Source organism: Schistocerca americana, chromosome 3 (genome assembly GCF_021461395.2).
Source record: "Schistocerca americana isolate TAMUIC-IGC-003095 chromosome 3, iqSchAmer2.1, whole genome shotgun sequence".
Lineage (NCBI taxonomy): Eukaryota > Metazoa > Arthropoda > Insecta > Orthoptera > Acrididae > Schistocerca > Schistocerca americana.
The window spans coordinates 374,489,027-374,561,115 of record NC_060121.1 but is presented as its reverse complement, the minus strand read 5'-3'; the positions used below and the strand labels follow the sequence as shown (position 1 = coordinate 374,561,115).

The following is a 72,089-nucleotide window of genomic DNA, read 5'->3' as shown; positions in this document are numbered from 1 at the left end:
CCAAAAACCCCTAATTTCCCACGCTTGTCCCGTTACAGTCATTAGGCTTTTTGTGAAACTTGTGTATTTCAGTGTTTACAATACGTATGTGATGTTTTTATATCCGCCATATTGGAATTGTTTATAGTCGTTTCCGCGGTATTTGTGACGTCATGGGTCAAAGCCGACGGGTAAGATCGGACGCTTCTGTATTTCCCTAAAATTAGTACTGTAGCCTCTGCGGGCAATGGCTCTCACAGAGAACAGATTAGCACTTGCATCAGGACCGTACAGAACATTGTCCATTCTAGCATTGTGCCATTTATTGTTTCGTCGAATTTGGATTTAAACTGTTCCTTGACCGTGCGCACACATTTTGACATGTTGTCTTCCCAATGGCATTACTTGAGGAGCATCAAATTCACTATACGAAACAAAATACTGTTCGTTGGGAGTGATATGATTTGTAGCGCCACTGCCGCAATACCATTTATTTGGGTCACTGTGATTACTGGTACACACACCCATAGCGTATGAAGTAAATGCAGCGTGTTCACCGTCTCGCTTCTTCTCTTTTCTTTTATTGCTGTCATGAGCGAGTCCCATAGAACTTAGAACTACTTAAACCTACCTAACCTAAGGACATCACACACATCCATGCCCGAGGCAGGATTCGAACCTGCGACCGTAGCGGTCGCGCGGTTCCAGACTGTAGCACCTAGAACCGCTCGGCCACTTCGGCCGGCCTTCTGTGGACACTCTGCTGCCCAGTGACCTAATTGTTTGCATATATTACACGGAAACTTCTGTTTTAATTGTGACTTTGTCATCTTTACCTGCCGTTTTCTTGTTTTAGATACGACGAAAGCTGCAAACCTCAAGGTAGGGGGTTACTTAGCTCAGCTCCTCCGAGGTAGAGGATGAGAGATACGGAATATTTTGTTGTTTCTGTTCCACTACTTCCAATACTGACAACGCATGGGCGTGCATGAACGTACCAAGCAGCTGTATCCCAGAGATCCTTAAAATTGTCGTAGTCTTTTCCCAGCGTACACAAAATTCGACCGTTTAAGATTCTTTCAGATAGCGTATTTTCTTCATGTTTTACTAATTCATCATTCAGGTCCACAAATAACTTTTGCAGTTTGGCCGCATGTGCACTAATATCTTCCGTTTCATCACGTTTAACACGGAAAATTGTTTCAATCAACATATTCAAACGCTGAGTAGTGCTACGTTCAAATCGGGCGCGTAATTTGTCCCAGATTTCTTTAGCATTCTTGCACGTTAAGACGAGTTCTGCAACAGGTTTACTTAGCGCACTTGCTACAAGACTTGCTGCCTTTGCTTCGTCCTTGTGCCATTCCACATACGCTTCTTTTTGTGCACTTGTCGCATCTTGCGGCAACTCTACACCTTCACGTGTACCGTTAATATTATCTTCTAGTCAATGTGAACGCAGCACCATAGAAATATGCCATTTCCATTTGGCCCACTCCTCAGGTTCTTCAAGCTTATCAATGCCGACCTTATAATCGCCGCTAGCAATCATGTTTCTTTACATAGTTTAATTAAAACAATATTTGAAATGAGCCTATGTTGTTTGCCTTTACACGTGTACTGGGCCCATAACCTGATGAAAAATATTATTTTAAAGGCAAGAAAACACTTTATTAACTTTATAATTACACACTGAATACGAAAAAAAAACATTTACTGAAAAAACCACAGAAGTTACACAAAAGCAAAAAAAATAAAGATATTGACAGCAGAGTCCTAGAGCAGCACATAAACATAGACCTCAAGGATTTTTTTTTCTTTTCTTTTCTTTTAACCATACCTGCCGTTTCAGAGTGTACCGGCCTGCACTGGAGAGTTGCGCGCCTGCACCGATACCGCAGCGGAAGTGTTAATGGAGCATGTACTTCTAGGCCAATGAGTTAAAATTTTAACTCGTTGTTCTAGGCTATGTAATGTCTAGTGTATTGTTCCACTGCCTTCCCCTCCATGCATCAAAGCTAATTCTGCTGTTAGTATTTGTGTATCTATAGAATAAATACTTGAATTGAAGTGTCTTTTTTGTTTTGTTTTTTAGGAACTCTTGTCATTTTGATTTGACACTTCCCATCCACATGGCTAAATACTTTAACATTAGCAAGCACTGGTAGCTCAGTGCAGTGAACAGTTCATAGAATGCATTAGAATTATCTATCGAGCATGAGCAGTTTTATTGTCAGACAGGAGTAAAAATTGTGTACAGGGTGCACCAGAACTCTGAGAAAATTTTGAAGGTTGTTGAGGGAATTTGAGTATTTTGGTGTAAGGTACCTGTGGTCTCCAGTGGTTTATTACAGCGTAATAATTTAATTACGATTTATTCAGCTCTGTTGCCAGAATTATCTTTGTTTCTAGACACTTCTGTACAGATGTGAAACTGCTGTTGTGTGGTTGCCATTGCAGCAGGAACAGTTGACCAGTGTCATTGTGCTGCTTTTCTACTGCATTCAGTGGGCCCATAGAGAAGATGCATATTGGTCAGTTCTTCAACAGTAAACATATCCATACAGCTTTGTCTCTCTGATAACATACAACACTGCCGAAAATAGAAATGAGGGACAGGACCAAGCAGTACTGAATGCAAGTGTGAGGACCAAGGGTAAAGTGGATCTTATTGTTGTCAATAGCAACTACCAGGAGAGAATGGAAAAAGTTCGTTTCCAAAAAGACACACAGCACACACTGTTGGCATTTGCACTGTTTTACAGATATTTCCAATGTGATAAGGATACAAGGGGAGGGGTGTGTGTGTGTGTGTGTGTGTGTGTGTGTGTGTGTGTGTGTGTGTGTGTGTGTGTGTGCTGGAGTTATGGTTCATCCTTTATGTACACATTTCTCTGGTTTACTCAGTGAGCATAAATAAGTTTAAAAACAAACAATAATAATAAAGTAACAATCATACAACCTACTTTCAACCTTCCCACTCCATCCCTCTGTCCCTGAGGAAGGAAATTTTACTTCTTAAAGCTAGGAAGTATAGCCATTTTACTTTTACAAGGAGATTTGAGAAGACAAGTTATACATTATTATCGCAGGTCAAGTAACTTTTATTGAATGCAGCACTACACTTACAGCGGCACAGGTACATAACACTCCTTTTCAACATAGTTATCAAATCTCTGTAAACAGCAGTAAATTGATATGTATTTCAATTATATTTTTATGTGGCTATTGTGCAAAGAGTTGGCGAACAGAAATTCTTTCTTTATGTGCGTTAGCATATCTGTGTAGTGTAATATAAATCGAATGTAATAACAGGATGTTTATATGGTGTGAATTTGAATGAGAGGTAATTTAGTGTAGTACAGATTAACACTTCGATGCAGTGAATAACCTTACTTTTCTATGAATTCTGAATTCAATGTTGCGGTCAGTTTTAAATGAAATGAATGAGATTATCGCTTCTGTATGAATTCTATATACAACAATGCTGACAGCTAAATGAAGGCTTCAGTTATATTTCACATGTCTTACCTTTAACTTCATATGATTTAGCAAAAGTTATCAACTGCATTTCAATTACCACTTCCTTAAAAGTATTTAACATATTTCATTGATTACAAGTTGTGCTAAAAGAATGGAATATGATGATACTCTATCCACAAACTTTTACCTTAACAAGCTCCATTATATATGATTGCAGAATTCTCACTGCTAGAGAGATTTATGTGCTGGTAATATCATTGATATTCGGTGTAACAGTGTCTTCTTCTTTAAGAGAAACCTTTAAAGTGCAATGAATTAAACTAAACTGCTTGTCAAATGTAATGTTTGTTTTGCAATGCATCTGTTAATGTGATTTTTTTTTTTTTTTTTTTTTTTAAATAGCCTGTGCAACCGACAAATCCATAATCAATTATCAGCATTGCTGTGCACTCTCCCTCTCACCCATGCAACCTCCAGGAGTAGATTTAATAATGAATAAAAAAAATAGAAGCGCAGGTAAGCTACTACATACAGCATAGTGAACGCCTTATTGTGGCCAAGATAGACACGAAGCCCATGCCTACTACAGTAGTACAAGTTTATATGCCTCCTAGTGCTGCAGATGATGAAGAAATTGAAGAAATGTGTGATGAGATAAAAGAAATTATTCAGATAGTGAAGGGAGACCAAAATTTAATAGTCATGGGTGACTGGAATTCGATGGTAGGAAAAGGAAGAGAAGGAAACGTAGTGGGTGAATATGGATTGGGGGTAAGAAATGAAAGAGGAAGCCGCCTGGTAGAATTTTGTGCAGAGCATAACTTAATCATAGCTAACACTTGGTTTAAGAATCATGAAAGAAGGTTGTATACATGGAAGAACCCTGGAGATATTAAAAGGTATCAGATAAATTATATAACGGTAAGACAGAGATTTAGGAACCAGGTTTTAAATTGTAAGACATTTCCAGGGGCAGATGTGGACTCTGACCACAATCTATTGGTTATGAACTGTAGATTAAAACTTGACAAACTGCAAAAAGGTGGGAATTTAAGGAGATGGCACCTGGATAAACCAGAGGTTGTACAGAGTTTCAGGGAGAGCATAAGGGAACAATTGAAAAGAATGGGGGAAAGACATACAGTAGAAGAAGAATGGGTAGCTTTGAGGGATGAAGTAGTGAAGGCAGCAGAGGATCAAGTAGGTAAAAAGACGAAGGCTAGCAGAAATCCTTGGGTAACAGAAGAAATATTTAATTTAATTGATGAAAGCAGAAAATATAAAAATGCAGTAAACAAAGCAGGCAAAAAGGAATACAAACGTCTCAAAAATGAGATCGACAGGAAGTGCAAAATGGCTAAGCAGGGATGGCTAGAGAACAAAAGTAAGGATGTAGAGGCCTATCTCACTAGGGGTAATATAGATACTGCCTACAGGAAAATTAAAGAGACCTTTGGAGAAAAGAGAACCACTTGTATGAATATCAAGAGCTCAGATGAAAACCCAGTTCTAAGCAAAGAAAGGAAAGTAGAAAGGTGGAAGGAGTATATAGAGGGTCTAAACAATGGTGATGTACTTGAGGGCAATATTATGGAAATGGAAGAGGATGTAGATGAAGATGAAATGGGAGATATGATACTGCGTGGAGAGTCTGACGGAGCACTGAAAGACCTGAGTCGAAACAAGACCCCGGGAGTAGAACTACTGACAGCCTTGGGAGAGCCAGTCCTGACAAAACTCTACCATCTGGTAAGCAAGATGTATGAGACAGGTGAAATACCCTCAGACTTCAAGAAGAATGTAATAATTCCAATCCCAAAGAAAGCAGGTGTTGACAGATGTGAAAATTACCAAACTATCAGTTTAATAAGTCACTACTGCAAAATACTAACACGAATTCTTTACAGACGAATGGAAAAACTAGTAGAAGCCGACATCGGGGAAGATCAGTTTGGATTCCGCAGAAATGTTGGAACACGTGAGGCAATACTGACCCTATGACTTATCTTAGAACTAGATTAAGGAAAGGCAAACCTACGTGTCTATAATTTGTAGACTTAGAGAAAGCTTTTGAAAATGTTGACTGGAATACTCTCTTCCAAATTCTGAATGTGGCAGGGGTAAAATACAGGGAGCGAAAGGCTATTTACAATTTGTACAGAAACCAAGTGGCAGTTATAAGAGTCGAGGGGCACGAAAGGGAAGCAGTGCTTGGGAAGGGAGTGAGACAGGGTTGTAGCCTCTCCCCGATGTTATTCAATCTGTATATTGAGCAAGCAGTAAAGGAAACAAAAGAAAAGTTCGGAGTAGGTATTAAAATCCATGAAGAAGAAATAAAAACTTTGAGGTTCGCTGATGACATTGTAATTCTGTCAGAGACAGCAAAGGACTTGGAAGAGCAGTTGAACGGAATGGACAGTGTCTTGAGAGGAGGATATAAGATGAACATCAACAAAAGCAAAACGAGGATAATGGAATGTAGTCTAATTAAGTCTGGTGATGCTGCGGGAATTAGATTAGGAAATGAGACACTTAAAGTAGTAAATGAGTTTTGCTATTTGGGGAGCAAAATAACTGATGATGGTCGAAATAGAGAGGATATAAAATGTAGACTGGCAATGGCAAGGAAACCGTTTCTGAGGAAGAGAAATTTGTTAACATCAAATATAGATTTAAGTGTCAGGATGTCGTTTCTGAAAGTATTTGTATGGAGTGTAGCCATGTATGGAAGTGAAACGTCGACGATAAATAGTTTAGACAAAAAGAGAATAGAAGGTTTCGAAATGTGGTGCAACAGAAAAATGCTGAAGATTAGATGGGTAGATCACATAACTAATGAGGAGGTACTGAATAGAATTGGGGAGAAGAGGAGTTGGTGGCACAGCTTGACTAGAAGGAGGGATCGGTTGGTAGGACATGTTCTGAGGCATCAAGGGATTACCAATTTAGTATTGGAGGGCAGTGTGAAGGGAAACCCAAGAGATGAATACACTACTCAGATTCAGAAGGATGTATCCTGCAGTACGTACTGGGAGATGAGGCAGCTTGCACAGGATAGAGTAACATGGAGAGCTGCATCAAACCAGCCTACGGACTGAAGACCACAACAACAACAACATTTTTCATGTAAACTACAAGATGGATGCTCATCATTCCATCCTGGATTTTTCATTGTTTGATACTCACCATTTCTTTAGATATATTCTTTATATTGCAGAAATTAAATAAGTGGTTCAGTGTTCAATGATGTAACTTCCGTGACAGTCTCAGTGCTTTCTAGTAGCTTGCGTATGTGACCTTTAGATTGATAGTGCAAAGCCCTAAGTAAACAACAGTAGGGCCCAATTTTATTTGTCATCTTCACACTTTGTAACTTTTAGTTCAGCTTAGGGCTGCCTGCAACACTGCAGTTGAGTTGGGTGGTTTGAGGCGCCACGTCAGGGATTGCACGGCCCCTCCCACCGGAGGTTCGAGTCCTCCCTCAGGCATGGATGTGTGTGTTTTCTTAGCATAAGTTAGTTTACGTAGAGAGAGAGAGAGAGAGAGTGTGTGTGTGTGTGTGTGTGTGTGTGTGTGTGTGTGTCTTGGGATCAATGACCTCAGCAGTTTTGTCCCTTAGGAATTCACACACATTTGAACATTTTTTTTTTTTTTGTAGTTGAGTACAGTAACGTAACCTGTAGTTTAACAAGTTTGACAGTCCAAATTCTTGTCTGAAAGATAGCAGGATTAGCATTTATCTTTTTTGTGTCTATTGTTTTAATTTAAAAAATGAAAAACCCAGGATGAAATAATCACCTCTCTCTCTCTCTCTCTCTCTCTCTCTCTCTCTCTCTCTCTCTCTCTCTCACACACACACACACACACACACACACACACACACACACGACCACAGTCTCTGGCTACTGACACCAGTGCATGATGGGAGAAGCGATCTGGGTGGTGAGGGTCAGGAAGAAGCTGGAGCAAGAAGGGGGTGAGATAGCAGGGTATGGGGTGGGACGGGGGTGGTAAAGTGCTGCTTGTGGGAGCATACAGGGACGAGGTCGAGAGAGGGTAGGGCAGCTTTGTGCAGTCGAGCAGTTAGACGCAGGGCACGGAGGGGGAGGGGTGGCAACAGAAAAGGAAGAAGTAAAGATTGTGGTTATATTGTTGGAATAGAGGGCTGTGTAGTGCTGTATTGAGAACAGGCATGGCGAAAGGTGGTAAAGGATAATGACTAACTACAGCCGAGGCCAGGAGGGTCCCCACCTGTGCATTTCACAAAAGGAAGGATCCAGATGGCACAGGCTGTGAAGCAATCATTGGAATGAAAAGAGTTGTGTAGGGCAGTGTGCTCAACTGGATGGTCCAGCTGTTTCTTGGTCATCACTTGTTGGTTGCCAGTCATGCAGACAGACAGCTTTTTGGTTGTCATACCCATGTAGAATAGAACACAGTGGTTGTAGCTTAGCTTTTAGATTACATGACTGGTTTCACAGCTAGCCCTGTCATTGATGGGATAGGTGATGCTTGTGACTGGACCGGAGTAGGTGGTGGTGGGAGAATGTACGGGATCTACTCCCATCCTGTCACAAGCATCACAAAAGCAGGGTTATATGTGAAACCAGTCGTGACCTACAAGCTAAGCTGCAACCACTGTGCTGTGTTCTATGCGGTTATGACAACCAACACGTTATCTGTCTGCTTGCATGGCCACTGATAAACTATGGTCGTAAACAGCTGGACCACGCAACTGCTGAGCATGCAGCCCAAAGTGATGTTCTAGATCTCAATGACTGCTTCATAGCATGTGCCATCTGAATTGTTTCTACCAACACCAGCTTTTCTAAATCGTGGACGTGGGAGCTCTCCCTGCAATATATCCTATGTTCCTGTAACCGTCCTCGTCTCAATCTTTGCTAGTCATCATGCTCTACCCACCTATCCCCTTCCCTGTTCTCATACCAGCAAAATATAGTCATCTATTCCATCAACACACTCACAATCTTTACTTCTCTCCTTTTCCACTGCTCCCCCCACCCTCTGTCTAACTCCCTGACTGCATGTAGCTGCCATCTCTCTCCACCTTGTGCCTATATGCTCCCAAAAGCAGCACATTACCATCCTCCTCCCTGTCCCAGACACCTCCTTACCCTCACCACCCAGACTGCTGCTGCTCACATGCTGGCCTCAGCAGCCAGAGACTGGTTGCAAGCGTGTGCGGCCAAAAGCTTACTTGTTTGACAGTCTTTTCGTTGTGTCTATCTGCGACTCAGAATATCTGCTCAATGGTGAGTAGCAATCTATCCCTTTCATAATATTGTGGCTATTGTTTTAATTTGAATTTTAACAGTTGGATGCACAGGGAGTGCACTTTCTGTGTGCTGGCACAGGAGGAGCTGACCATCACCTGAAGTGCTGCTTTTTTTGCACAAGGTTTCTGCTGCTGAGGGACCTTTCAGCATACCTGACATGGAGCAACCGTACTCACCACAATGAGAAAGAGTGTGTGTGTGTGTGTGTGTGTGTGTGTGTGTGTGTGTGTGTGTGTGTGTGTGTGTGGGGGGGGGGGGGGGGGGGGGGGGAGGAAGGTCATAACGTATTCACGTAATCCAAGTTGGAGAGTCAGTGTGGGGTCTGGACGTCTGGCCTCGTCCATCCACCCTTTTAGTGAACAAGTGGTCGCTCCATGAGCAGGGTCTGAATTGGCACACGAGGAGGGTTTGCCAATTATTGAGAGTTCTCTTGTCAAACACATGGTGGAACTCCTTACAAATGTGTGTCCAGGACTGAAAAGAATGCTGGCGTGATATGTCTGCCAGTGGGGAAAATTCGAGATGAAGAGACAGCGCTGCCTGCAGGTATCGGGGGTGTAGGGTGCAGTCATTTACAAGTTGTGGCTCATGTTAGCATCAATGATGTCTCTCACTTGGGTTCTGAGGCCATCCTCAGTTCTTAGGGGCAGTTGGGAGAAGTGGTGAAGAATGCTGATCTTGCTCCCATGGTGCAAGCAGTGCTCGCCATTTGCAGTGTTGCACCCAGAATTGTATTGTATTTATTGCTCCTGTTGCCTGCAAAAGCATTTTTTTTCAAACTTATTTAAGGTTACAATAATATAAAGTATTTACAGGGCAACAGTTACTGAACTGTGTGAAATAAAATCATCATAGCTTCAAAACAGTCCGCTTTGGAACGTTCAAACTGCATGGTTGGCCATGGGGCATGATGGGAATTAGTATGCACATGCATACACACCTTGTTGTTGTTGGCTATTTGCAGGCCTACTTTGCAAGCAATAACAGCCCAACTAAAGCTCAAAGGAAGTCTGTGACCAAGTTCAAGCTGAAGACACCCAGTCCAAGAGTACTAACAGTCAAGAATTAGATTTGCATGTTTGTGAGAATGGGTAGTCTTCGTGATGACAATGTTGGCAATGTCTGTCATCCAAAAAGTGTGAAAACACTTGAAAACATTGAGAAGACATGCACTATGTTTCAGACAAGTTGCACAACAGGTGGGAATCAATCAGGAGGCCTACATCTCCTCCCATACAAAATTCAACCAATCAGCCATTAAGTCTCAGGGCCATGGATCAGCGGTAGTGTTTCACCAACATATTGGCCACAGAATTGATGAACAGGACTTTGATGTGAATATGGTTTGGTTTAGCGACAAAGCCCACTTTCATTTGGATGGGTTCATCAATAAGCAAAATTGATGCATTTGGGGGACTAAGAATCCACATTTCATGATCGAGAAGTCTATTCAACCTCAGCGGGTGACTGTATGGTGGGCACTGTCCAGTCATGGAATAATTGGTGCAATATTCCTTGATGGTACAGTGACAACCGAATGGTACGTGAAGGTTTTGGAAGATGATTTCATCCACATTATCCAAAGTGACTTTCATTTCGACAAGATGTGGTTCATGCAAAACGGAGCTCAAACCCATCAAAGCAGAAGAGTGTTTGATGTCCAGGAGGAGCACTATGGGGACTGCATTCTAGCTCTCAGGTACGCAGAGGCCACTGGCATGGTCATTGATTGGCGGCCACCATATTCTCCGGATCTGAACACATGTGACTCCTTTTTGTGGGGCTACATTAAAGAGGAGGTGTACAGCAATAACCCAGAAACCATAGCCAAGCTTGAAACAGCCATTCAGGAAGTCATTGACAGCATCAATGTTCCTAGATTTCAGTGGGTCATGCAAAATTTCGCTATTTGTCTGCGCACATCATCACCAATGATGGCAGGCATCTCTAACATGTCGTAACCTAAATCCGAATATCAGTAGTGGCGTTTACATGTTGAATAAAGTGTCCGCACACTGTAGTTTTTTTTAGTTCAACAATTATTTTATACACACACACACACACACACACACACACACACACACACACACACACAATTCATAAATTAAAATATTCTTCAATGCAGTAAAAGCAATGATGCTGTTAATATGACTTTAGAGATTTTCCAAAGGTTTTGACCCCAGTAATATCTTTTATGTTATCAGCAAATTTGTTATAAAATTTAACTCCCATATGGAAAGTACCTTTCTGGCACAGAGATGCATTGATTTGGGTTATGTGTAAAATTTTATGTTTTGTCTGGTAAAGTGATTGTGAATACCACAGGTTTTTTTATGTCTGCAGTCCTTACCCATAATATGTATTTTAAGACTGTAAGGAGGTTCTATAATGTATACACATGGTAATGGAGGAATACCAGGTATCAAACAGAGGTTTGCAAGGATCTCTAGGTTCGCATCCAAACAAGATTCTTATGGCTCTTTTTTGTAGTATGAAAGTGCTATTAGCTGTTTTACAGTTTCCACAGAGTGTGGCTCCATATTTAAGCAAGAATACAAGTAGGTGTGATACGCCTTCACTACTGTTTTCCCACTACAGCATGATTTTAGTGAACAAAGAAGGTAAAATGTCTTGTTAGTTCTGCATTAAGGTATTCAACGTGCTTATTCCATTTTACATTGCTCTGCAAGCCAAAGTCCTAAAAATTGGTTTCAGTACTGTTACCAACTAGTTCATCATCGATGGAGGCAAATATTATGAACATGTCCTTGTTTGGAACATTGTGGAATTTTAGTATGATTTTTTTACCACTTATTATAAGCCGGTTATACTGTGCCCATTTGCTGTTTTGTGACAATGTTTACTGATTACTGTAAATTTCATTGTTGTCTCTTTGTAGTAGAATCTTGGTCTCATCTGCAAATATGATTGTTTTATGCACATCCACATTTAAGTTGAGATGATTTATATACAGAAGGAACAAAAGGGGGTCCCATTACTAATCCTTGGGGTACACCGTATTTGTTTTCTTTATAGCCTGACGAGTGTTCAGATACAGTTTTTAGGTGGATATTTGTATGCCTGATGCACACTACATACTTACAATTGCACAGGAAGAAACTGATCCAGATGTTGGACAGACCTCGAGTACCATATTTTTCAAGCTCTGAAAGTAGAATCTTATGGTCTATCATGTCAAAACCTTTTGACAGGTCAATAAATACTCTTCCTGTTTCTTGTTCATCAGGCTTCATATGGAACTGATGCACACTCAAATAGCAGTAGTCGTTGATCTCTTTCTGAATCCACGTTGTCCATTACATCTGGTTTCAAGCCAAGTGGAGGGTATAAACCAGAGGCTCTGTTGACTGTGTGACAGTCTACGCTGCGAGTCTTGGATCTGCTTTATGGTATGGGGAATTGTAGGACTGCCTGTGACTGATCAGGGGGGCACTACACAGAAGCAGCACCTACTCAGGTAGTGAATGCTTGTGGACAGCACATGGAGATTTTTTAGGCTAAGTTGTAGATTTAGGTCCTCTGCACTATGGTTGCCAGTCAATTTTTCAAGAGTGAAATCAGCTCATGTACAAAGAAGAGACACTGTCAAAATTTTAACAGTAAATTGCTGAGCCTTTGTAACAAAGTTTACTGTCTTCCAGAAAAGCTCTCGTGCACAAATTATACTTGGACAGGGAACCTGAAATAGAAAGCTTCAAAACCTTTAACGAGCATGGAACATACACTGAAAAAATAGGTTAGATGCCATGCAAGAGAGATTGTTTATTGCAATCGAGAAAAATATTGTGTGTATGAGATTGAGTCTGACTGCAAAGTTATCTGTACATGCATAACCAACCTACAGAACCTCTCGTTGAACATTGGATGTTTTCATCGGTCACGCGATTCCGCCCCAACAGGTGTAGAATCATCCAAAGTAAGTCTATCCTCAGTAGCAAGGAAGCATCTTGATCATGCGGCATCTGTTGGAGGTGACTACTCTACAGAATACAGACTGGGTCATCCACAGATTCATTGCAGGTGGTACCAACAGTCTCATGACGTAGTTACACACACACACACACACACACACACACACACACACACACACTCTATGAAAATATTTTAGATTTTATAGTTACAGGTACACATATGCCAACTAGCTCCACAGATGATGAAGAGATTGAAGAAAGGTATGACGAGATAAAAGAAATTATTCAGATAGTGAAGGGAGAAAAAAATTTAATAGTCATGGGGTATTGGAATTTAATAGTGAGAAAAGGAAGAGAAGGAAAAATTGTAGTTGAATATGGAATGGGGGCAAGGAATGAAAGAGGAAGCTGCATGGTAGAATTTTGCACAGAGCATAACTTAATCATAGATAACACAAGAAACTGAGAAAAGGTGGTAATTTAAGAAGATGGCATCTGGATAAACTGAAAGAGCCAGAGGTTTTACAGAGTTTCAGAGAGAGCGTTACAAACGACTGATAAGAACGGGGGGAAACAAATACAATAGAACAAGAATGGGTAGGTTTGAGAGAGGAAATAATAAAGGCAGCAGAAGATAGAGTAGGTAAAAAGACGAGGGCTGGTAAAAAAAAAAACCCTTGGGTAACAAAAGAGCAATTGAATTTAATTGATGAAAGGGGAAAATATAAAAATGCAGTAAATGAAGCAGGCAGGAAGCGCAAAATGGCTAAGCAGGGATTTAGAGTACAAATGTAATGATGTGGAGGCATCTATAACTAGGGGTAAGATAGATACTGCCTATAGGCAAATTAGGGAGAACCAATTGCATGAATATTGAGAGCTCAGATGGAAAACCAGTTCTAAGTAAAGAAGGGAAGGCAGAAAGGTGGAAGGAGTATATAGAGGGTCTATACGAGGGCGATGTACTTTAGGGCAATGTTACGGAAATGGAGGAGGATGTAGATGAAGATGAAATGGGAGATATGATATTGCATTAAAGCTGCACTGAAAGGCCTAAATCAAAACAAGACCCCGGGAGTATACAACATTCTATTAGAACTACTGATAACCTTTGGAGAGTCTGCCATGACTTAACTCTACCATCTGGTGAGCAAGATGTACGAGACAGGTGAAATACCCTCAGGCTTCAAGAAGAATTTAGTAATTCCAATCCCAAAGAAAGCAGATGTTGACAGGTGTGAAAATTACCGAACTATCAGTTTTATAAGTCACGGCTGCAAAATACTAACACGAATTCTTTACAGGCAAATGGAAAAACTGGTAGAAGCGACCTCAGGGAAGATCAGTTTGGATTCGATAGAAATATTGGAACACATGAGGTAATACTGACCCTATGACTTATCTTAGTAAATAGATTAAGGAAAGGCAAACCTACATTTCTAGCATTTGTAGACTTAGAAAAAGCTTTTGACAATGTTGACTGGAATACCCTCTTTCAAATTCTGAAGGTGGGAAGGGTCAAATACAGGGAGAGAAGGGCTATTTACAATTTGTACAGAAACCAGATGGCAGTTATAAGAGTCAAGGGGCATGAAAGGGAAGCAGTAGTTGGGAAGGGAGTGAGACAGGGTTGTAACCTATAACCAATGTTATTCTATCCGTATACTGAGCAAGCAATAAAGAAAACAAATGAAAAATTTGGAGTAGGAATTAAAATCCATGAAGAAAAATAAGAACTTTGTGGTTTGCCAATGACATTGTAATTCTGCCAGAGACAGCAAAGGACCTGGAAGAGCAGTTGAAGAGAATGGACAGTGTCTTGAAAGGATGATAGAAGATGAACATCAACAAAGGCAAAACAAGGATAATGGAATGTACTCAAATTAAATCAGGTGACTCTGAGGGAATTACATTAGGAAATGTGACATTTAAAGTAGTAGACGAGTTTTGCTGTTTGGGGAGCAAAATAACTGATGATGGTTAAAGTGAGAGGATATAAAATGTAGACTGACAATGGCAAGGAAAGTGTTTCTGAAGAAGAGTGTAGATTTAAGTGTCAGGAAGTCATTTCTGAAAGTATTTGTATGGTGTGTAGCTATGTATGGAAGTGAAACATGGACAATAACTAGTTTAGACAAGAAGAGAATAGAAGCTTTTGAAATGTGTTGCTACAGAAGAATACTGAAGATTAGATGGGTAGATCGCGAACTGATGTGGAGGTACTGAATAGAATTGGGGAGAAGAGGAATTTTTGGCACAACTTGACTAGAAGAAGGAATCGGTTGGTAGGACATGTTCTGAGGCATTAAGGGATCACCAATTTAGTACTGGAGGGCAGCAAGGAGGGAGACCAAGATATGAATACAATAAGCAGATTCAGAAGGATGTAGGTTGCAGTAGTTACTTTGAGATGAAGAAGCTTGCAAAGGATAGAGTAGCATGGAGGGCTGCATCAAACCAGTCTCTGGACTGAAGATAACAACAACAGTTGCAGACACACTTGACATATTGACAGCATAAATATAAAGACAGTAATTAATGACCATGACATCATAGTGACAATGGCTACTGAAGTTCATATATCTATCAAGAAGACTAGGAGACATTCTATGTTGTAAAGGGCAGATAAGCGGTTGTTAGCATATTCCTTAGACGATTAATTGACATCATTTAGTTCAAATATGACTAACATAGAGGAATTCTGTAAAAAGTTTAAACTTACAGCAAATTGCACTCTGGAGAAGTATGTGCCAAGTAAATGTACTAAGGATGGAACAGACCCACCATAGTTTAATAATTAAATTCAGAAAACGCTCAGGAAGCAGAGAATGTTGCACTCGGGGTATAAAACAGGATGTGGAAATGCAGACAACTTACACAATTATATGTTACAAAAGACATTGCCAAAAACCTGAGCAAATTCCAGTCCTGTAAAATCACTAAGCACGTTCAAGGCTTCTAACCATTCACAGCAAAAAGAAGGATGAACTTTTGAATTTTGTGCTTAAGAAATCATGCACACAGGACACTAGGTTCCCCGATAAGCGAATGCCTTAAAGACAACCATATTTTATGGACTATAACACTTTCTTTTCCTTGAAAAATTGCCTCCAAAATTCAGAAGCATCTTACACTCAAAATTAATACAAAAATGTCCAGTGTTTGATTTAAAATTCTTGTCAGTCTTAAAAATGGCCAAATATTCGATGCCTTGGGCAACCTATCTCTATCTGGCAACACTGGATTTAACTGGTAGTAGCAGGGCACCAGTGGGACGAACACAAGTTGTGGGCATTCACAGGCTTGCTAACGCTGTCTCACTCCTGCCCCACTATCACAAACCAAGAACACTGTCTAGCCTATGATGTGTCATAGCAGTCTATGGTGCCAGTGAACTTGAAACGAAAGTGATGTGTGTTACTTGTAACAGTACAATATTTTTGTCAGTAGCTAGTTTTGAAATAGAAAATAAATAAAAGGTATTCAAATGATGCACTCTAAATTGAAAGTAATAGCATGTGCAGAAGACCGTGGAAACAGAACAACTGAGTAGCATTTCAGCCCTCCACCAACAGAAAAAACCATTCGTGACTGACAAGCTAGTTAAGAAGAACTGAAAAAAATGAGGAAGACTAAATGTGCAAATAGAAGATTGAATGCAAAATGGCCAAAACTAGAAGATGACATTTCGAAATGGATTCAAGGTCACTGTCAAAATGGCACTGGAATTAATACAAAAATGATTCAAATACATGCTCGTAAGCTAGTGCTAAAGTGGAACTTAACAGACTTTAAGGGTGGAGCTGGTTGGTGTTACAGGTTTAAGAACCATCATGGACTTTGTATGCGAACTAAAACCAAAATATCACAGACAATGCCACAAGAGTATGAAGAGAGAATGTTATCTTTCCATTGCTTTATTATTCAACATCAAAAGAGAACCAGTGTGGAACTGAGCCAAACAGCGAATATGGTTGACCACCTCCGACATTTGATGTGCCGAGTAACAGAACTGTTGCCATGAAAGGTGCTAAAACTGTAACTATAAAAACAAGTGGACCTGAAAAAATGCACTACATTGTTGTCTTTTCATGCTGTGCTGACAGTACTAAATTCAATGATCATTTTCAAGAGCAAAACAATGCCAAAACCTTCTGAAATACCGCCAGGTGGCGGATTTCACATACATGATAATACATCAGTTTAGTAACCATTTTAAAAATTCTTTGAAAGAGAAACTGAGGTAGGGAAATGCAGAGCTTGCTGTTATTCTGGGAGGACTGACTTCACAATTGCAATCTCTTGATGTCTCAATAAATAAACCATTTAAAGTGTATATGAAAGAGGAATGGAACAAATGGATAATGGATCAAACCAACATTAATTCATGCCGAAAGGAGCTTTAAACTTACTCTAGACCACAACAGTTTTATCCACTGACACATTTGTTTGAGTGTGGTGAGGGAAGACATCGATAAATCTTCCAAGAAGTGCAGCATAAGTAACGCTATCAATGGCAATGAAGACCAACTTATTTATGAAGAGGACGACGACAAATATGAAGAAGAAGAAAGTTCAGAAGACAATCTTCAGGAATTTTAAAGGTCAGTTCAGTTTTATATGCCAAGGTTTTTTTTTTAGTCTGGCTTTGCAATCTCACAATAAAAATGGTAAAAATAATATTTTTAAAAAACTGCTTAAAAATTAAGGTGTGTCATATGGTAAGTAGCAGAGCCCAGTATGTTTCCTAGATGGCGACAGTTCACCAGAGAAGGGTATCGTCCAGAGTGCCCCATGCAAGTGCGATGGGCTCACCCTTGTTGCATATATGTAAACAGTCTAATGAATACAGTAAGCAGCAACCTGCAACAGTTAGCCGATGATGCGATCGTGTACGGAGAAGTGTCATCACTGAATTACTGTAGGACGATACAGGGTGATTGCAACATTATTTCTAGTTGCTGTGATGAATGGCAGCTCAGACTTTCATTAACAGTCTGCAGTGAAGCACTGTGTCAAACACTTTCCAGAAATCTAGGAATATGGTATCTGCCTGGTGCCTACATCCATATTTTGCGGGGTATCGCGTGAGGATAGGACAAGCCGAGTTTCACGTTAGCAATGCTGTCTAAATCTATACTAATTTGTAAATAAAAGCTTTTGTGCCTCAAAGAAATTTATTATATTCAAACATAGAATACGACAGGGAGCAAACTGGTGTTAAGTATATATGTATGCAAGTCTCTGGGTCCGTTCTTTTACCCTCCTTTTATACAGGAGTCACCTGCACTTTATTCCAGTCACTTGGACCTTTGTACTGGGTGAGAGATTTGCAATAAACACAAACTAAGTTGGCCAATGCCAGCGTCTACTCTCTATAAAACTGAACTGGAATTCCATCCACATTGGGTGACTTATTCATTTTCAACTCTTTCTACTGTTTCTTTATGTCAGGGATGGCTGTTTCTACATTCTCCATACAAGAGTGGATGTAATGATCAAACAGTTGTAAGTCTGGAGCTATTTCAGTCAAATACTGTGTAAAATACATATATTTATCTCATTATTTGTACAAAAATATCACAGGCTTATATACCCCAACCACTCCTTGGGTGTGAGAAGCTGCAAGATGAAAAAAATATTTGTTAACAACCAGTATTTACCCCAACCACAGCTTTAGGGTCACTATAATTCTTCATAACAGTGACAATGATGTTTCACCTCTAGAGTTGGGGGACAGGGATGGTGCAAAGACAGTGACATAGCAGCATATCTCTAATGCCTGAAGGAATTTCTACCAAAATTGGCACACACATCACTTGCTGTCTAAAAATTTACATCTACATCTACATCATTACTTGGCAATTCACTATTAAGTGCCAGGCACAGGGTTCATCAAACCACCTACAAGCTACTTCTCTACCATTCCATTCTCGAACAGCACATGGGAAAAACAAACACTTAAATCTTTCCATGCAAGCTCCGATTTATCTTATTTCTATATGATGATCATTTTCCCCTATGTAAATGAGTGCCAACAAAATATTTTCACACTCAAGGAGAAAGTTGGCAATTGAAATTTCATAAAAAGTTTCTGCAGCAATGAAAAATGCCCTTGTTTTCTTCAGTCAATCCAATCTGATGGGGATCTCAAACTGCGCAGCAATACTCCACAAGAGGACGGACAAGCATAAAGTAAGAAGACACTTTAGTAGACCTGTTACATTTTCTAAGTGTTCTGCAAATAAATCACAGTCTTTGCTTTGCTTTCCCCACATTATCTATGTGATTGTTTCAATTAGAGTTATTTGTAAGTATTTAGTTGACTTCACAGCCTTTAGATTTGTGTGATTTATCATGTGACAGAAATTTGGCGGACTCCTTTCAGTACTCATGTGGATGATTTCACACTTTTCATTATTTAGAGTCAATTGCCACTTTTCCCACCATACGTATAGCTTTTTAAATCTGTTTTACAATTCGTTTTGATCATCTGATGACTTTAAAAGATGGTAAATGACAGCATTATCTGCAAATATTCTATGAGGGCCAATCAGATCATCTCCTAAATTGTTTATGTAGATCAGGAGCAGTAGCTGGCCTGTAGCACTTCATTGGTTAACAAGATATTACTTACGTTTTACTCGATGACTTTCTGTCAGTTACTACTAACCTTGACCTTTCTGACAGGAAATCGTGCATCCAGTTGCACAACGGAGGTGATACTCCACAGGCACACAATTTGATTAGAATTTCCTTGTGACGAATGGTGTCAAAACACTTGGAAATCTAAAAATATGGAATCAATTTGACACCCCTGTAGCTAGCTCTCATTACCATGTGAGAATAAAGACCTAGTAGTGTTTCACAAGAACGATATTTTCCGAATCCATATTGGCTATTTGTCAATAACTGTTCGAACACAGTTTGTGTTGCAAAATCCTACTGCAATTTGACATTAGTGATGTGTGTCTAATACATCGGATTACTCCTATTTTCTTTCTTGGGTATTGGTGTGTGATTTGTGCAACTTTCCAGTCTTTGGGTGCAGATCTTTCTATGGGTGGGCAGTTGTATATGATTGCTAAGTATGACGCTATCATATCAGCATACTCTGAAAAGAGATTGACTGGTATGGAATTAGGAGCAGAGGTCTTGCCTTTATTAATTGTTTTAAGCTGATCGCTACACTAAGGATATCTACTTCTACTAAGTCACTCATATTGGCAGTTGTTCTTGATTTGAATCTAGAATACTTACTTCATCTTCTTTGTGAAGGAAAATCTGAAAACAATGTTTAGTAATTCTGCTTTTGTGGCACCGCAATCAAGAACATCACCATTGTTATCATGCAGTGAAGGTATTGATTGCACCTTGCCCTTAATATACTTCACATATGACGAGAATCTCTTTGGGTTTTCTGCCAGACTGAGACAGGGTTTCATGGTGGAAACTGTTAGTCATCTCAAATTGAAGTTTGTGCTAAATTTCAAGCTTCTATAAAACTTCAAAAATCTTGGGGATTTTATGTCCTTTTAAATTTGGCATGCTTTTTCTTTTGGTTCTGCAACACTCTTCTGATCTGTTTTGTGTATCATGGGGAATCAATACCATCTGGCATATTAAGAAACCTTCAGTAGGGCTGAGGGTTTGGGGTGAGAAGGGGTAACATAAAAGCATGTATCAAGAACATGTGGAATCAATTTCAACCAAATTTGATATATAAAATATAAAATTATTGTAGAGAGTGCTAGTGATAAGCAGTGACATAAAGAAACAATTGAAGATGACATGTTGGTATTCCTTTCCTGTAAGTAGCTGACTTGGGATACTTTAAAAGTACAAGGCTCAATATGCCTTTTATCGGCCTTTTTTTCAAGGATGCAGAAAAACAACTAAGGTCACACGCTCCCATGTCAAAACTGTAAAACACAAAGACGAAGAGAGGAGCTAAAAAGACTAGACGTCAGTCCCAATCGACAAAAGATAAGACAGCTAAAAACAGGGATGTGGAGAGAGGTCTATAAAATATGCCATACAGCAACAGAGGTCCAGAACTAAAAATTAAATGGCCTTTGTCATATTGCCACAATAGATGAAAGGTAAAACATGGCCGACACCCCGTGCGTCATTTGCTAAAATAGCCGATATCTCAGATGGCAAACACAAATGGGGACAGGAACTTAAGCGGTTTTAAAAAAAAGGGGCATTCCATCAGGAAATGGTGGACAGTTAAAAGTTGGGTGTAATGTGCACAATGTGGTGGGGGAGCATCACTTAACACATGGCAATGACTAAAAATACTCTGATGTTCAGGAAGCCAGGGAAAGACCACTCCCTCCCACAAAATTACCGACCCATCAGTCTGCTGTGCTCGCTCAGCAAGATTGTTGCGAAGGTAATACTAAAACGTATCACTAGGCATTGCATCGCCAACGACACCCTAAGACCGGAGCAATTCGGCTTTAGGAATCACCACTCGACAACACAACAACTCCTCCGCGTAGTCGAACATATAACACACGGCTACAACATGAACAAAGCCACAGGGGCCGTGTTCCTAGACATCGAAAAGGCTTTCGATCGTCTCTGGCACAACGGACTCATACGCAAACTAAGCGAAGCTGGTTTTCCAGACGGACTCGTACGTCTCATACACTCATATCTCACGAACAGATGTTTCAACACTAACGTGCAGGATAAACAATCAACACAACACGGTATCCAAGCTGGAGTACCCCAAGGAAGCATTCTGGGGCCCATCTTGTTTAACCTGTACATTAATGACTACCCAGCGACACGAAACACGACGTTAGCCGTCTACGCGGATGACACAGCCATCCTCGCGCAAGACTGGAAACCGTCGAACATCAACTCACGAATACAGACAGCACTCAGAACAGCTGAGCCTTGGCTGGAGCGATGGCGTATTAAAGTAAACGTCGACAAGTGCGAAGCAGTTCTGTTCACACGCAGACCGAAACTACTGCGCAAACACCAACACTGTAGACCGATAACACTACATACACGCCCAATACGTTTCCGAGAGAAAGTCAGATACCTTGGTGTCTGGCTGGACCGGAAACTTACATGGGGGGACCACATCGAATACGTTGCCAACCGAGCGCACGCGAGGCTCAAACAGCTCTACCCAATGCTCAACAGGGAAAGCACACTGAATAGGAGGGTGTCGAGGTCCTTATACACTACACTGATTAGACCTCTGATGACGTACGCAGCTCCCGTCTGGGGATATGCAGCTCCCACACGACTGCGCCGCCTGCAGATCATACAGAACAAAGTGCTACGAATCATTAGCAATGCTCCACGCTACACACGCACCGTGGATCTTCACCATGAATACCGCCTTGATACCCTCAAGGAAGTATTCAAGAAACACGCTACACGACTATACAGGAACTCGAGACACTCGAACAATCCTTTCATCCTCACTCTGGGAAACTACGATCACAACCACAGGTGGAAACACAAGCGACCAAAGACACTGCTAGCTAGGGCATAACCACCTATGGTAAACTAACATACGCAAACAGCGACAAACGTCGGTAAGCCCCTGCATATCAGCAATACTGACTGGCAAATACCAGCTGCTATTAGAGCCGACCAACAGGCCACAGCAGGGACACCGACGAGCTCGCCCACAGACGCACGAACAATCTCCCAACACTCCCTCACACTGTGCCTCCAGTATATGACCTATCGGACACAAGACCGATAACAAACATAACTGTTGCAGGTTGCAGGACGCTGAACGAGGACTCTGTACCAGCACCCAGCGCCAGCCGCCGAGCAGCACAAACGCACAACGTCAAGGTATCGACATGCATGATACCCACTACTAACAAAGCCTATCCTTGCACAACCTATCGCAGGCAGCAAGACAACCGCTACTGCTCTTGCCGCCCGACCTAACTTTCGCAGAGGTTTTTTTCCCCTGGCTCTTGCCTTGGCACTTTTTTTCCTCTGCCCTTCAAACCGCTACCCTTCGTCAGATTTCGACCAATCCATCTCCAGATGAGCGCGTATTAATGGTTAATCCTAACCAGACGTACGCAAACATCGCAGTACCCACATCCTGCGACACCTCACTTTAGTGAATACTAACCCTTATGCAGAGATGGCAGTAGACCTTTTTGTGTTGGCCATCATGCCGGTGTGGGCGTGGAGGGGCTCCACCTTTTATTAATAAAAAGGCAGCCCCCAATACGTAACCTAGTTAAAGCGGCCACCTCGTGGAGATAGGACCGAGATGAGGTCGTCCGAGCAGCTGGGAGAGGCTTAATAATCCAGAGCTTGTTCCCTTGAAGGGAGGACCAGTGGTGATGCCTAAGTGACATCACCTGCTGACTGACAGTAACACAGAGATCATCAGAGGGAATGTAAGAACTAGTGGGCTGAGGTACGAGGACTGCAACCTTGGCAGCAGCATCAGCTCCCTCATTTCCCATCAGACCGATGAGACTAGGATCCCACATAAACATCACAGTGGCTTCATCAAGAGTGAGCAAGTGACAGCTTTCACGGAACCATCACACTAATGGATGGTTGGTGTGCAGCTCACGGAAGCTTTGAAGGGCACAGAGTGAGTCTGAGCAGATGACAACTGAAAAGACTGTGTTGCTGCATATACGGCGTGGCCTGGTACAGGGCGAAGAGCTCTACTGTAAATACTGAGCAGTGTCCCAGAAGCTGATACCGAAAAATGTTGATGCCAATGATGAAGGCACACCCAACACCACTGTCAGGCTGAGAGCCATCAGTGTAAACACAGATACTATCGTGATGTTCCACACCAAACTGAAGGCGACAGAGCAAGGCTGGAGTAGTGTCATTAAAAAGCAAATGACGGCCAAGCTGTGAAGGGTTCACACCGATCAGGAAATTTACAAGGAGCATTAAGTTAAGCTGTCGGAGCAAAAGCCAAAAGCGAACTCCAGTAGGTAACAGAGAAGAGGGATACACCCCATACTGGCGATCAAAGGAGTTATTGAAGAACAAGGCATAGGATGGGTGACCATGCATGGTAGACAAAAGGCAGGTATATCTGCTGAGGAGAAAGCATGGCGGTATGACAGCAGTAGTTCAGCAGTTTCTGCAGACAGACTATCAACCGGGCTAGTGTAAAAGGTGCCAGTGGTGATGGTGGATAGTACTGAGACAGCGTAAGAGGGACAGATGTACAGATGCATAAACGAGTCTCGGTCGGGCACACAGTTTTAATCTGCCAGGAGGTTTCAAAACACCCATAGTTCAGTTTCAAACAGACAAGGGTCCGGTACCCCAGGAAGTACAATTGAGAACATGTATGATACAGAGACCACATACAGTTGGCTGCCAGGTAAGACATGGGAAGGCCAAGAAAGTTTCCTATCGAGCATGAGCCCCAGGAACTTTGTACTTTCAATGAATGGAAGAGTAACAGGCCCAAGATTTAAGGATAGAGGAAGAAACCAATTGTGCCACCAGAAATTCATACAGACGCTTTTGTCAGTGGAAAAACTAAAGCCTTTGTCAATGCTCCACGAGTCAAGACGATTGAGACACCGCTGAAGATGTTGCTCAATGAGACAAGTCTGTGGAGAACTGCAATAAATGGCAAAATCATCAACAGAAAGGGAGCCAGAGATGCCCGTCAGGAGACAGGCCATTAAAGGATTAATGGTGATAAAGAGGACGACGCCCAGGGCGGAACCCTTACGCACACCATTTTCGTGGATAAAGGTGTCCAACAAGGCAGAACTCACACGTACCTTGAGAACTCCGTCTTTTAAAAATTCCTGAAGGAAACAGAGCAGGTGGCCACGGAAGACCCACAATGTGGAGAGTACAGAGGATACCAATCCTCCAGCACATGTCTTAGGCTTTCTCCAAATTGAAAAACACAACCGCTGTTTTATTTGTGTTGTTCAGCGCATCAACTGTACTGTGAGAAAGAGCACTGTAGTGAGCCAATAATTTTGCCAGCGTGTTTTGGGGGCCAAAGATCATGCTACACAGCTCAATACCACAAAAAAATTTAATGTCCTCTCTCATAAGTCACAAGACGTAAAACAGCTGAGAATCAGACAGTAGGAAGCGATAGTCCTTTTCCTCGAAATGACAATTGGTTACTGGCAGAGTGAAAAGTTTCCCCTGAATTCATATGAAACAGAAGGCCAAAACACGCCAGGGCTACAGATGAAATGAATGCAAAAATACATTTAAAACATGTTAAATGTAGGCTGTTGGGCCCTACTGCCCAGAGACAGAGAGAGAGAGAGAGAGAGAGAGAGTGTGTGTGTGTGAAAGAGAGAAAGAGAGAGAGAGAGAGAGAGAGAGAGAGAGAGAGACTCTAATTTAATGTGGCAATCTTGAAGCAAGTTTTAAATTCTTTCCTTTCTTGCCATTCAATTTGGAACTGTTTTGCCATAAATGAACTCGTGGCAAGAGCAATCATCAAAATACAACCCAGAACTATTGCTTGCTTGTATCAAACTATCGTTAACTACCTGGTGCTTTGCAATGCTCACTACTTAAGTAATGAACATGCCTTTAAAATTTCTTTTACATTATCATGTAATCATTAATGCAGACCTCTCATTTTCACTTGTGAAAAACATATCAACTGAAAAACTTTTAAAAGCATACTTTTACTAACAAAAATTGAAAACAAGCTGCTATAATAATAAAACAGACAAACTGTGTTGTAAGCAAATATTACATCTGATCACTGCTAATAAAATATTTTTCTTTAGACCACTGTTAAGACACATGACAGTTAACAAACAAGCATCAACATTCCTCTCACAGATAAAACCATGGTGAGAAACAGAAAGCACTGAAACCTGTGAGTGTTTCTGGTTGTTCCAAATTAACTAGTTCTTCCCAGAGAACCAGATGGTAAAACCTATGTCCCACAGAAAACATGTGATCTGTACACAAATCTTACCCATAGCTATTAACACAGATAACTTCTCTGAGACTGTTTCAAACAGGTTCATGTGGTATGCGTAGCACAACACAACCCGGATCTCTTGCCATCAATAATTAACTTATATAAATAAAGATGAAACCACATAGAAAGAACAATGCTGCACTTTGTCAAAGAGTTTGTTGATGAAGTGTTACTAGTATCTGCAGCCACACAAATCTAAATAGTTCACAGATTAAATTTTAAATGTTACAACACACTTTGACAGCAAAGCTTGAAAGACATTTTATGATTCTTTTCTTTCATCTAAAGATAGCAGCTGGCTTCTACTTGACATGCTAACTGAAAAGGATTCTTGCCTTTTGCCACTGCTCCCTCGACCATTTTAGGAGCACTGTAAAAATCTAGAGAGGACACTTCTGACACAGCATATTCTTTTCTTCATTTTGCTCGTGGCTTCATCTATACTGTGAGCAGTGACCAGTTTCAAAAATTTAATTACTTTTACACATTCTCTTACTCTGGAATTTTGCTGCATACAACAAATATGGAATTTACTACTGATAGTGACACACACACACACACATATATATATATATATATTACAACAGTCACAAAATGGATTTCATCGGGCAGAAACCAGAAAGCTATTAATATACAATGTGATATGAAAACACCTATAAAACTTTTAAGTGTGGAACACTTCAACATGTCATTCTTTCACTTTTCAGTCTGATATGGCAAGAATTTAATGATTTGCCACATCTTCATTATGTATTTTAATCTCCTGTTTGACTGTCTCACAAACGTGATCCATCTAACTGCCCACACAGTTCTGCCATGCCAAACCACCACATGCCATTGATACGATGAAGTAAATCAGAACCTAAAAGAAAATTGCAGACAAACAATTAGCAAAATGAAGTTCATATTTATGAAATGTAAAATTTTAGCAGTTATACATAAAATTTTAACAGAAAATGTAAATTTCAAAAACAAGAGAATCCCAGGTATGTCTTCCCACAATCTATGATATAGAAACAGTAACTGTATAGTGTGTTATTAACCAACAAATAATAAAAACATAAAAATCAAGTTTTATTTACTTAAATTTTATCACAATAAGAAAAAGCAATTATTATGACACTGAAATAATGTATGATGAGATAAAATATATTAGTTATGTAGTTACGCGTGATGAAAATTTATGTTATGGGAGGAATGGAATTTGGTAATACGAAAAGGAAGGGAAGGAAAAATAACAGGAGAAAATAAAATGATGGGAAAGTGATGAAAGGGGGAGCCACCTGGTAGACTTTGGCACAGAGCACAATTTAACTGTTGGCGACAGTTTTTGGAATGTGGTACTACAGAAGAATGTTTAAGATTAGACAGGTAGATTAGATAACTAATGAAGAACTACTGAATCACACTGGGGAGAAAAGAAATTTAAGGCACAACTTGACTAAAAGAAGATATGGGTTGATAGGACAATGAGGCATCAAGATCAAAGTACCATCACTCAGTGTCATAATGGAAAGGGGGCAGGTGGGTGGGGGGGGTGGGGGGGAGGGGGAGGGGGAGGGAGCTGAGAGAGAGAGTGTGTGCACTAGTTGGGCAGATGTGAAGAATCTTGTATGGATTTGACTAGCATGGAGAGTTGCATCAAACCAGTCATTGGATCAAAGACAATAAAAACAACAAATTCATTTCAAATACTTACAGCAACATTTTCTGTCAAATTTTGTGTCACTACTACTTCTGAGGAATAACGTACATTTGATACAATATAATTTTCTGTACTACAACTGAGTCTTATCTGTTATAATCAATGTGTATTTTGACCACAATGATCATGTGAAATCTACACACTAAATGTTGTAAGGCAGATCAAATTCTCTTAACTGAATTAAGGTTTTTTCCTTTTCTTTTTTTATGTAGATCAAAATAACTAGCAGATATGCCTCCAAGACGCACATTATACTTCCAAAACAAAAGAAGCCAAATCTGCCACAGAACCAAAGGCTCTTCTAAGGCAATAAGGAATTTCACATGATTAACAGATAAACTAATATCAGTAATGAAAGCAGGATACACCAAAGGCCTGCAAACTCACTACTCACCGTAATAACTACACCAATAATAACATAGAGTTTGACATTCTTCCAGAACATTGACCTTGCAAGATTTCGGCTAGTTTTCCGAAAAGTGACAGACTGGAAATAAAGATACAGGTATCAGAATGTGAGGTCACATATCCAACAACAATTCTGTACGCTCCTAAACAGTACTGGGTACTTACATTTGCGCTGAGATTTTCAGTCTTGTTCACCAGAAGCTCCAGCCTTTCCCCTCTTCGTGCAACATTTTCTGTGAAGAAATATTTTCATTTGAAATAGAGTGTCTATGCCAGGTTGCAATTACAACTTAATATAGTTATATCATCCAAAATACGCAGATGCCTCTACCACTCTTCCTTTTTTCCTCCTGCCACCCAAAACATCCTTTTTTCTATTTAATTTCATTTCACTTGGAGTATTTCTCAATAGTGGTAAGGTGTGCATTTACTAACAATGAACCATTATTTGCTATACTACACCTCAAGCCACATTTTTTCCAGAAACATGTTGCCTTTGTTCCAAGACACTGTGTGAAAGATAACTCCTTGGCTATCATTGGAGATTTCTCATATCTTAAGATCCGTGTGTATTCTCACACATAGCAGAGAGGACTTTTATTGAACATTTGTTCAATTATGTAATGGCATAATACATATCACTTTTGTTTTCTCCAAAAAAATTCCTGCCCCGAGATACAGGCCTCCAAAGATAATACTGTGAACACCATTTTGAAGATGTGAATTTCAGAATTTTTTTTAAAAATGCTGTATCTCTGTAACAGTTCTAGATATTTTGTTAGAGTTTTTTATTTGAAAGATAATTGCCTTATGATTACAACAGTATCCTCCTTATTGCCTTATGATTACAACAGTATCCTCCGTTTGGACATATCTGTCAAAGTTCTTTTACTGTTGCCTTTTGAATTTGTTTTTATAATTTACAGAAAAAAATTTTTTTTTTCAAAATGCCAATCCAGTAAAGTTAGATTTTTTCTGTTGATTAGCACCATGTAGTACTACAGTCTTTGTGAAGGAGAGCTTCCACTTTTAAGTTGGACAGGTTTTATTTTAAAAAATCCTTTTTTTTTAACTTTCAAGGGTAATGTGAGTTTCAATGAAGTTGTTTCTTACTAATTTCTTTATTACAGTGTTTATTTCTATTGTCATTGTTGAAGTTATTTCTTACTGCTTTCTTTGTTGCAGTTATTTCTTTTCCACTTTCATTGCTGAAGGTATTTCTTTTCCACTTTGTTGCAGTTTCTTTGCCATGCCTGTTCATTGCAGGTTTCTATATCTTAGTTGTTCAGTGCTAATTTGTTTAGGGAAGAGGCTTCTAAGAAATCTGAGACCATCCAGTGAGTTCTGCATTTTCATGAGGAATTTGCCAGTTGACACAGTTGCAATGTGTTTTGTGAAAAGGACTGTTTGAAATGTCTTCTGACTGGGGTCACAGGAGAGTGAATTTTGCTGACTATTTGCATATCCATAAAAGAGTGATATATAAGACAGGAAAAAAAAAAGACTTTGTTCAAGTTGAGAATAAGTGTTCTCATTTGAAGACTGTTTCAAAGTGAAGTTGTTTCCAGTGACAACATTTTGTGTTCTAAATGTTTTGACATAACAACAATGATAGTATCTGAACAATGTGAAGCCTCCATGGTGCAGATCATGCAGATTTTGCATCAGCAGAGGAAGAATTAAACACCCTGAATCAGTCAACTACAGAGGTAGGTGTTAGTCCTGTTAAAAAACTGGTCAGTGAAGTCAAGTCATAAGCTCTATGCATCAAGGAAGTGCAGAGAAATCACTAAAGCTATGGATGAATACACTACAGCAAAACTGACAACACTCCTCGAAGTAGAAATTCCATCTTGAGAAGAAAATGAACCAAAGCACTCTTGCACCTTTTGCCAGGAATTTTTCACAAATATCAATTCAGCTGTTGAATATTGTACATTCTACAGTGAAAAGGTGCAAGTTTTAACTATTATTCCACAGACATTTTCAAAGGAAATAATTTTGAACCACGTATCATTAGTATCAAAATATATGGTAGACAAATCAAGAAATGGGAGGTCTGTAAAAGGAGTCTCTGGAAGACCAGATCCCTATTACAGCCATCCTGTAGAAGCAGCTCAAGTTCAAATAGTGCAGTCATTTCATCTGGAAGATAAATGGGACTGTTCTCACCAGAGTGCCAACAAAAAGACACTATAACTGTTACAGTTGAAGGTCAAGAAGTTGTGAAGTGAAGAGGTATATGACTCGCAGTATTAAAGAAACTTTTGCAATTTATAAGAGCAACTATACAACTTCACATACTGGAAGATCAAAATTTTGTGCAGTATGACCTAAGTGGATAGTTCCACACCCACCTAGAGATGTCTCTTTATGTGTGTACAGCACAAATTTTAAAGTTTGTGAGGTAACTTTGAAGAACCTACTGGGGCACGTGATATATGACACCTTGGTTACGCGTGTGAAGTCATTAGTAGTCTGTGATGCAAAGTGAGAGAGTTGTTTGTTTCAAGAATGTGGTGACTGTGCTGGAAAGGGAGGACTGTCTTTAGACACGTGGCCTGGAAGACGTCACAGATAACTTTGTAGACATTACATATGTGACAAGGGAGGAAAATAAACGAATTAAGAAAACTGTTGTCTTTGACAGTTTCATTGATGATCTTATTAAATGGTCAGTGAAACGGTAACATATCAGCATCTGAAGAAACTGCAACAACAACACATTGCAGATGTGAAAGGGTGCGTACAGGCTGAAGAACTATGTTTAGTGTTTCACTGTGATTTTGCTGAGAAATGGTCTGTAATTCTCCCACAAGAGTACAAGGGTATCATTGGAGTAATTACCAGGTTTCAATTTTTACAGGAGTGACATATTTTCAAAACCAGACCACAAGTGTTGCAGTTGTAAGTGATGACACAGGACATAACTCAGCACAAGCTATGCTACCAATGTGCAAAATTCTTCAACTGCAAACAGGGGCAGAGAAGATAATCATTATTTCTAATGGTGCTCCTATTCATTTTAAAAATCGTTACCAATTGTTTGAATTGAGTAAGTCACTTGTGCCAACTGACTGGGTATACAGTGCTACTGGTCACGGGAAAGGGCCTTGTGATGGTGTAGGAGGCCTGCTGAAGCACCATGCTACAAAATGTAATCTTTCCAGACCAAATACAGCTGCAATTCAAAATGTTGAGGGTTTTACGAGAGTCGTGAAATCTTACACATCCACAGTCTTTATTCTTTTGTGCAAAGAGGATACTGAAGAATTCCATGAGCAGAAAAAAGAAGAATGGTCCAAACAAGCTACTACTGTGAACGGCATCCAGAAGGTACATATTTGGACTCAAAGTGATGGGCTAACTCATATTGCACGCACTTTAAAGAGCACTAAAGAAGAAATTTTGTTTGTTTGGCCAACACCTCAGAAACAGCAGGATAATATTCAGACTCACAACCTGAGAAGGGGGATGTTTGTGGCACGTGTGTATGACTGACTGATGGATTGCATAGATTATAGACACCGGTTATGAGTTAAATGAAAATGTAGTGAACTCTATGCTACCACATGAACCAGCTGCTGGATATAGGTTTCCAGATGAAGGACAGCAACAACACCATCAGTGCTCACTTCCTGTTCAGGATGTTTTGAAGGCTGTAAGCGCTCCAGTTCTTATTGGTTCAACAGGAAGGCATCACTCCGTATCAAAGGGAGATACTGAAGCAGTGGAACATGTTTTTAGTTCATTGACTGACTAATTTCAGTACAAAACAGAGTGCACAGAAGTTGTATAAATTGAAACCTTCAAGTTTTTGGACCTTTCACAAACATTTTGGAACCATTTAAAAGCCGGCCGGTGTGGCCGTGCGGTTCTAGGCGCTTCAGTCTGGAAGCGCGTGACCGCTACGGTCGCAGGTTCGAATCCTGCCTCGGGCAGACTGATGACCACAGATGTTAAGTCCCATAGTGCTCAGAGCCATCTGAACCATTTAAAATGCTTGAAAAATGAGTCTCTTACTCAACTTTCAAAACTAAAATTTTGATTTTTTTTAAGCCTGATATTTGATAATGTGGTAATAAAACAGGTTTTATGCATGGCAAAAAATTCAATTGTTTATAAAACCTGCTCAACCTAAAAGTGAAAGCTCTTGTTTTCAAGGAATGTAGAACTATATGGTGCTAATCAACAGAAAAAAAATTATGGACTGGCATTTTTGAAAGAAATTTTTTCCATAAATTATAAAAAAGTTCAGAATACTATAGTAAAAAAACTTTGACAGATCAGTCCAAATGGAAGACTTCCCTGTAATCATAAAGCAATTATCTTTCAAATAAAAAAACCAACAAAATATCTAGGACTGTTCCAAAAGACTTTAAATTTTTTTTCCAAAATTCGCATCTTCAAAATGGTATGCGCAGTGTCATTTTTGGAGGGCTGTATCTCTGAGCGGAAATTTTTTTGGAGGAAAGAAAAAGATATGTATTTCTTCATTTTAACATATGCTAAATTCAATAACATCTGAGACAATGAATGTAAGATTTTTTCCTAGCCTGCCTGAATTGATATGGTCTATGCCTAGTAAAAAAATAAAGGCCTGCCCCAAAATAGCCCACTCCATACACTTATTTTAAGACCCCAATGCTCAAAAGTCAGAACTGGAGACTGTGGGGCTGATAAAGTTGCAACCATACTACAAGCTGACACTCCGGGTAAAGAGAAGAGTTCACCAACCTTCACGCAAAGAAAAGAAAAAAAATTCACATGAAGCTATCAGAAATGCAATTATACCTATTAAGACATGTCATTTTATTACATGCAGGACCTTTGGGCATCCTATGGATTACGACCAAGTGACTTAAGGCTTAGCAGTTTTACGAAAAAGCTTTTACTAGGATTTCTCAAATGCATGAGCTAAGGTTCCCAATGAAAATCAAGTCCAGGAACACTGCTGAATATTTTAAACCAAGAATAGATCACTCAAATGTAAAAGACAAATAAAGAAGAGGGGTAACTAACAATTTAATTTTTACATTAATTATCTTACTGGTTAGAAAATAAGACCAGTACTTCTCATCCAACCACCCATCGAGTCAGACTTCTCACAAAAACTTCCAACAGTTGTTCTGATACAAAGCTAGAAGCCAGGAAGAAACATGAAAGTCACAGAACACACCTACTAATGAGGGCAGTGAACTTTTATCGTCATCGGGATTAATAGTAACAACACACAGTAACTCTTAAAACACTTTGTCTCCACACGTGAGTGGTCAGTGCAGCTGACTGCCACACAGAGGACTTTTATTTGATTCCCAGTACTACTGAGGATTTTTCCTTAGTAAGAGGACTGGAACAGGGTGTACTCAGTGTCATGAAGCCAACTCAGGAGCTACTTGATTGAGAAGCAGCAGTTCCAGGTCACGAAAACTGACAATGGCTGGGAGGAGTGGTGTGTTGACTGCACACCCCTCCACATCACGTCCAATGATGACATGGCGGTTGGTAAGTACTGATGTGTCCACCAGGCCTGTGGACACAGTTTATGTTACTGAAAATACTTCTGAATTCTTGATGAAGTCTCATTCAATATAGTCATTTTGCTATCTGTATTTCTGTACAATTGTTAATTAATTTTCCAGTCAGTCCCATAATTAATCTGTTTTGCTTGCTCTTACTGTCTTTACTTTTTGACATACGGTAGTCATTGAAAGTCTACCCTTTAGTTCTGGATCTAATGGTTAGAGCTATCACCAACACACTGTTGCATTATCATTCTTTTATGAACTTAGAAAGCAAATTTAACACTGCAATCTCGTTCAAAATTTTGATTACCAATTTTCTTTAAAATTTCCATCCTCATATCAGGCCTTTGCACCATCATTATCAATACTTGCTAAAAAAGGCCCCTCTCTTAGAAGCATTTTAATATCATCTGAACAACAATGTAATACTTCCTCTTCTTTTCTTTCTTTATATTGTTAACCTTATTATTTAGAACTTTTCATTGTGAATTTTTTGATTCCCATTATTGGTTATGAACTGCAGATTACAACTCGAGAATTAGAAATATATACAATATTAAGGAATTGGTAAGCAGACAGTTTCAAAGAACTACAGGTTGTTGAAAGTTTCAGATCAAGCACTAGGAAATGTTGGTCCAAGACAGAGGAAAAGAATACAACAGAAAACAAATGGGTAATTGAGAGATGAAATGGTGAAGACAGCAGAGGATTGCGTAGATTAAAATACAAGACTGTTTGAAATACTTGGATAACACTGAAGGTATTTAATTTATCTGAAGAGTTCATTTTTAATGGTGGATCACCTTCATGCCCACACTATCATGATGATCATCACAAAAGATCTACAGTTACCTCTGAATTTGTTAGTTTTTGAACCTAGTTACTACAGGATGTGAGATCAATCTTCCCCATATGACTGGATATGATTACCCACCAATACAGGTCCATCAGGGGATGTGAAAGAGATGACAATGATTGAAGATTAGCAGGTTTACCGGCAGAGGAAGAAAAGAGCTATGGCAAGTGTCACAGGATAAAAAAAATTAGCAGTAATCTGGATGGGTAGTAAGGGCAGTAGCAGACTGCTTGCTATCTGTGACAGATCGTGTCACATTAAGTTACGTTAGTCGCGGGTATCATGCAGCTTGATATCATTGTCATAGCCATCTGTTTGTCATAAAGAGCTCTCTCTGAATCTGTGTGGCAGTGCTGTGCTCCACTGTGGTGCGCCATCTGTGGCATTATTTCAATAGTGACTGGGTGTGGCAGGCTGCCGATTAGCTTCTTCATGATGTGCCACAGACAAGGCCTTGCATGCTTCCCTTTCTTTCACCACAGCTTCTCCATGGCACACAATTGAATGACACATCCTTTTCAGGTGCTGGCTGCACTGTACTCATTCCTGCTTGTGGCCAGTGCTTTAAAATAAAGCCAAAAGCGCCCGGTGTAAATAAAACATTTATTACAGTCGCGAAAGATGGAATATTTCTCAATATTACATACGACACCTATGTGGTACTTAAATTAAATGAGATATTGTTATACTTTAAATTTTATATGAAATTTAGGTATCTTGTCCATATTTCATTCTCAACATTGTGGCAACTAAAATCGACCATACGGAAAGTATACGCTATGGACTTTTACCTCTGCAAGCTCTTCAAAATTTTGTGCAATGGTTTACTACAATTATTGCTGCACAATTAACTGTGTTGAACATCAAAACAAAATTTAATCATTTATGGGGGGAAGGTATCAGTCAAGAAGATGTGTAAAAATCAAATTTTTGGGCCAAATAGTTTTTGTGAAATCGAATGATAGGTGTGTCAAAGCAGTGGGAACACCATGTGTCTGCACAGGTAAGCATTGCAGTGATGACAAAACCGCGCACAGCGTGGAATGCGGGGAGCACGTGTCTGCAGCAGTGAAAGGATTAATGAAGAGACAAAGCACTAGAAATTTCAAAAAACTGCATTCAAACGAATAAAATTCATAAAGTAAGACACTTCGATATTGTTTTTAAATAAAGAAAATATTATGCACCGCACAAGGTTTGAACTCATAACCTTTCGCTTAGTAGGCCAACAGCTTAACCGTTATGCTAACGCAGCTCGCCTGGTGAAATAACTCCATGAGGACTCTAACATGTGACGGAAAATACTGACAAACACTATTGGTATGACTATGGATTACTCATGCTTCGTCTAAGTACAATAGGAAATAAACAATTACCAATAGGAAATAAACAATTACCGCTGTTCTTTATTGCAAAAAAGCGGTTCGTGAGATTGATACAAACACCTTTCCTTGCTATCGCCTGAATTAGGAGTCTTACTGCTTGTTTGGTTTAATTAATTAATAGAATATGAAGCAATTGGTATAAAGAATGCTTTTTCCAAACTTTCTATAAAAGAAAGTCTGCTATCAAGACATTGCTTCTGTTCCATTACTTTATTTATGACTGAACGTTTCTAAAACTGGAGACACTCGTCTGTGCTCTGCACTGCAGTCGAGATCTGGCAACGCCGTTCTCTGTTCATTGGCTGACTGTGTTTTGTGACGTCAGATGCACAGAACGAACCTTAACTCGGCCGCCAACATAAATGACGCGCACTTTAGTCACCCTTTATGCGTCAGATGCATGGGCCATTCTTCAGGAGAGCACAGGGAGGAAGAAGAAAGAGGAGCCTCAAATGCTGAAGCAGAGGAAAGATAAGAGAAGAGGAACAAAGAAAGAAACAAAGAAAAAAGCAGTGAAGAGACTTCTGATATTGCCTACTAAAAATGCAGAACATTTCAAAAAACATCCGAGACATGTTCCCCAACGGAGGGGAAAAAGAATATCAAGAGGATAGGCATGCAGCATGGAAGGGAAAAAATGCTGCAAAGGCTATGGCCCCATGGAAGCCAAGCACAAGCCCGCCAAAGCATGGCAAGCCCCCGCCAAAGCATGGGGGGGGATACATAAATTTAAAAACCCAAACTTTACCATTCTAGTGTGTAACACCCTTATTCAATATTAACAATGGTGCTATATCTCCTAGTCTTCTCTACAACTGAATTTCTCTATTATTCTTTCCCAACTGACCTATCACAGTAAGTATATTTACATATTCTTTTTACTCCAATAATGATTTGTACGTTTGTCAAGGTGGGGATTATCACCTGGCCAATGACAGCTATAATTTACAAACAAGTAAGTACAGATCACAAATACACTGTTTATTGTTTCTATTGTTTTTTTATCTCCAACGTATACAAGTGACACTTTGACCCAGCCATGCCAAAAAACCCAATGTACTGCTTCACACTGAAAGTTCAGGTATGCTGCAAATGCAGCACAAATGATTAAACTGGTGATAAAGAGGACGAAAATTTTGTCGTCAATATCCCAAAACAGACACCTCAGTGAGCCCATCTCACAAGCAGTGCCAACCAACTGATACTTAATCAGAAATTACACACAGCACGAACAAGGACAACCCATGAAATACTGTTAGCAAGACAAAGATATCCTTAGTCATACACAGGATAACCAGCTGTCACTGCATCACTATGAATAACACATTGCTTGATAAGCAACCACATGAAAGAATAAGCTTAAAAATAGTAAATAACTGTGACATCTGATAATATAAGATCCTCAAATGCTATTCAGTGTATATATCATTTAATATATCTAAAAACAAAGATGATGTGACTTACCAAACGAAAGTGCTGGCAGGTCGATAGACACACAAACACACACAAAATTCAAGCTTTCGCAACCAACGGTTGCTTCCTCAGGAAAGAGGGAAGGAGAGGGAAAGACGAAAGGATGTGGGTTTTAAGGGAGAGGGTAAGGAGTCATTCCAATCCCAGGAGCGGAAAGACTTACCTTAGGGGGAAAAAAGGACAGGTATACACTCGCACGCGCACACACACACACATATCCATCCGCACATACATATGTGTCTATCGACCTGCCAGCACTTTCGTTTGGTAAGACACATCATCTTTGTTTTTAGATATATTTTTCCCACGTGGAATGTTTCCCTCTATATATAATAATCATTTAATATGCACTTACCTATATTTTTTACCATAATATCTTTCAGATCATTTAAATCACCACGGACTCTAGACATAGTATCGATCTCCTTCGATTCTGAATAATGTCTCTGAAATAAAGATTATCTTTACGTAAGTACAAAATAATACTAAAACCATGAAAACTTCAACAATGACTGTTGAATTGTACGATAAGAAAAGGAAACACTACAGATGGAATAACTAATAATTTTATTGGTTCTACTGCCACATTTTGTTACACAACATTTTAAGGCATTTTCTAATGTATATGTTTCTCACATATTACAGTTATTATTGCTGTGTAACACAATCATCTGCTACAATTAAGTTGATTAGTAATTCAGTACTAGGAACTACCAGTCAGCTTTGGATGCATAAACTGTGGCTAAAAAACTGATTCTTAACAATATAATAAATCTTACCATCTCATTTGCTAAGACAGGTGCGAACTCATTGTTCATTCCATATGCTAGGGCAGTGCTTGCCCTTGCGCCATATGTTAACTGGAATCTCTGCTTTATCTCAGCTAGGAACTGGAATGCTCTTATTCTTTCAAATTCCTGAAGGAAAAAATAAATAACAAATGAATTATGGGGCTCTTAATGCAATAGCTGTATCAAGGTTACTGATCAGCTTAGAAATCTTGATCCAGTAGACAGTTACACCGTCTACCTACTAGATGCCTACCTGGAACAGTACCGAGAAATGTGGCACACTGGTTGACACAAGGGACTCTGGGAAAGAACGATGTTCAAATTTCCATCCAGCCACCCTGATTACGGTTTCCCTAAATTACTTCTGGTGAATGTCCCAATGGCTTCTTCATGAGGTTCACAGCCAATCCCCTCCCACATCCATGTCCAAATGAGCTAGTGCTCCAGTCCTCAATACAACAGAACATAAAATACTGACCTGCCCTCTTTCCTTTCAAAAAACAGTAGCTGGGTTCACTCATTAAATAAGACAGTTCTAGCTTTTAGCAGTTGCTTCACATCCAGGATAAGGCAAGACAATAAGCAAGTCCAAATATGTAATACTAATGATCGTGCAGCAGCAGTCATTTCTGGTAAGGTGTTAGTGGAAATGGTTGCCCACCGTTTCTTTCAACCAGTTTGACATGTGGCGAGTAACTGAATATTGTTTATGATTACTTTTAAAGAGTGACTCATATCGCTAAGAAAGATTACACATATAGATTGGTGGGAGAAGGTGGAGTCCAGAGATTGCATAGCTTACTTTACAATAGCAACAAGCAGGCTGACAAGTATCATACCATGGTGAAAGTCACTTCCACTATCCCAGTTCAAACTACCTCCACCCAAATGGACTACAACTATCATTCCACGTATTCTAGCATATGCAGATTTGTGTAAGAGGTAGTTACATGAAAATGAAACAGATGGAAAATTTTAAGTAAACAGATAGATATGAAGTAGAAACTGAAAAAAAATAAATAAATAAATAAATAAAATTATTTTGTGTAAAGAAAACTTACGTTAAAGTGACACATTCCACATCATTACGAAATTTTGTATTCATGATCTATGGAACAAGTATTAATTTATGTAACAGTTTCGATGGGAAGCCCTTACACAACCCCAATACAATCCCGATCTCTCCCCATCTGATTTCCATATTTTTTGCACACTGAAGAAAGACATTCCTGGCTGTTGATTTGCTCTGGACAAGGAGGTGCAAGTCTGGGTACAATCACAGTTCCATAGGCAACTGCAAACATTTTTTCATGAAAGCACAGACCGTCTTGTCTCGCAGTGGGTTAAATGTATTAACAGTTAAGGTGACTATTTTTTAAATAATAAACAGTTTACTTACTTTTTCCAACTATCTCATTTCATTCGACAGTCCCTTACACAAGGTAACAGAAGGAGAACTTGAAAGTTAGTAGACAGCTAGTGAAAATACCCGGTACAATCAGTGCACAAGGATCTGTTGATTTTGGAAGACTCAACTTTCTTCATGGTTGAAGTTCTGATAGGATATCCCCGTCCTCCTCTTCCTCATTTTAACTAGACTGCCTGATTTTTTAAAAAAAAAAAAAAAAAATTTTGCAGTACCCAGAAAGGAAAGTAAAACGTTGCATACTAACCACAATATACAACTAACACCATGCACTAGCAGTTTCACCCACTGGAGGAGGTGCTTGTCAGGCTGTTCATTTCCCTTAACGCACACAGGGCCTGGTACCCAGCAGAATGATACTTCCTTCCTCAGAAGACAACATAGTGTGTGAAGTGTATCTTTTGTTATGAACCACTTTGTCTGCCAGGCACATTCACTGAATGGTCTGTAGGGTTTATAAGGAATCACAGCAGACAAAGTTATTCAGTCGACTACACATCATCTGCTCCAGAATCTTCAGGATTGCACACAGCTCTTTGTCAAAGACTGTAAATTTGTCTGGAAGTCTAATCCTAAAGAGAGTCAGAAACAGTTCAGCTCCTCTTAAAGTCTCTCAAAATTCCACAAGGTTTTCAGAATTCTGTTACTTCTCCACCAAATTCAATTTGCCTGGCAAGCTTCCAGGGTTTCCAGACAAGTAGCCAACCTGTAATTTCCTCTCAATTAATAAAGTCTTAGATTTTCATTTTTCACATTAATAATCATCCACAAATCTAAACATCTGGAAGATTCTGACAGTCAGCTATCCAACATTAGCTTGAACTGAGTAGAGAAGTAGTAAACAACCAGTTCCAACCCTGTACCATCTATGACAAATCCACAGAAAAGAAAAGAACTAACAAGTATCTTCTAGATTCCCACTGTTCCAAAGTTAACATCCATTGCCGTCTCAAAGCCAATAGCTAAACTCAACACAACAATACTGTATTCTTTCACAATTTAGATGTACACATTCCAGTACCTTTTTAAATTTTTTTTCTGTAACTTCACAAAAAGAAAGGTTCTCACTATTTCCTTGTGAATATTGCTTTAGAAATCTGCTATGTTACACTGTTGTTAGTAACTTAAAATTTCTTCAAAATCCACAAAATTATATGAGGCATAGCAATAATGTGTGCACTAAAATGTGACATGACAACGCAGTGTCACATGGGACACAGATATAGATACAGGATTACAGGTAAGTCATCAGTGGGTTATGGCTTGCATTTATAGTGTGTGACTGATCTCCAATGCTGGCGTATATAATACAGGGTTGAATACTCCTGCATGACAATACAAGATGTGAGATAGCTCCCTGTACTGTGGATCAGAAGTCCAGCATGATTTGGGGTAGTACTACCCATTACTTAATCTTGAGTTCACCAACAGTTTGCAGTACGCCCATCCTTCAGTCTATAGTGTCCTATGCACATGGCATTAGATTTTAATTGCTGGGAATGAGCTGGCAACTATGGTGGGTGGTCATCTCATGTTGCAGTTCCTCACACAGCATACAAGCTGAATGTATTCAGGCATTATCAGTAATATGCTGGAGCCAAGGTCCATAATCATCACAATAAGGGCAAACACACCACAGCGAGTAGTCACGGCTATAGACTGCAATTATCACAGGACCCCAAGTATACAAAATAATGTGATGCCAAAAAGCAAGCACAGTGTTTTTAGTCAATATATTGGGAAGATTCTAGCATAGCCCAGGAGTGATAGAGGTGAACAGATTGTAAGAATCAGTCACTTGCCCCAACAGCAAATTACATGTGAACAGAACAGCATGACCCAGAGGCATGTGTGAAATCTTTAGCTGTGGCAGGTAATGTTCTGATTAGACAGAGGGCAAGAGAATGAAGCTGCTGCTGCAGGGCTGCTAACACCTCACTGAACTTGCCCACACTGAATACAAATGTTTTCTCCCTGCTGAAATCATTTCTGCATTTGTGACATGAATCAGCATTCATCTGTCAGCCAGCCTTGCACTCTTGCTGCCATTCTCCAAACTGCCAAGGACTTGGCCAAACTAAATTCAAACAGATATGCTCATTGTGCAAAGTTTCTTCCCCACAATGAAAGAGTGTGTCAACTGCACAGAACATGCAGTCAGACCATTACATTCAAGACCTCTGCCACATGGACTGTTGCAGGCCTAGTTAAGAAATACCGGTGAGCTACGTCTACCACATATTTCAATGTTGTCCCATCAATGTTTAATGCATACACTGTTACCACGATTGTACTTTTTATATCACAAATATCTCAACTTGTAGAGACAGAGGTATGAAGTTACGCTTTAAGCAGTTTTTCTCTAAACTTTTTATTTCAATAACATACTCCACAAATTATTAAAACATTCCAGAGGCTGATAACATCTTATTTAAAAAATCACTTCATTAATACCATTACCACAGTAATGTTTTATTCAGTAATTATCATTCGTCTTCGGTTTCTTGATGATATTAAGCATCTTTGATTAAACTTTCTCTAACTCGCAGAACTGTTCGTGATTCTCGTCAAGCAAAGGCTACATTCATGTAATTTTAATCATTTCAGCAATAAAGAAAAGTTTTTAACAACAACATGCTGAACTGGAACAATAGTAATGACAAATTGCCAATGGAAAATAGCTAGTGAATTGTAATCCGGTGTTCCAGTTTCAATAACTAGTTAGTGCAAGCTCTTTTCCACAGGAATTCCAGATTTTATCCCCATTTGTTAGCTTATTTGTGTACAGAGAAGCAAAACCTATCAGAGCTAAGAAAAGGATATGCTATGTAGCGCATCACTGAAAAGATTATGGTGATGAAAACATATTACAATTTATATACTGACCCTTGTTCAACAGAAAATAGATACAACAGTCACTTTGTGTACAGAATTCTTTAAATCTGAAGTACTTCGTTGCTGTGAGCAGATTCAAACAAAACAACTTTGTATAGCTGTAAAAAATGTTTGAGGTGCAAAACAGTTCTCCATGGAGCCTATCCATAGTTCCCAAAGGATACCACCACCCCCATTCCAATCTGTATAACCTAATCAGCACAGTAGTACACCTTTTGCCCATCCACAAAGCATCCCTTTGGCTTATTGCTCACACACCATTTAGTTTTATACAGCAAAGCAACTGTGGTAGATTTTGAAGCATGTGGCCATGCCCTACTGTATATGTACTCCGTTTAATTGCTGCAGGGGTTTAAGAGGGAAATTGTCAGTAATAAAGACACATTTTCCAAAATAATGTGTTATCTCACTCTTAGCAATAATTTTGTTCAAAAGTTTTAATTTTTATAGGTTTTCTGTATAACATATGTAATTGGTGTAAATTGTTTATTACAAACCATCACCATGATTATGTTTGTGTTTGGGTTTGCACAGCCAACATGTAATTCTTTTTAATGCACTGTTTCTGCATCTAGAAAGACTGTTGTTTTATGTGAAAAATATTTGTAGAACATTTTCTAGCCAGATAGCTGACTGTGTGTGGGGTGCACACAAGTGCTTTTTAGATTAGGTGACTCGCCATCCAATCCAGATAATGAAAGCTATAGGAAACCCAAAAGTAACAGTGTAAGATTGAAGGAAATGGCTCCAACAGGTGAGGGTATCAAAATACTAATGGTAAACTGCCAAAGCATTTACAACAAAGTGCCATAGTTTGAAGCGTTCATGAAAAGTAGTGAATACTCAAATAATACTAGGTACAGGAAGCTGGTTGAAACCTGAAATTGATAGCAGTGACATTTCTGGGGAAAATTTAAGCATATATCGAAAGTATAGCAAGCGGGAAATGGAGCTGCTGTATTTGTCACAGTAAACAAAAAACTCAAATCCACCAAGACAGAAATTGAAGCTGCATGTGAGATTGTTTGGGCAAGACACAGTACCAGGGGTGGGCATTAAATAATAATTGGATCTCTGGGTCACCCATCAGACTCATCTCCTGATGTAACTGAAAACTTCAAAGAAAACCTCAGTTCACTTGTACATAAGTTTCCCAATCATACTGTAATCACTGGTGGTGACTTTAATCACCCAGCAATTAATTTGGAAAATTACAGTTTTGTCAGTGATGTGTGTGGTAAGACATCCTGTGAAACTTTACTAAAAACCTTCTCTGAAAACTACCTAGAACAGACAGTTAGGAACCCCACTCACGATGGAAATATATTGGATCTAATAGCAACAAATAGACCTGACCTCTCTGAGGATGTCCACATCGTAACTGGCATCTGTGATCATGATGTGGTTGTGCCAACAATGATTATCAAAATACAAAGAACAACTGAAACAAGTGGAAAGATATGTATGTTCATTAAACTAGATAAAAAATCAGTAATGTCATATCTCAATGAGGAACTTAACACTTTCAGCATGGGTCAGGAGCATGTACAGGAACTCTGGCTAAAATTTAAAAGAATAGTTGACCATGCACTGGATAGATCTGTACCCAGTAGAACAGTTCACAATGGGAGGGAACCTCCATGGTATACAGTCATTGTAAAGAAATACAGATTACTGCATAATAGCTTAAAGAAAGCATAGGGCTATTGACAGACAGATGCTGAATGAAACACATTTGCTTTCAACAGAGCAATGCGTGATTCCTTCAATTACCAACATAGCAGAATATTGTCAAATAACATTTCACAAAATCCAAAGAAATTATGGTCATAGATAAAGGCTGTTAATAGCACCAAAGTTAGTGTCCAGGCCATACCAAATGAGACAGGAGATGAAATCGAGGATAGCACACAAAAAGCTGAAATGCTGAACTTAGTTTTCAAATGTTGCTTTACAAAGGAAAACCCAGGAGAACTGCCCCACTTTAATCCTAATATCACTGAAAAGATGAATGAAATAAGTATTAGTGCCAGCGGTGCAGAAAAACAGCTGACGTCATTAAAATTGAACAAAGCTCCAGGCTCTGGTGGAATCCCTGTCAGATTCTATACTGAACTTGTGGCTGACTCAGCCCCTCTTCTCACAATAATGTATTGTAGATCCCTCAAACAAAAACCCGTGCCCAGTTCTTTGAGAAAGGCACTGGTCATGCCTGTCTACAAGAAGGGTAGTAGAAGTGATCCACAACATTACCGTCCAGTACCCCTGACATTGATTTGTTGTAGAATCTTAGAACATATGATAATGAGATATTTTGAACAGACTGAGCTGCTCAATGCTGACCAGCATGGTTTTCGAAAACACCAATCATATGAAAACCAATTCACACTTTTCTCACTCGACATACTGAAAGCTCTGAATCGAGGCCATCGGGCAGATGCAGTGTTTCTCAATTTCCAGAAAGCATTTGACTCAGTACCGCACCTACGCTTATTGTCAAAAGTATGACCATATGGGGCATCAAATGAAATTTGTGAATGGATTGAGGACTTTTTGGTAGGAAGGACAAAGCAAGTTATCTTTGATGGAGAGTCATCATCAGATGGAGAAGTAACTTCGGGTGTGCCTCAGGGTAGTATGTTGGGGCTCTTGCGGTTCATGCTGTATATTAATGACCTTACAGACAATATCTGCTTTTTGCAGATGACACAGTTATCTATACTGTGGTACTATCTGAGATGAGCTACATAAATATTCAGTCAGATCTTGATAAGATGTTAGCATGGTGCACAGTTTGGCAATTTGCTCCAAATGTTCAAAAATGTAAGACTTTGCACTTCACAAAATGAAAAGACATAGTGTCCTATGGCTATAATATCAATGAGTCACTGTTAGAATCAGCCAACTCATAGACAGACCTGACTGTAACACACTATAGGGATACGAAATGGAATGACCCCTTGGCTTCAGTTGTGGGTAAAAAGTAAGTAGTAGACATCGGTTTATTGGTAAAACACTGGGGAAGTGCAATCAGTCTACAAAAGTGTTTCCTTACAAATCACTTGTATGACTTGTTCTAAAATCTTGCTCAAGTGTGTGGGACCCCTACCAGATAGGACTAACGGGGGATATTGAACGTACACAGGGAAGGGCAGCACGATTGGTCACAGGTTTGTTTAACCGATTAAACAAACCTGTGACCAATCGTGCTGCCCTAATAACCGGTACAATGGGACATACCCTCTGCCATGCACCTCACGGTGGTTTCCAGAGTACAGATGTAGATACTTCCTAACTTCATTTTGTTACATATGTTTAAGGCTACGCTAATTTCAAATTATGAAGTTAAAAAAAAAAATGTTATAAGTACAGTCATTTTAACTAAGAGATATTCTCACGAAATTATGCTTCCCCTCAAGTATCAAATCAGTCTATATTTTTAAATATTTTGCATTCCCCCCCCCCACACACACACACACACACACACACACACACGACCACAGTCTCTGGCAGCTGAAGCCAGACTGCATTAGCAGCGAATGATGGGAGAGGTAATCTGATTGTGGGGGTACAGAGGAGGCTGGGTTGGGGAAGGGGAGGGACAGCAGTGTAGGGGTGGGGGAGTGTAAAGTACTGCTAGTAGGAGCATGGAGGAACGAGGTGGAGAGAGGGTAGGGCAGCTAGGTGCAGCCGGGAGATTAGAGGGAGGTGGGGGGAGGTAGTGGAAAAGGAGAGAAGTAAAAATACTGTGGGTGTATCGGTGGAATAGAAGGCAGTGTAGTGCTGGAATGGGGACGGGGAGAGGCTAGATGGGAAAGGACAATGACTAACAAAGGTTGAGGCTAGCAGGATTACGAGAACATATGTTATATATCAGGGAGAGTTCCCACCTGTGCAATTCAGAAAAGCTGGTGTTGGTGGGAAGGATCCAGATGGCACAGGCTGTGAAGCAGTCACTGAAATGAAGAGCATAGTGTTGGGTGATGGGCTCAGCAACAAGATGGTCAGCTGTTTCTTGGCCATAGTTTGTCGGTGGCCATTCATTCATTCGGACAAACAACTTGTTGGTTGTCGTGCCCATGTAGAATGCAGCATAGTGGTTGCAGCTTAGCTTGTAGATCACGTGACTGGTTTCACATGTGTCCCTGCCTTTGATGGGATAGGTGATGCTTGTTACTGGACTGGAGTAGGTGGTGGTACTGGGAGGATGTATGGGGCAAGTTTTGCATCTAGCTCTGTCATAGAGATATGAGCCATGAGCAGTGTGCGATTTGCAGGGGGGGATGGGGGGGATTTCCCCCCTCTGCATCAGACCATCCCGTCCTCTGGTTTTAGTCTACGCATCCAACCTGGGATGTTTATTTCCATGCACTGGAGTAAAAGTTTACATATAATTTAAATTTGTGGACCCCAACACTGAAAGTTTACTATTAATACTATTAATATGTTTGCTTATTAATTTTGAAAAAGTGTTATTTAGTAGTTAAGCATTTGAAAATACTTAGAACTAAATGACAAGACGACACATGCCACATTTCCGTAGCACGCCACAATGTTGCAAGACGTCGCCCCAGCGTAAACGAGGCTTTAGAGCCAGGTCTGGATTGTTTGGTGGATGTGATGTGTTGCGTACGAAACTAAAACCTGCAATGAGATCCAAACGTCATGGAAAACTGTGAAGAGGTGTCATCCTGCAGCAAGATAACGCTCGCCCACATTCTGCCAAGCGGACAGCCGACGCAATAAAGTAGTTGAGATTCGAGATGCTGGAACATCCACCATACAGTCCAGACCTGGCTCCAAGCGATTTTCACATGTTTGTACCCTTAACGGAAGCACTACAGGGAAGAAAATTTGAAAGTGATGAAGACGTTATTGCTGCGGTGCAAAATTGGTTACAGATGCAACCGATAAACGTATTTTCTGATGAAGTAAAAAAAACTAGTAAAACGTCGGGAAAACTGCATTGAAGTCCAGGGAGGTTACGTAGAAAAATAATGCATGTTTCAGTTTTCTATCATCAGAATAAGTACAGCTTTTCACAAATGTGCCTTTACTTTTTGAATTCCCCTCGTATACCTGTATGTAGATGATTTTATAAATAAGCTTTACCTATAATGTACTTTTAAAGATATAACAAGGGATGGCTTTTCTGATAGTGCATATGCGTGAATAGTGAGTTTCGGCATTAACATCTATTTATAAATAACTGTTTAACCATGGGTAACGCTACGGTCCAAGCTAGTAACGTGTATAATTATACTAACCCCCTAAGACATATCCCCCCCCTGGTAAAAGCACAAATCGCACCCTGGCCATGAGGCAAGGTGTTGGGAGCAGGGGTTGTGTAGGGATGGACGAGGATATTGTGTAGGTTCAGTGGGCAGTGGAATACCACTGTGGGAGGGGTGGGAAGAACATTTCTCATTTCAGGGTATGATGAGAGGTGGTCTAAACCCTGCTGGAGAATGTAATTCAGCTGCTCCAGCCCTGGATGATACTGAGTAGAGCTGTTGGTAAAATATCGATGTATCAATATATCACATTTTTTTCCAAAAACTATTGATATATATCAGCAGTATTTTTTCCACCGATATATCGATATCAAAATGACAATATTATCAAGTGCCGATATTTTTGTTTTACATTTTATTTTTTTTCATAATTTTCGGTACATACTTGAAATTGTTCTTTTAAAATTTTAGTGGAACATAATTTGGGCCTTACCACAATTGAACACTATTTCCCAATTCCAAATGTATTCCAATCCAACAACCTCTGTCCTGGTTCCCATGACCAACTACGTCCTCATCCACGGTTATTTCTCCTTTGATGGACTTACCTTCTAACAAATCTGGGGTACAAATGTGGGCACCCGCATGGTACCATCCTGTGCCAGTCTATTCATGGGCCATCTACAGAAATCCTTCCTAAACGCCCAGAATCGCAAACCCCTCACCTGGTGCAGATTCACTGATGACATCTTTGTGATCTGGGTCGAGCATGAGGACACCCTATCCACATTTGTCCAGAACCTCAAACCTTCTCCTCCATTTGTTTCACCTAGTCCTACCCAACCCAACAAGCCACCTCAAAGATGGCTACATCAGTAGCTCTGTCCATATCAAACTTACCAACCACCAGCAACACCTCCACTTCAATACCTACCACCCACTCCATACCAAGAAGTCCCTTCCATACAGTGTAGTCACTCATGGCCATCACATCTGTAGTAATGAGCAGGCCCTCTCCAAATACACAGAGGGTCTCTCTGAGGCCTTCACAGACCATAATTACTCTTCCAATGTTGTACAATAACAGAACTTCTGTGCCTTATCTGTCCAGTCACCCACCACCTTCCAAAGTCCCACTGTCCACCCGCAGAGGAGCGTTCCCTTCATGATTCAGTGGTAGGAGTTGATATTTTTAAAAATATCGAGTGTCTGATATAACAAAATCATTATTGGCTCTCGATATATAAAAAAAAACGTATCGCTGTATTGACAGAGAAAAATATCGATGTATCTGCCTATAAAAATATAGGCTGCACATTGTAAATATAGGGCCGGTTTTAGAGCTGTATATTTAAGTATTGATTTATTATTACGTATTCTATACATCAGCCAGCTAGCAGCCTGCCTTTCCCACTTAAAGGAAAATGCCACATGTTCACGCTTGGCGATAACCGCATTGCTAACAAGGGTAACTCCATGTAAGCGCCACAATAAAAGGTGTCCGATGTGTCCATCTTTTGGTTTCATCACACATCAGATTTGTCTGGAACACTTCATATTGACTTCCCTGATTTTTCATGTCTGTCAACGTCAGAAACCTAGCAGCTGTAGTGTCAAAACTGTGTGGTGAAGCTAAACACTGCAGTTTCTGTTGGCAGCGCTGAGTGCCGATTACAATAGCATTTCCTCTCATATGTCTGTCCACTGCCAAAACCAATCTTGTCATTTAGATTTTTGTTCATAATTTTCAACAACTGTTTTTGAAGAATTCCAATGTTTAACACAACTGGTGTGCTATTTCTTTACATTGGAAATTGTGTTGCAATCTGACTTCCTCTTTTATGCCACATATACTTGCTTCACATAGAGAGAGGTTAAACATGATGAAAGCTCAAAAAGTAGCAAGACTATGAGGGGGGAATAGGGATAGAATCCAAACAGCATGGATATTGAAGTAGGAAGTGCGTACTTAAACTGAGAAGGGAACAGTACTTCAAACATTTGTGTTCAAGTTTTTTTGCAATTTTTTCCTTTTATGTGGCATGAGTGTTTGAATAATTCTATGTCTTTCTTCTGGAGGCACAACACAAACCAGTGCTGCCAGTTCAACCAGCCGAGCTATAGAATGTTCCTAGCTTACTACCCATGAATACTACCTGTTGTGACAGAAACAAATACTACCTGTTGTTGCAGAAACATTACAGTAAGACAGATACACTAAAATTAAGCACTCTGCAGACAGTGGTGGGTTAACAGTGTAAAATTAAGCACTCTGCAGACAGTGGCGGGTAAACAGCATTAGTAAAATGAAATAGGTCTAATGTATGTTTCTCACCTACAAAACTAATGTAAAATTATTCATGGCATATTAGAAATAACATGTACTTACATCATCTGTAATACACATGTATATGATTCTATCTTCACATATGTAATGAAACAAGTATGCATCGTGTGAATAAGTCAGTTTATGGTTCTCTGGTGAAATTTTTGCCAGGATCTTCTCAGTGACTTCAGCAAAGTTTCCAGCACATGCGGCATATTTGGCAAGCACAGTTGTGCCTCTTGCTACTACACTGTAAAGAATTGACATTTTGCCTGTAACAAAAAAAGCAATTAAAGAACAAAAGCCTTACATTTCAGTCAGTTTTGTTTCTTGACAGAGGGGTAGTAATTTACTAAAATTCTTTTCACTTCAGAAATATTCATCTGCTCCACAGAGGTGAAGTGTCAAGTATAACTCTTGTGACTATAAACCTCAGATAATTTGATTTGCTGATTCAGCCCTACCTTTCAAACAGATTGCAGATACCTACAAATACATCAAAAGAAGTCTACTAATATATAACACAGCTCATAATTAGAGAAAAACATTTCTGAGACTGAATATCTAGAGCAGACCATTGTATGAAAGTGAATCACAGATTATGGTTAACTGGAAAAGAAGAGAAAGTAGTGGAGATGTGGTGCTATGGAGAAATGCTAAAAATTAAGTTGACTGACAAAATAAGAAATAAGGTGGTCCTCCATAGTATCAGCAAGCAAACAAATCTGTGGAAACCAATAACAATAAGAATGGACAGGATCATAGGACACATATTGAGACACCATTGAATAATTTACATGATACTAGAAGAAGTCTATGAGGCCAAAAAAATGGAGGGAAAGACAAGAGACTGGGATACAGCCAACAAATAACTGAGGACACTTAAGTGCTACTCTGATACGAAGAAGCTGGCATAGCAGAGGCAATATTAGTGGGCAGTATCAAATCAGTTAGCAGCAAAAGACTGATGAGAATATAGTTGTGACAGCATGCATAAATCCAGTTCCTTTCTGTATGTGAAAGAAACTAATGTACTTGCAACTGGCATTCCTTGCACCATGCAAGCCAAATGAAATGAAACCAAATTCCATTGGAAATCTGTGATAAACACACTTATTTATAAATTCTAGAGAAACAGATAGCATGAAGTTCCACAGACAAAAATCTTAACATGGTCTTTCATTGGTTGGTTGGAGAAGGGATCAAAATACGCAGCCATCAGTCCCTCCGACATTGGGTTAACTAAAACTGATAAAATCCCACATTAGAAGAGGGAACTACAATGTCCATAAAATAATAAACTATTGACAGGGAAGAAAGGAAACGGGTGGAAGAAAAGGTGAGGGAAAAAAAGTGACAAATTACAGGGGCGTGAAGGAAGAAGCACAGGAGACAAGAGAGATGCTCAAGACATAACAGACCCCATAAGGAAAGGAGTGGGAAGGCAGAGGGCTTGGGTGAACCACCAAACCCAGTTGAAGCCAACCCAGTCGGGGCGAAGGGGGGAGCAAGAGGGCCCGCTAGCCCCTCCACTCATCGATAAGGCAGAAGGTCCCTCCTTTAAATAAAGCGTTAAAAACCCCCATCACAAAGAAACGTAAACTGAGATCCCCCGCTTAGGCATTGTCAGCCAACACAGGGGTAGCGAGTATGGAAGGCTAAAAGTGTGTCGCAGGGTGGCTAAGTTGGGGCAGTCCAGTAAGATGTGAGCCACAGTCATCATCCGTCCACAACGACAGAGAGGGGGGTCCTCACCACGGAGGAGATAACCGTGAGTCAGCCAAGTATGGCTGATGCAGAACCGGCATAGGACGACAGAGGCCTTACGAGAGACCCGGAAGGAGGACCGCCATGGAGTTGTAGAATCCTTAATCGCCCTGAGCTTGTTCCGCGAAGAAAGAGTGTGCCATTCTGCATCCTTAAGGCCCAAAACCTGAAGACGTAATGCCGAGCGAAGGTCTATTTCCAGAATGCCAATAGCAAGAGATGGCCTGGTAGTAGCCAATTTAGCCAGTCAATCAGTAAGTTCTTTGCAGGAATCCCCACATGCGGTCCAAATGAAAACTATCGAGCATCCACGTTGAGCAAGGAGAGAAAGGGAGTCCTGGATAGCGATGACCAACGAGTGACGGGGGAAGCACTGGCCGATAGCGTGCAAACCGCTCAATGAGTCACTGCAGACGGTGAAGGATAGTCTTGAGCAGGAGCGGATATGGTCCAGTGCCCGCAAGATGGCTACCAATTCTGCAGTAAAGACACTACAGCCATCTGGCCAGGTACGAAGTTCTGTGCATTGAGAATAGGTGTAAGCAAAACCAGTGCGACCAGCAACCATGGAGCCACCAGTATAGATCACTTCTGAAACCTGAAAAGAACCGAGGAGACAGTAGAACTGGTGGCGAAGAGCCAATGGAGGGACAGAATCCTTTGAATCGATTGAGAGATCAAGACAGAGCTGAGACCGAGAGACGCACCACAGAGGGGTAATGTGTGTGAGCAGAGAAAAGAGGCGGTAAAGGGAATAGCTGGAGCTCAGAAAAGAGCGACTGAATGGGGACAGCCATGGTAAGCCCACATTGTGGCCGCCGCTGCGGCAGGATGATCTCCGTGTCTGGATAAAGGAGACCATAATTACGGTGCTTTGGGGTGCAGCAAATGCGGAGGGCATAAGATATCAGCTGTTGTTGGTGCAAAGCTCGCAGTGGTGGAATCCCCACCTCTGCGAGAAGGCTAAGTATGGTGATAGTCCGGAAGGCACCAGTCGCAAGTCAGACCCCACAGAGGCGGATGGGATCTAGTATCTGCAACGTCGAAGGCGACGCAGAACCATAGACAGGACTTCCATAGTCTAAATGAGACTGGACCAATGCTTGATACAACCTCAGGAGAACAGAGAAGGCGGCACCCCAGGTGGTATTGCACAGACACCTAAGAACATTGAGATGGGACCAGCACGTCCTCTTCAGTTGGCGAAGATGAGGGAGCCATGTCAACTGGGCATCGAAGACCAGACCCAAGAAGCGATGTGTGTCCACCACCTTGAGGTGCTAGCCATCGAGGAACAGTTCGGGGTGGGGATGGAGTGTACGGCGACGGCAGAACTGTGCACAACACATGACTTGGCCGCCGAAAACTGAAAGTCATGGGAGAGAGCGCATGAGAGCACCCGGCAGATTGCCCCCAGTAGATGGCATTCTGCAGCACCCATTATAGAGGATGCAACGTAGATACAAAAATCGTCAGCATACAAAGAGGAGGACAATGTCGGCCCAACAGCTGTCATCAGATCATTAATGGCTATGAGAGAGGGAGGGACACTCAGCACGGAACCCTGTGAAACCCCATTTTCTTGCCAATGAGGAGTGCTGTATGAGCAGCCAACTTGGACCCAAAAAGAGCAACAAGAACGAAAGTTATGGATAAAAACGGGCAGAGTGCCATGATGGCCCCATTCATGAAGTGTGGTGGTGCCAGGTGGTGTAGAGGCTTTATGCAGATCAAAGAAGACTGCAAGGAGGGACTCCAGGTGGACCAAGTTATCCACCATACAGTGGCCACAGCGAAAACCACTGAGTCGATGACAAAAGAGCGTGGGATTCAAGGATCCAAAACAGCCGCTGACTCACCACACATTCAAGGAGCTTGCACAGGGTGTTAGTGAGGCTAATTGGGTGGTAGCTATCCAACTGAAGAGGTGTTTCCCTGGCTTCAACACCAGAATAATAATGTTTTCCTGCCACTGGGTATGAAAGACTCCCTCACTCCACGGACGGTTGAAGAGGGTCAGTATACGATGGTGGCCAGCCACCGATAAGTGCTGGAGCATTTGGTTAGGTATCTGATCCAGTCCAGGAGCCGTGTCGGGACAAAGGGCGAGGACGCTGGCAAATTCCCACTCGCTGAATGGGGAATTATATGGCTCCGAGCAACAAGAAACAAAAGACAAAGGCAGTCGTTCTGAGTGCTCTTTCAGGAGAAGGAACGTAGGTGGATACTGAGCTGATGCTGAAGCTTGAGCGAAGCGTTGAGCGAAATCTTCTGCTAGAAAGTCTGGATTGCTAAGGACAACACCATGCACAGAAATTCCTGCAACTCCGGTGGACAGACGGTGGCTAAAAATTCGCCTGAGTTTCACCCTGTCTTGTGAAGAGGGGGTGTGTGGTCCTATGGCAGCTACATATCGTTCCCAGAAAATCCGTTTCTGAAATTTGATTAGGTAGTGGGCTCGGGTGAGGAGTCGTTTAAAGACCAGAAGAAGAGCAGTAGAAGGGTGCTGCTTGAAGTGTTTAAGAGCATAGCAGCAGTCTCTTATGACTGCAGCAATTTCCGGAGACCACCAAAGGACCATCTTCCGGAAGGGAGAACCTGAGAAAGAAGGGATTGCTGAAACAGCTGCTGAAAGGATGGCGGCAGTCAATGTCTGTGCAGATTCATCAACATTGTCGTGTGGCAATACAGGGGGGGGGGGGGGGGAGCAGAGGAGAAGGCACCCAAATCAGCCTTAGAGATGGCCCACTTGGGAGGGTGGCAGAACAAGAGACACTGAAGGAAGGTCAAAACAATCAGGCAATGGTCGCTGTCACATAACTCTTCATGGACACCCCACTGAATGGTTGGTTGGTTGGTTGTTTGAGGTTAAAGGGACCAAACAGCAAGGTCATCAGTCCCTTGTTTCAAATAGACTCCATTCTGCTAACGGGACATCTCAGTATAGTCAGAAAAATAAAACGGATAAAGGGGAAACGTAAAAGGGCAGTCACGTTGTCATTAGTAAAAACAAATGAGGGAAGTTGGCAAGAGAACGAACCCAACACTATGCTGAAACAGCATAGGCAAGACCACCTGTGACTTAAAAGGTACAACTGCTATAATGCAGAAAGTACGTATGGGAATAGAAAAACTAACCAAGCCTTAAAAAGAAGGGGTAAAAACAGAGTAAAAGGGAAAGAAAAGAGGATTCCGGTCAGGGAGGTGAATCGGGAATCTCTGAACACTGCCTACAGTGGGAGACACCCAAACACTCACCGCCCTGCCCCAACACCAGAGGGAGATTAAAAACTTTAAAACTGAGAATAAAAACCACTCTCCCGGAGGAAACCTAGAACCAGAGAGACCATCCGGGAATCGTCAGCCAACATCAAAGGTAAAGTGTGGGGGAGTCTGTACTTAGCACGCAGAGCCAAAAGAAGGGGGCATTCAACCAAAATGTGGGCCACTGACTGGAAGGCTCCACAACCACATAGCGGGGGTGGCTCATCACGCAAAAGGAAACCATGGGTCAGCCTGGTATGGCCAATGCGGAGACGACACAGTGTGGTCGAGTCCTTGCGGGAGAGGCTAAAGGAAGAACGCCATGGGCCTGTATTCACCTTAATGGCACGAAGTTTATTAGACAGTGGAGTAGCCTCCCAAGAATTGGCCCATGACTGTGCAAAGTGGGATTTGATGTGAAGCCGTAAATCCGCTGCAGGAGGGGTTACAGAAAACGGGGGGTAAGTAACTGCTCCCCCAGCCAAACGATCAGCGAGCTCATTACCCGGGATACCCACATGGCCCGGGACCCATAGGAAGTCAATGGAACAAGCAGCACGGTGAAGATCAGCGAGATGGTCATGGATGGCAGAGACCAAGGGATGGCGCGAAAAACACCGGTCAATAGCAAGAAGGCCACTCATCGAGTCCGTACATAACAAAACGCGGTTGAGTTGGGATTGTTTAATAAAGGTAAGGGCCCGGGAAATTGCCATCAATTCCGCAGTAAACACCCCACATGAGGGTGGCAGTAGATGATTTTCCGTTCCAACAAAGGACGTGAAGGCATACCCAACATGATCAGCAGATTTAGAACCATCAGTGTAAAAAACAACAGCATCCCGAAACTCCCATAAAATTTGGCGGAAAAAGGAACGGAACACCACCGGGGGGATGGAATCTTTCGGACCGCGGCGGAGATCCATCCGAATTCGAGGCCGAGGAACTAACCAAGGAGGGGTGGAGGGGAGGGAGTGAGGAAGACAGGACAAAGAAGGAAGCCGAAAATCACGGGTAAGAGACGCAAGGCGCAGCCCAACCGGTAAACCCGCCCGAGGGCGGGAGTCAGGCGGGCGACGTCCATGGTCTGGGAATAGGATAGAATAGGAAGGATGAGCGGGAGAAGAACGGATAGTAAGGGCATAAGACACCAGAAGCTGGGACCGCCGAACAGAAAGGGGGGGGATCCCAGCTTCAACCAGGAGACTATCAACAGGGCTAGTAGGGAATGCACCGGTGGCCAAACGGATACCACGATGGTGGACTGGATCCAGAACATGCAGCGTGGAAGGAGCAGCTGAACCATAAACTTGACAACCATAGTCCAAACGTGACAGAACTAGAGCACGATAAAGACGGAGGAGGAGGGAATGGTCCGCACCCCAAGAGGAGTGGGCAAGGAAGCGAAGGACATTGAGTTTACGGAAACATCCTACCTTCAGGAGTCTGATATGGGGCAGCCAAGTGAGCTTGTTGTCGAAAAGAAGACCTAGGAAACGAAACTGTGGAACCACAGGCAATCTTTGTGCAGCGAGATAGAGCTCTGGATCAGGGTGGACCGTAGTACGGCGACAGAAGTGGACCACCCGCGATTTTAAAGGAGAGAATTGAAACCCGTGGGAGAGGGTCCATGCAGAGGCACGCCGTATAGCCACCTGGAGCTGCCGTTCTGCAGATGGCATCGAGGAGGAACTAACCCAAATGCAGAAATCATCCACATACAGGGCAGGGGCGACCAAGGGACCGACAGAGGCCACAAGCCCATCGATAGCAATGAGGAAAAGAAGGACACTCAAGACAGAACCCTGTGGGATGCCCGTCTCCTGGGTCCGTGGAGAACTAAAAGCAGTACCAACTCGAACTCTGAATGACCGATGGATCAGGAACTGGCGGATAAAAATCGGGAGTGGGCCCCGAAGACCCCACTGATGAAGGGTTAGTAAGATGTGATGGCGCCAGGCCGTGTCATAGGCCTTGCGAAGGTCAAAAAACACTGCAACCAAATGGCGGCGCTGGGAAAAAGCCTGCCGAACTGCGGATTCCAAGCGAAGCAAATGATCGATTGGAGATCGTCCCTCTCGAAAGCCACACTGGTAAGGGGACAATAGATCCCGAGATTCGAGGACCCAAGTGAGCCGACGGGCTACCAGCCGTTCAAGTAACTTACAACAAACATTGGTCAAACTAATTGGCCGATAGCTGTCAACAGATAGGGGGTTCTGACCAGGCTTAAGGACAGGAACCACAATGCTATCCCTCCACTGAGAAGGGAAGTCACCCTGGAGCCAGATACGGTTAAACACCCGAAGAAGATGGTGCCGTTGTGGAGCACTGAGATGTTGAAGCAGCTGGTTATGAATGGAATCTGGGCCAGGAGCCGTATCATGAGAAGCAGATAGAGCAGAAAGAAATTCCCATTCAGTGAAAGGTTCGTTGTAAGATTCTGACTCACAAGTGGTGAAACATAAGGTGACAGCTTCAGCCTGCTGTTTTTGATGAAGGAAAGCAGCTGGATAGGAGGCCGACGCTGATGCCACTGCAAAATGGGTCGCAAGATGTTCTGCGAGAACTAATGGGTCCGTACAAATGCCATCTGGGAGGTGAAGGCCTGGGAGGGTGGACTGCCGATGGCAACCTTGGAGAGAGCGAAGTGTAGCCCATACCCGTGACAGAGGGACAGTGGAACCAAGGGAAGAAACGAATCGTTCCCAACATATCCGCTTGCTCTGTTTGATTAAATAACGGGCTTTAGCGCGAAGGCGCTTAAAGGTAGAAAGGCTGGCTACAGATGGGTGCCTCTTAAAGTGTTGCAAAGCTCGACGGCGATCACGGATGGCAATGGCAATGGCCGTACTCCACCACGGGACTTGCCGACGACGAAATTGTCCAGATGAGCGCGGGACAGCAAGGTTAGCAGCGCGAACAATCGCGTCAGACACGTCACGTAGGACGTCATCAATACAACCCGACAAAGAGGGAGAAAACTCGACCTGTGCAATATATAGAGGCCAATCGGCGCGGTGGAAAGACCAACGAGGTAACCTCTCCATCGGGGAGCGGGAAGGGAGCGTGATAATCAACGGGAAATGGTCACTATCACAAAGGTCGTCGTGTGGCGACCCCCACTGAATGGAGGGAAGAAGGCCGGGACTGCAGATGGAGAGGTCAATGGTAGAGAAAGTGCTGTCCGCCAAACTAAAGTGTGTGGGAGCACCTGTGTTCAGTAAACAGAGGTCAAGCCCTGCCAGAATAGCTTCAACTGTCCTGCCCAGGGCAGTAGTCATATGACTACCCCAAAGAGGGTTGTCGGCATTTAAGTCCCCTAGTAGCAGGAAGGGAGAAGGGAGTTCTTGAAGGGTGGTTAGGGCAATGGATGTGGGCGGCCTGTCAGGTGGGAGTTAGAGATTACAGATTGTGATTGGAGTAGCCAGATGGACCCTGACAACAATGACTTCCGGAGTGGTATGGAGGGGAACCCATTTACCAACAATGTCCTTGTGGACCAAGGTGCAAACACCACCAGAAGCCTGCAAGGGGCCAATTCAGTTCCAACAGAAACCCTGGAACCCACGAAGGGCGGGTGAGTAAGAATTGACAAAATGGATCTCCTGGAGCGCAATACAAGCGGCAGAGTAGAATGAAAGAAGGGGCTGCAACTCTGGAAGGTGAAGCAAATATCCATTACAATTCCACTGGAGGATTCTCAAGCCGGAGTCCAAATGGGAAGCAAACGGACCAGAGTCGGTCACCCTGCCGAGTCGCCATCTGTCACCGATAAGGATGGGGTAATATACATATGGGTGGGGTCAGACTCTGTTGGTTCATTGACTGGAGGAGAGGAAGGCTGCACCTCAGAGGGTACCAGAGGGGCCTTGCCCTTGTTCTTGCGTTTCTGCTTCTTCTCTTGGGAAGGAAGAGAAGGGCAGACTTCAGCGAGGATGGGCACGGAATTACACCGAGCAATCTTGGTGACCACCGGCTGCAGATCGCGCTGCTGATGTGGAGCAGCAAATTGCCTCTTAGGGGAGTGCCGGAAAGAGGAGTCCCGGGAGGGAGCTCCAGTATTGGCGGCCGTTGAAGGAGGGCGGGGCTTATCCGGCGGGGGAGGGGGAGCAGAGCAGCACCTGAAGGGGTGGGTATGGGTACTGACGGGGAGGGGGAGGGAGAGCGCAAGAGGGAGGAGGAGGTTGAAGGCATGGGGCAAATGGGGTGGGGCTGGGAAGAGGAGGTGGAATGGACATAACTGAAGCAAAAGTAGGAGTCATAGACATTGGATGGAGCCAGTCATACTTTCGTCGAGTCTCAGTGTAGGTGAGCTGATCCAAGGTTTTGTACTCCTGAATCCTTTCTTTCACAAACACCGGGCATGCAGGCGAGCGTGGAGAATGCTGTCCATGACAATTTACACACACTGGTGGGGGAGCACAGGCATTCTTCTCATGGAGCGGGAGCCCACAGTCACCGTAGAGAGGATCAGTGGTGCAGTGGGAAGGAGTATGTCCAAACCGTAAGCATTTATAGCATCTCATTGGTGTTGGGAATATAAGGTTTTACGTCACGTTGATACACCATGACCTTCTCTAGGAGGACATCCCCCTCGAAGGCCAGGATAAAGGTGCCCATAGTGGTGAGATTGTTTGGAGGGCCTCATTGCACACGGTGGATAAAACGAACCCCTTGTCGCTCAAGGTTAGCACGGAGCTCCTCGTCAATTTGGAGAATTTTTTTTTTTGTTTGTGGTTTTAGGGCGCAAAACTTCTATGGTCATTAGCGCCCAGCCCGTGACGTAGGAAACAGAAGAAAAACGAAATTTAAAACCAGCAGCAATGGGAACAGTCATAAAATTTGAGAAACTAAAGGCAGAAGGAATGCTTAAAAATCCACTATAGAAAGGGGTTTGTTGTCCCCAAAAAAAAAAAAATTTCAAATGACTGACGTCATTTCACTGTCACTAATAAACTGGAGAACGCGGTCGGCTGAGCGCGTGTCATCTGCTAAAATCGACGATAGATCAGGCGATAGCTCTAGACGGGAGCGGAACGGATTAAAATAGGGGCATTCAATTAAAAGGTGCCTGACTGTCCACAGCTGAGAGCAGTGGGGACAGAGTGGGGGAGGATCACCGCTTAAAAGATGTCGATGGCTAAAAAGACAGTGCCCTATCCGGAGTCTAGCTAAAATTACCTCCTCCCGACGACGCGTTCGGGAGGAAGAGGTCCAAGCGCAAGGAAGGGCTTTCACTTCCCGCAATTTATTATGGGGAAGTGTTGACCAATGCGCATGCCATAAACGAGCAACTTGGCGACATAAACCGCTCCGTAGATCGGTAATGGGAAGCGACTGAATAGCTGGCCGAGGAAGAGAGACTGCAGCCTTGGCCGCTATATCGGCCGCCTCATTCCCACAGATACCAGCGTGTCCCGGGAGCCAGAGGAACGCCACCGAGACGCCCCCCAGGTGGAGCAAGCACATACAGTCCTGAATCCGGTGGACCAGAGGGTGCACAGGGTAAAGAGCTTGGAGACTGAGGAGAGAGCTGAGAGAATCTGAGCAGATTACATACTGTATCCGCTGATGGCGACGGATGTAAAGGACAGCCTGGAGAACAGCGTACAGCTCCGCAGTATAAACCGAACACTGGTCGGGAAGCCGAAAGTGATTTGGGGTGTCGCCAACAATATAGGCACTCCCTACACCTAACGATGTTTTCGAGCCGTCGGTGTAAATAAATGTGGCGTCCGTCATTTGTGCACATAGAGCAGCAAATGCCCGACGGTAAACAAGTGTAGGGGTACCATCCTTGGGAAATTGACATACGTCTCGGAGCAAGTCGATCCGGGGACGGAGCCAAGGCGGTGCTGTACCCCAAGTTGTCAAGAAGGTTTCAGGAAAGCGGAAGGAAAGAGAATGGAGCAGTTGACGGAAGCGGACTCCCGGGGGTAGTAGGGAGGAGGAGCGGCCTGCATACCCTACATCAAAGGAGGCGTCAAAAAAGGTCATGGGCTGGATTAGCAGGCATAGAAGACAGATGGCTAGCATAACGACTCAGAAGGACTGCCCGCCAATTGGACAGCGGAGGTTCAGCAGTCTCAGCATAAAGGCTTTCCACAGGGCTGGTGTAAAAAGCTCCAGACACTAAACGTAATCCACGGTGGTGGATAGAGTCGAGACGCCGAAGAATAGACGGCCGAGCAGAGGAGTAGACTATGCTTCCATAATCCAATTTCGAGCGCACTAAGGCGCGATAGAGGCGGAGAAGGACCACTCGGTCTGCTCCCCAGGAGGTACCATTCAGGACACGGAGGGTGTTAAGGGAACGCAGACAGCGAGCCGAAAGATAGGAAACGTGGGAGGACCAGCACAGTTTTCTGTCCAACATAAGACCCAAGAATTTAGCGACGTCGGAAAACGGAAGGTTGACAGGACCTAGATGTAAGGAGGGCGGAAGAAACTCCTTACGTCGCCAAAAATTAACACAAACGGTCTTACTGGGTGAGAAACGGAAGCCGGTTTCGATGCTCCATGAGTGGAGGCGATCGAGACATCCTTGAAGACGTCTTTCAAGAAGGCTGGTCCGTTGAGAGCTGTAGTAGATCGCAAAATCGTCCACAAAGAGGGAGCCCGAGACATCAGGAAGGAGACAATCCATAATTGGATTAATGGCGATGGCAAACAGTACAACACTCAGCACGGAGCCCTGGGGTACCCCATTTTCTTGGGAGAAAGTACGGGAGAGAGTAGTGTTCACCCGCACCCTAAATGTGCGCTCTGCCATAAATTCGCGAAGAAAAAGGGGCAGCCGGCCCCGAAAGCCCCAAGAGAACAATGTGCGGAGGATGCCTGTCCTCCAACAGGTATCGTATGCTCTCTCCAGATCAAAAAATATTGCTACTGTTTGGCGTTTCCGGAGAAAATTGTTCATGATATAAGTGGAGAGAGCAACAAGATGGTCAACTGCAGAACGATGCTTTCGGAATCCGCATTGGGCTGGTGTTAAAAGACTGCAGGATTCCAGCCACCAAGCTAAACGGTAATTCACCATACGCTCCAAAACCTTACAGACACTACTCGTGAGAGAAATGGGGCGATAACTAGAGGGGAGATGTTTGTCCTTTCCAGGTTTCGGAACGGGAACGACAATAGCTTCCCGCCATCGCCTGGGATAGGTACTGTCGGTCCAAATTCGATTATAAAGGCGAAGGAGGTAACGCAGACTATGGGTTGATAAATGCAGCAACATTTGGACATGGATACCATCCGGTCCTGGGGCGGAGGAGCGAGAAGAAGAGAGGGCATGTTGGAGTTCCCGCATGGAGAAAACAGTATTGTAGCTTTCGTGATTTTGAGAGAAGAAAGCAAGCTGTCGCACTTCCGCTGCACGTTTCTTCGGGAGAAACGCTGGCGGGTAATTTGAAGAACTCGAAATCTCAGCAAAGTGCTGACCCAATGAGTTAGAAATTGCGATGGGGTCCACTAAGGTATCAAGCGCGACAGTGAGCCCAGAGACCGGGGAGAAACTAGGCGCGCCTGAGAACCGTCAAAGCCAACTCCAAACTTCCGAGGAGGGAGTGAAGGTGTTAAATGAGCTAATAAAGAATTTCCAGCTTGCCTTCTTGCTATCGCGGATGACACGACGGCATCGCGCCGGAGCTGCTTATATCGGATACAGTTGGCCAAAGTTGGATGGTGACGGAAAATGCGAAGAGCACGTCGCCGCTCACGTATTGCGTCACGGCATGCCTCGTTCCACCAAGGAACTGGGGGGCACCGGGGCAATTCGGAGGTGCGTGGTATTGAACGTTCCGCAGCTGTGAGAATAACGTCGGTAACATGTGTGACCTCATCGTCGACGCTGGGAAAGCGACGGTCATCGAATGTCGCTAGAGACGAAAAAAGTGTCCAATCGGCTTGGGCAAACTTCCAGCGTCGCGAGCGCATATATGGCAGTTGAGGCTGCAGTCTAAGAACACATGGAAAGTGGTCACTCGAGTGTGTATAATCAAGGGCAAACCATTCGAAGCGCCGAGCTAGCGGAACAGTACCGACCGCAAGGTCCAAATGAGATAAATTTGTCGTGGAGGCAGACAAAAATGTGGGGACCCCAGTGTTGAGGCAGACTAGATCTGCTTGGTGGAAGACGTCTAGCAATAGTGAGCCACGTGGACAAGGATGCGGAGATCCCCAAAGCGGGTGGTGGGCATTGAAGTCCCCAACCAGCAAATAGGGGGGTGGAAGCTGATCAAGAAGATGAAGGAGATCAGCTCGTGCCATTGGTGTGGACGATGGAATTTATACCGTACAAAGAGAGAACGTGTATCCAGAAAGGGATAGACGGACGGCGACAGCTTGGAAGGAACTGTTTAAGGGGAGTGGGTGATAATGGAGAGTATCATGGAGAAGAATCATGAGTCCTCCATGGGCTGGAGTGCCTTCAACAGAGGGGAGGTCATATCGGACGGACTGAAAATGAGGGAGAACAAAGCGGTCATGGGGATGCAGCTTTGTTTCCTGAAGACAGAAGATGACCGGCGAGTAGGATCGTAAGAGGATAGACAATTCATCCCGATTGGCTCGAATGCCGCGGATATTCCAGTGGATAATGGACATAGGGTGAACAGGAAATGGAGGAACGTGACCAAGGGTGCTGTCAACTCAACGACTGCTCAGAGCTTGCGACCGACAGCATGGAATGGCATTCAGTCGAAGGCAGAAGATCCTGATCCATAGGTTGGTCAGGAGCAGCTCCTGCCACCAGCGATCGGCCAGTTGACCGGCCACCAGCAGTGCGCCTCGGCGACACAGAAGACGGCCGAGGGCGATTTCCGCCAGGTGGTGCTGTAGATGGGACATGCCTTGGTGGAGAAGGAGAGGAACTGTGCTTCTTCGTAGCCTTCTTGGAAGTATGATGTTTAGATGAAGGAGGAACCGATGGTTGTGAAGTTGCGGTACGTAAAAACTCTTCACGAGAATGCTCTTTTTTCGAAGACTTGGTGTCTGACTTTTGGGCTCGAGATTTAGCAGAACCCGACGAAGGGTGAGCCATTGAGTGGGCAGGCGAAAGTGGTGAGGTTGAACGGGCGATCTTTGCACTGGCCGATCTGACGACCGTGGTACTAAAGGTGAGGTCGCAAGTCTGCGTGGCCGCCTCCTTTGTTGGCCGAGGAGAAGCAAGGACAGTGCTGTATTTTCCTTTCTGAGGCACGGTGGGCTGTCGACTGGCGAATAATTTTCGAGCAGCAAAGGTCGACACCTTTTCCTTCACTCTTATTTCCTGGATGAGCTTTTCGTCCTTAAAAACGGGGCAATCTCGAGAGGAAGCAGCGTGGTCACCCATACAGTTGATGCAGCGAGGGGATGGAGGTGGACAAGCACCCTCATGGGCATCCTTGCCACATGTAACACATTTGGCCGGATTTGAACAGGACTGGCTGGTGTGATTGAACCGCTGACATCGATAGCAACGCGTAGGGTTTGGGACATAAGGGCGAACGGAAATTATCTCATAGCCTGCTTTGATTTTTGATGGGAGTTGAACTTTGTCAAATGTCAAGAAGACAGTACGGGTTGGAATGATGTTCGTGTCAACCCTTTTCATAACCCTATGAACAGCCGTGACGCCCTGGTCAGACGGGTAGTGCTGAATTTCTTCGTCAGACAATCCATCGAGGGAGCGTGTATAAACGACTCCACGCGAGGAATTTAAGGTACGGTGCGGTTCCCCCCGGACAGGGAAGGTGTGGAGCAGAGAAGTACGCAGCAATTTTTGAGCCTGGAGGGCACTGTGTGTTTCTAACAACAGGGTGCCATTCCGTAATCTGGAACAAGACTTTACAGGACCCTCAATTGCGTCGACACCTTTCTGAATAATGAAAGGGTTGACCGTGGAAAAGCCGTGACCTTCGTCAGACCGAGAAACAACAAGGAACTGTGGCAATGATGGAAGAACCATCTGTGGCTGAGACTCAGTGAACTTACATTTGTGAGCAGACATAGTGGAAGGTGAGGAAACCATTGCGGAAGAATCCCCCATGATTACCGGCGTCTCCGATGGCGCGCTCCTCCCTTGTGGGGGCCCTCACCGAGGGCACACCCGCCTTAGGTGATTGTTCACACCTCAGGTCACACCTCCCGACAAACGGACGGAGGGACCAATCGGCACTTTCGGAAGGTATCAGCTCGGGTAATCACCCCTCCCTGGGCCTGGCCGTTACCAGGGGGTATGTACGTGTCCTACCTGTCTACCCGGGGCGGGGAATTACGCGTTACCCCGTCACCGGCTACGCATGGAAGTGCGTGGGTCGGCCTTCAGACACGCACAGGGAGGAAAAAAGAGAAAGGGAAAGGAAAGAAGAGGGGGTCTCAAACGCCGCAGCGGAGAAAAGGGCAAGGAGAAGAGGGAAGGAAAAGAGAAGGACAGAGGAAGGACGAGGACTTGTAAGTGTAGAAAGCAAGTAATTTGGAAAAGTTTCAAGCGTCCGTCTCCGGGCGTAGGCACAAACCATACTCCCAGAGGGGGAGAAAGGGAAGGAAAGAGCCAGAGGTGAGGGGGGGGCGAAGATGGGGGACGGGGAGGGATGCGGAAAGGGAAGGGAAGGTATGCAGCCCGGAAAGGAAGGAGGGCCACATTAGCTCGGGGTCCCGTGCTCGCTACGCACGTGTCCACAAAAGAGTTGTGGACCCCCTGGGGGGGTCAATTTGGAGAAGATCTCAGTGGATAATAATGCCCTGTACCGAGTTCAAAGATTGGTGGGGCGTGATGGAGACTGGGACGTCACCAAGATGGTCACAAGCATGCAGTGCATCAGATTGGGCAGCACCAGATGTCTTTATGAGCAAAGCACCAGACCAGATTTTACTCATCAATTCCACTTCGCCATACTTATCTTCAATTGTCTCCACGAAAAACAGAGGCTTCGTCATCGCAAAACTTCTGCCATCCGTCCTGGTACAAACCAGGTACAGAGGGAAAGGCTCAACCCAAGCCGGCGAGCTTGACCCTCCTCCCACGGGGTGGCAGAAGGAGTGTCACGTCTGGTACCACTCTTATAGACAACAATAGAATGGCCAGGATGGTGAAGATTTTGTCGCTTCATGCACAAGGTGTCCACCCTAGTACCACCCACTCCGATCAGCGGCGCGCCCCATGGGCGCCACCCGGCCACAGCAGCAGCCGTCTGGCACGGTGGCCATTGCTGGGAGTTCTTGTGCCCCAAAGTGATGAGCATAGACTCCTGGGCATACGCGAATTGTTAACAGCTCAGGTACTAGTAGTGTGATCCCTGTGGTTTAAGGGTTCTCAGCCAAGTGGGTACTTAACAGCCCCACCACACAGACTGGCTACCAGGAGGGGGGCCAGGGTGCAAAGGTAAAGGGGAGGGGAGGGGGAGAAGAACCTGCACCATGGAAGCTAGGTAGGGAGTTCATCCCCAAGTGGCTCACACTGAATGGAAAATTTTGGAAATGGAGGTCAAACCACCAAGGGGACCAAAAAGGAGATGGAAACAGCAAACTAAACAATAACGCAGACCAGAACAAAGCCAGGAGGATAGCCAGGCCGACAAAGAAGTTCAGTAAGAGGGAAAAGAGGGGGGCAGGGACAAATGAGCAAGGATATGGAGGGAGGGAGGGGAACATGGATGGTAATGCAGCCTGGAAAGGAGAGGAGACTGCAATAGTTCGGAGCCGTGTGTGCGCCACACACGTACTCACAAAAGGACTGTGGGCCCCCTGGGTGGTAACATATTCTTTCGTAGAAATAGTGTAAGTATAATAAGAGAAACCTAGTTCCTTGAACTGCATGTTACTGACGAACCTATCTAGAAAACTCACACTGAAATAATTTTACCATTTTGGTAAGACAACACTGCAGCTGTAGGAAATACTGCAACCAGCCATTTGTGGTAGTGAAATCATATTGGAATAACAACAAATCATCTCAGCAAAGTTTGGTATATGTGCAAGCTAGTGGGAGAAATACAGATTATAGATACATTGAAACCTGTGTATTGTGTACTCAATTCAAGATTTGTTATGAATAATAATAATAATAATAATAATAATAATAATAATAATAATCAATTTCTTCTATAGCAGTAAACATCGAACTGCTTTAAAAATTCAAAAACTAAGTTATTAGACCAATATTCTTTTATAGGATGGCAGAGCACCGCATCCCTGTTATGACATTTCTGAAGTAACTATTTCCAAGAGAGAAAAACGTGGTGACCTTACACAAAAATAAACATTATCATAACTATATCAAAAAGAACATAATATCGATATGAATATAATAGAGGGAAACATTCCACGTGGGAAAAATGTATCTACAAACAAAGATTCTGTAACTTACCAAACAAAAGCGTTGGTACATTGATAGAGAGAAAAAACACACACACAAATTTCAAGCTTTATCAACCCACGGTTGCTTCATCAGCAAAGAGGGAAGGAGAGGGAAAAATGAAAGGATGTGGGTTTTAAGGGAGAGGGTAAGGAGTCATTCCAATCCCAGGAGCGGAAAGAAGGTAAGTCATTCCGCTCCTGGGATTGGAATGACTCCTTACCCTCTCCCTTAAAACCCACATCCTTTCATCTCTCCCTCTCCTTCCCTCTTTGCTGATGAAGCAACCGTGGGTTGAGAAAGCTTGAAATTTGTGTGTGTGTGTGTGTGTGTGTGTGTGTGTGTGTGTGTGTGTGTGTGTGTGTTGCTTTTTTTTTGTTTCTATCAACGTACCAACACTTTCGTTTGGTAAGGTTACAGAATCTTTGTTTTTAGAACATAATATCGGTTACAAGTAATGACCCACAAAACCAATTATTTCAGTGTGTGCATAGAAAGCTGTAACAAATAACGAATTGTCTATAACAGTCTTTACCAACAAAGCACTAGGCCTAACACATAATATACAAGACTGAATTCAACTAAATTGTCTGCCTACTGTATTTTCTTAACTACATGCCTGCCACAATAAAATGTAAAGATTATGGTAAAATCAAACTAATCATCATCAACAAGGATTTATATTGTTCAGAAATGTACATGTTAGAGAGTCATACGGCTGCGAAATTCGCAATATTGGGTTAAGAGGAATATTTAACAATAGCCGTTGGCTCTGACCAGTGGCACAATGTTAATGGCTGCTGTGTCATCACCCTTGGTACTCGTTTTCGAAGTTTGGCTGTAAGTTTGTGTAGCCACTGAATGTGAAAGCAAAAACTCTGGATGCAGTGAAAGGTTGATCTGTAGATTGGGCCGAGATTTAGGTCAGATTGTAATGTCTGAATTTGATTTGAAGTTGACAAAGCCAACAAATGTCAATGCAAAATAAAGGTCGAGGAAACAAGATTTACCCATGGCATAGCCCGATGTCTCCGTTCATGACACATTTTGTTACAAAAATTAAAGTTGCAATATAAATTAAAACCATCTGTATTACACAATGACCAAATCCCTAATGAGTGGTTTGGGGAATTTTATGTTTATGAAAATTGTTCCTGTGTGCTATTCTACTTGTATCCTTTACCTTCAATAAACCTTTCTTACATTTAAAAACAACAGCGGACTTTCCGCACAACATCATTCCAATAATCATCACTTAGAGCATATTGGATGGACTACTCCTAGGAAGCATGACTATTATAAATCTGCACAAATAGGACTATTTGATTATGCTCCTTACTGTGTATGTAAAACTGTTGATTGTGATGATGAAAAGTTTAACAGTAAGTATACTTCCTTGGAGGTGCCATTCTCTTGGAAGAATCACTTAGGTAGTAGGTCTCCAATTCTAAAATGAAGAGAGCATATACTCAGGAAAGACTACAAGAAGGCACCCCAGTGTTCTCAATTCATGAAGTTTTCTTCGCAATACCATGCCTCCAAATGCCAGAGTGTACTCTGTTTAAAATGAAGATGCAAGACTGCCTCCCTTAACAACTGCAAGTAGTGGCCATCAGTTAAAACTCTCTTATCTCTTCCAGGTGAAATACAGTAGGCCACAAGTCCTGACTCCAGTTCCCACACTGTTAACATAAGGTTTTGTAACTGTGTGCAGTTTGAGACAAAATTTAGAGTCCTACTCTAAGCAAACAGAATATGGAGCTCTTGCTGGCTGAGATTGCGATTTGGAATGAGTATTCATTCATTGTCTGGGTTTGATCATATGGAGTGGGAATTTTATGTACATATAGTGTACACAAATTATGAAAAATGCTTCTGTACACTATTTCTATTTGTAACCCTCTACTCTTACACCTTCTTGCATTTGAAAATGAAAGCTAGCTTACTGCACAAGCACCGTCCTTATTCCAATCATCATCATTTCATGCAAAATGTACATTTCCATTTGTGCATTACTTATCAAAACCAGCAGCTTGTTTGGAGGAAACAAATTCAAGGCACACACTCACAAAAACTGAGAACATGCACAAAGTGAATTCTCTCTCAATTCTTAATAAATTTCCACAATCTACTTTGATCCACATCATCAAAAGATGTATACGTAAGAGTGTATATCAGGTTGCAGAAACTCAATTTATAGAATAAAAGAATTCTGTGAACTGATAATGCTGATATCAGTTTGTAAGATAATGATAACTGTCACAATCACAATCTTCCTCAGTACAATTTTTATTAGCTTTTAAGATAAATATTATTCACAATCTTAATAATTCTTCTCATGTATCATTTTAAATTCATTAATAAATGTATTTAATCCAATGACTATTAAATAAATGTATTTAACATTTTAGAAGTCATTGCTTCTAAGTAGCCTATTTGCACATTAACTGTAATCATATTTTGTTACTTACTGAACCAGTGACAAAGATTCTCATCAAAACAACTTCATAGCATTCAGAAGATGGATTAAATTATTGCTGTAAGGCCATTAGCTTGTAAACTCTTATTTAATATTCCACACATCTTTAATACATTTATAACTTTGATCAGACATACTCAAAATTGAAAACTGCATACTGATTGTCTTTGTGCTATGATGCTCCCCCCCCCCCCCCCCCCCACCCAAAAAATTAAAAAACAATCAATACAAACTAGGTTACTGACTACAAATTAAACTTTAAGCACTGTATGATTTTAAAAATAATTATTATTATATTTTTGGGTTAATTAAAAATTGTCGCACAAGGATATGGCAATGCCTGCAAACAGGTTCTTATGTAATGTTTCATCTCGAGAATGTAAACAAATATTCCTTTGATACTAACTCTTGATGAATCTGGTCTCTTGAAAATGAAGAATCAATGTTTGTAAAACTACGCGGGTTAACTCATCACAGTGAATTATCCATCCACAAATCTAAGCAGCTGCTGGTAGGAAACATTCTAAACACGACAGCCTTGCAATCTCGTTCTTGTCAACCTTGAACTTAGCTAGCACGAGGACTACTGAGCCTTTGACAACTTCCCGTGGCACACACGTTCTACCTGAAAATTTTGGCATTCTACATAGTCTAGGTAATTTACCCCTATTTAATTGTGTTGCCTGTACGCCTCAAATGTGTGTCTACGTGAGATGTTGAGGTGTAATGAACTACTATATCAACAGTTGTGTGTTGGTATCTCCGCAGCTAATGAACAGCCACAGTCAAAAGTGACACAAAAAAATAATATATACATCGCTTAATGTGCATCGCCCTACACTTTGCGCAGTCAATTTTTATACAGGGTGATTACATAAATTATCCGGTTTTGCGTGATGTCAGATGAAGACTTTACACAGCTTACAATCTTTTGCTGGAACGTAACATTAAAACTGTGTTATCATAAACAAGAAAGCAGGAATAATAATGATATAGCGCTTGTCAGTGCGCATTTCAGACGTACTAATATTTGTACACACCACAAATGATATCTCTTCAACAGATGTCCAACTGCTATTTTTTAGAAGTGCATTTCCTTATTCAGCTGTGCTAGATGAAGTGTCAAACAGGTTTTCCAAATTAAGACACGCTACAAACACTTGCGATATATCACACACTTCACAAACGTCAAACACTGTTTTCCTGTACCCACCAGCCTTGATAAGTAGCTTTGACTCAGAGATAGCAGCAGCATTTATTCAGCACCAATGACGAATTGTCCTGTATTTTCAGGCACTGGTGAGAAATAAGTGTATCTTCTTTTTTTGTTGTTGTTGTGTCCTGGGCTAGTAACTTGTTGGCGTGGTGCCAGATTTTTGTTCTATCGCATTAAAACACTAACCGTTATATTAAATTAGGTACATAATCCCACGGAATTATTTTATGCCTAAATACAGGAAATATTTTGTCGACCCAAAACATGAACCATTCAACGCGACATTATGCCAATAGAGTATTGAACCAGTGTCCACGGAAAAACCGTTCAGCAATACAACTGTCGTATTCAAATAGAAAATACGTCAAACTTGCTCAGTTGGAAGCATACACTCGACCAACATTTCAAAATTACATGGGTACCACGCACAACACAAAAGAGTAACCGAGTAACCGTGGGCCGAGGTTTGATCCTGGGGGGGGAGAGAGGAGGGAAGTTCGCTTTGGTTTTGCGACGAATGACTATATAGTTTTTAGGTTTCGCGAATAATGACTGCTACTAGTCAACATCTAGAGCATGTTTTGGCTATTTTTCAAACTGAAATCTATAGGAGATGTATTAATGAGGGAAGCATTAGGATTTCTAATTCATTGTTAAAAACTCAAAACTGAGATTTGGATAAACATGACAATCTACATAAGGAGTTCGAGTCATCTTCAACTTGTTGCAAACTTAACTATGAAAACGCATTCCCTCTTAAGAAAAGGTAAGTAAAAAAGCAGAGTTACTATCTGGATAACACAGAGGACTATAAAATCCTCAAAGTGACGAAATTAGTAAATTAGCAAGGCAAAATTCAGATCTGAAACAGTGTGTCAACTCTTACAGGAAACTGTATAAGAAACTCATTACTGCTGCAAAAATGTTAAACAACGATTCATTTATCAGTAGAAACAAGTCCAACAAAAAAAAGAAATCAGTTTTTATAGTGACCAATACAAACATAGGCAAAAGTAAGGTAAGAAACAACAACATTGTTATTAAAACTGAGGACAAAACTATAAACAGTTCTTTACATATTGCCAATATATTCAGTTATCATTATATAGGTGTAATACAAAATCTTGTAAAAACTCAAAGTCATACAAAGATTAATCACAACTTCTCTACACAGCCCAAGACAATGTTTTTGTATCCTGTAATAGTAGAAGAGGTAGTCAATGCAATCAGCAAACTAAAAAATAAATTTTCCTGTTACACTGATGGCATTCCAGATACAACAATTAAACACAGAAAACATATTGCTACTCTGCTTGTAGATACAATTAATGCTTCTTTCACCACAGGTACTTTCCA

The 72,089-nt window shown here is 42.0% G+C and overlaps 1 protein-coding gene across 3 annotated transcripts; it reads right to left on the bottom strand.

Moving 5' to 3' along the window:
- Nucleotides 1–25,322: 25,322 nt before the first annotated feature.
- On the bottom strand, nucleotides 25,323–71,154 carry LOC124606941 (vesicle-associated membrane protein 7). 3 transcript variants are annotated; one of them, XM_047139060.1, is made up of 7 exons: nucleotides 70,731–71,154; nucleotides 49,734–49,942; nucleotides 37,778–37,915; nucleotides 37,354–37,444; nucleotides 27,925–27,992; nucleotides 27,746–27,838; nucleotides 25,323–26,508 (listed from the first exon to the last, which is right to left on the bottom strand). In XM_047139060.1, the coding sequence occupies exons 2-7, from the start codon at nucleotides 49,935–49,937 to the stop codon at nucleotides 26,440–26,442; spliced, it is 663 nt and encodes a 220-aa protein (XP_046995016.1). In that variant the 5' UTR covers nucleotides 49,938–49,942; nucleotides 70,731–71,154; the 3' UTR covers nucleotides 25,323–26,439. The 3 variants fall into 3 exon arrangements, with proteins under 3 accessions (XP_046995016.1, XP_046995013.1, XP_046995015.1); XM_047139057.1 differs by lacking the exon at nucleotides 70,731–71,154 and adding an exon at nucleotides 70,558–70,724; XM_047139059.1 differs by lacking the exon at nucleotides 70,731–71,154 and adding an exon at nucleotides 69,924–70,279.
- Nucleotides 71,155–72,089: the final 935 nt, after the last annotated feature.

Excerpts from the sequence above, each read along its gene's own strand:
- LOC124606941 (XM_047139060.1), bottom strand. The coding sequence starts at position 49,937 with ATGTCAATTCTTTACAGTGTAGTAGCAAGAGGCACAACTGTGCTTGCC. Across the intron at positions 37,445-37,777 it reads CTGTCTTAGCAAATGAGATG|AGACATTATTCAGAATCGAA; the intron begins GTAAGATTTATT and ends TCTTTATTTCAG. Across the intron at positions 27,839-27,924 it reads CTGAAAATCTCAGCGCAAAT|TCTGTCACTTTTCGGAAAAC; the intron begins GTAAGTACCCAG and ends CTTTATTTCCAG.